This window comes from Megalops cyprinoides, chromosome 5 (genome assembly GCF_013368585.1).
Source record: "Megalops cyprinoides isolate fMegCyp1 chromosome 5, fMegCyp1.pri, whole genome shotgun sequence".
NCBI classification, from domain to species: domain Eukaryota; kingdom Metazoa; phylum Chordata; class Actinopteri; order Elopiformes; family Megalopidae; genus Megalops; species Megalops cyprinoides.
The window spans coordinates 22,846,027-22,906,974 of NC_050587.1; the positions used below are offsets into that span (position 1 = coordinate 22,846,027).

At 44.4% G+C, this 60,948-nt stretch overlaps 4 protein-coding genes across 4 annotated transcripts in view; 3 read left to right on the forward strand and 1 right to left on the reverse strand.

Moving 5' to 3' along the window:
• The window catches only part of si:ch211-282j22.3 (ER degradation-enhancing alpha-mannosidase-like protein 3), an 18,828-nt gene extending 6,741 nt beyond the window's left edge, over positions 1-12,087 (forward strand). Inside the window, exons 5-20 of the mRNA XM_036528220.1 lie at positions 54-166; positions 1,364-1,517; positions 1,969-2,103; positions 2,865-2,970; positions 3,417-3,514; positions 3,930-4,055; positions 4,440-4,523; positions 5,133-5,216; positions 5,729-5,853; positions 6,272-6,437; positions 6,750-6,904; positions 7,139-7,259; positions 7,555-7,737; positions 8,522-8,687; positions 8,952-9,143; positions 9,661-12,087. Coding sequence (XP_036384113.1) covers positions 54-166; positions 1,364-1,517; positions 1,969-2,103; positions 2,865-2,970; positions 3,417-3,514; positions 3,930-4,055; positions 4,440-4,523; positions 5,133-5,216; positions 5,729-5,853; positions 6,272-6,437; positions 6,750-6,904; positions 7,139-7,259; positions 7,555-7,737; positions 8,522-8,687; positions 8,952-9,143; positions 9,661-9,965 — 2,313 coding nt within the window. The 3' untranslated portion in view covers positions 9,966-12,087. The remainder of the gene's footprint in view (positions 1-53; positions 167-1,363; positions 1,518-1,968; positions 2,104-2,864; positions 2,971-3,416; positions 3,515-3,929; positions 4,056-4,439; positions 4,524-5,132; positions 5,217-5,728; positions 5,854-6,271; positions 6,438-6,749; positions 6,905-7,138; positions 7,260-7,554; positions 7,738-8,521; positions 8,688-8,951; positions 9,144-9,660) is intronic.
• A 3,130-nt stretch (positions 12,088-15,217) lies between these two features.
• On the forward strand, positions 15,218-47,998 carry npdc1a (neural proliferation, differentiation and control, 1a). The gene is made up of 9 exons (XM_036528221.1): positions 15,218-15,539; positions 32,749-32,895; positions 39,308-39,400; positions 39,860-40,048; positions 41,501-41,567; positions 42,812-42,896; positions 43,072-43,151; positions 43,528-43,627; positions 43,899-47,998. The coding sequence occupies exons 1-9, from the start codon at positions 15,440-15,442 to the stop codon at positions 43,968-43,970; spliced, it is 933 nt and encodes a 310-aa protein (XP_036384114.1). The 5' UTR covers positions 15,218-15,439; the 3' UTR covers positions 43,971-47,998.
• Positions 47,999-52,496: 4,498 nt separating this feature from the next.
• Positions 52,497-55,744, forward strand: pou5f3 (POU domain, class 5, transcription factor 3). Its single transcript, XM_036529833.1, has 5 exons — positions 52,497-53,249; positions 53,414-53,525; positions 54,104-54,234; positions 55,147-55,311; positions 55,487-55,744. Exons 1-5 carry the CDS (start codon positions 52,497-52,499, stop codon positions 55,742-55,744), a joined length of 1,419 nt encoding a protein of 472 aa, XP_036385726.1.
• A 1,288-nt stretch (positions 55,745-57,032) lies between these two features.
• Positions 57,033-60,413, reverse strand: LOC118777685 (fucosyltransferase 7 (alpha (1,3) fucosyltransferase)). Its single transcript, XM_036528794.1, has 2 exons — positions 59,383-60,413; positions 57,033-57,069 (listed from the first exon to the last, which is right to left on the reverse strand). Exons 1-2 carry the CDS (start codon positions 60,411-60,413, stop codon positions 57,033-57,035), a joined length of 1,068 nt encoding a protein of 355 aa, XP_036384687.1.
• Positions 60,414-60,948: the final 535 nt, after the last annotated feature.

A 60,948-nucleotide genomic window follows, 5' to 3' on the forward strand; every position in this document is an offset into this window, starting at 1 on the left:
GCTTCCTCCCATGATTCATTCTGACTATGTGCATCCCTGCTGGCCTTCCTCAGGTCTTAAACAAGCTCGAGGAGTTTGAGGAGGCTGTGAGGAAGACTGTGAGGGACGTCAAGCTGGACAATGACGTGGTGGTGTCTGTTTTTGAGACCAACATCCGTGTGCTGGGGTATGATCTCTCGGTTTCCACCCCGGTTCTCACTTTCTTGCATTCTGTTCATTTGAATCAAAATGCTTTATTGATATAACAAACAAAGTGCATATTGCCAAAGCTTAAAGAATGAAAACACCACAGAATTAACCAGTCATATCTTGAAAAAAAACATACAAAGTCTTGCTCAATTCTCTGGTAATTTATTTTCATAAGAAAAGAACAGATACGCATCACATATATGCAAAACCATACAATGTGTAATATTTATAGCGTTAGTATTTCAATTTGCATGAGTTAGATAAGAACTGCAGTAATACCAAAAAGCATTTTAGCTCAAGTTGTGTTTAGACTGGCTATGTGTCACAGGCCAAACTAACTGAAAAAACCACACTCAGTTTCAAGGCTACCAGGAAGTAGTATGCTAGAAAATATTTCAGATTTGTCAGGCTACCTGCATTTCAGGAAGATCACTGTACATAATTCCGCTGTTGTATTTGGCAAAGTGCCATGCCATTTGTGTAACTAAATGAATTGAACTGATATGTGTAAAGCTGTTCCATTTTGAGAAGTCTCTGTAGTTCAGTCAGTCAGGAATCGGGGTTTCGAATGGGTTTCTGTAAAGAGAGGCACATGGAACCAAGGGGAAGACACAAACCGGAATGCCAATGTGAAAAGAAATCGGGCAAACTAGGTAGATACAGGTGGGCAAAGAACAGAAGAAAATAATATATATATCTCAGCCAGCCAGCCAGCTAGCAGCAGGCCAGAATACATGTGCCTCTGTACTAGAAGAGCAATTAAGAAATCCACACCCCCAATGTTTGCTCTACCTTATCCAACGCAAGGTGAATTTCAGTTTATGATATGGTAAGGACTTCAGTGATAGAGATGAGAAGCATTAGCCTCTCACTAGACTGTGAAAGAGAGCTTTAAATAGAGACTATTGTGTCACACTACAGCTTTTACTTGTGCAGAAGCTTCAGACTACTTATACATGAAGAGTTAAGCACCACTCCATGCGGTTGCTTTTCTTCTGATCAGTAGATGTACAGTTATAACTTTCAGTCTGCTTTTTGGAGGGGGATACATAAGAGATTTACATTTCAGTTGTATTTTAATCACTATGCGTGGAAATGAGGGAAACTCGGAGAGTGACTGTTGCTCGAGACAGAAGTTGCTGTATTTAACCAGCTCATCCTCCTGTTCTCTCAGTGGCCTGCTGGGGGCACATGTGATGGCAGACCTGCTCCGTGAGCGGGGTGAGAGGATGCAGTGGTACCGTGATGAGCTGCTCCACATGGCCAGGGACCTGGGCCATCGGCTGCTGCCTGCCTTCAACACCACCAGTGGCCTGCCTTACCCCCGGGTACCTTCTTATTTTACACCCACAGAGACATGTGGCGATCTCCATATTCACAGTGGGGCCTGCATAGCCAAATGTAGTCCTCAAACACAGGTCCTATGTCCTCATATACATGATAGTGATAATCATAATCATAATCACTGTAATACCCATAAAAATAATACCTATAATTATAATTGTGGCTGTTAATGATAATATTGATATTGTTTCTGTCATTATTAACCAGAATGAATAGCAACATTGTTTTGGGATACTGCTTTTCTCATGCTAAACATGTGGTACAATGTAACGCATATGGCAAGGTCACAAGCAGAAAACAAAAATAAACCGTAAAAGCCAATGGTAGGAGAGGGGGACTGAAAAAATCAAGCAGACAGCAATGAAAAGTCACAGAAAACCAATAACCGCAGTTCATTAAAAGCAAGTGGTAAACTGTGAGCCTCTCTGTGTCCAGGTGAACCTGCGCTACGGGGTCCTCAACCCCCTCTCCCGCACAGGCACCGAGTCGGACACCTGCACGGCCTGCGCAGGGACCATGATCCTGGAGTTTGCGGCGCTCAGCCGGCTGTCCGGAGAATCCGTGTTTGAGGTGAGGCTGCGGGGGAAGGCTGTGGGAGGAGACATTGTCGCAAAAAATGTGCTGCTGTCTCTCAGACAATAACAGTATAGTACAAAGAACCATTCATCTCAGTGTCAGGCCTGGCTTGGCTACTACGCTGGCCTGCTCGTACAGTACATCCACCTCTCATTTGTGCAATCACGGGACTGTCTTTGTCTCTCTCTGGGAGACGGTGGGGGTGGGTTGATGAGATTGGTGTTATTGTTCTGATTGTAGTGGTGGTTGTTTTTCTGCAGTAGTGTTTTTTTTGGTTATGATGACTGTTTTGATTGTAGTGGTGGTTATGTTATGGTGGTTATTTTGCTTGTGGTAGTTGTACTTCCCCTTCTTGCTTTTGTTATGTGATTTAGAAGGCAGTTTTGTCCAAGGTCCTGTCTGGGGAAAAAAACATCTGAGTGCATAAAAGCTGCTACACCTCTTAACATAGTATTATAGAGTGTTTTGAATGAAGGCAATAGAGTGTGAAGTGATGATAAGACAATGTGAACCCATAGTGGGTGGAGCTAACATGTGCAGCCAATCGCTGATTATATGAGCCAACCGATCAAAAAAAACTTGCGTGTCCACAACAAAAGACTGCGATGGGTTGGAGTCAGTTTTCATAACTTACTGTGCATGGTGCATGGGTGCATCTATCCATTTTAGGGTTTCTCAGTCCTCATTCTTGCATAATTAGCAGTAAGGGAACTGTGAAGTGTGAGGTGGAAACTGTGTGTGTCTGACTCCTTCAGGAACACGCCAGGAAAGCTCTGGACGTGCTGTGGGAGAAGCGGCAGAGAGGAAGTGACCTCGTGGGCACTGTCATCAACATCCATAGTGGAGACTGGGTCCGCAGGGGTAAGAGAGGGCCTCTTCTGTCCAGTCACAAACCCCAACCCAAACTTTACTCAGTCACCATCACACACAACCCCACTGGTCGCCGTGGCAGAGGGGATCACCGCCAAAATTCTGATGCTGTTCCTGTCGTGTTTCACTTGTTGTCTGCTTCCCTCTGTGTGGTCTGTTTGGAGCAGCTTTGCAGTTTCAGTACCTTAGGTTTTTTTTGTTCATTAGATGACCTTATCCAGAGCGACATGCATAATTCACCTATTTCATCCATGTGTACGGTAGCATATTTACTGAAGCAAGTAAATACCTTGCTTAAGTTGCATAAGGATTTCAGTAGTAGCACTGTACCTGGGAGTTGAACCAGAATTGTTCACAGGTGTAAGACCTGTTCCTTAATTACTGCAACACAAAATGTTGATAAGCAAGCTCTCACCTCCTCTCTCTCTCTCTGACAGATAGCGGTGTTGGTGCTGGCATTGACTCCTACTACGAGTACTTGATGAAGGCCTATATTCTGCTGGGAGACAGCGTGTATCTGGAGAGGTTCAACACTGTAAGGGGCCTGTTCTCTGTGACATTCTTCCAGAACAGCAACACTGGAGGCCAGTTCTGTTATTCACTTAACTTGATGTAACAAAGAAAGAGGGGTAAGGAGAGCCGCAGGGCTTTAGAAAAAGGATTATGTATTTGATTGTATCGAAAAGGTGCTCTTTGAACTAAAAGGAAATGGATCGTGATAGAGGTTTGGCTGTGGCTTGTATCTTGAGGCTTTAATTTATGAAGTTCAGAGATTTAAAAGCCTGTATTGAAATAGTGTAGAAATGTTTTTTGGCTGACATGCCTTCATTACATCATGGCTTTATTTATTTACTATTTTCGAGGAACATGAAGGTGAGTTCAAGAGATGTGTTTTGAACGTGAGTGTGTGACTGTGCGTAGTGACTCCTATTGGTGTCTCTTCACCACAGCACTACAGTGCCATTATGAAATACATCAGTCAGCCCCCACTCCTGCTCAGCGTCCACATGCACAACCCAACCGTCAGCGTGCGCAGCTGGATGGACTCACTTCTGGCGTTTTTTCCTGGACTGCAGGTGAGCCTTCATCATCATCACTGTCTCCACCATCAGAACCTACTGGAGCTTGTCTGTTAGTTCACAGTGACATCATTTATTACTTTTCTCCTTTTAAACAAAGTTTATGTATTTATACTTAAGATTCTCATGTTTCATTCATAAAACACTGTCTTGTTATGCCAGTTTGATCTGGGGTAAAAATTGTTTACAAAGAACTTGTTTTCAGACCTACAACATGTGTGTGCTGTTCAGTATTGTCACATGTTTTTATCCTGAAAGCATGATCTGCTCATTGTTCTTATTACAATGTTTATAAGTAATACAGGTGAGGGCATTCGCAGCTGCAGGTCATGTGACCCTAACACAATTGAGTATTGTAGCGAACCTTACCTGTTCTTCCAGGTGCTGAGAGGTGACCTGAAACCAGCCATTGAAACTCATGAGATGCTTTACCAGGTCACAAAGCAGCACAAGTTTCTTCCTGAGGTAACTGTGCCGCCCCACCCGGTTCAAAGCTCTAGTTCTGTTCTGTTTATCTCAGCTGGGTATAACCTCATCATTCTGCTAGGCTTCCTGACCTTGTGATTTCTGTGAAATTAAACTGATGTGTGTTTTCAGAGGACTGCCCTTGAAACCATTTTTAGTTCCATCACAATACTGAAAATGAACCAGTCCATAATATGTTATACTTGTGCCTTCCCACTGAAATTGCCTGTATTCCTCAAATCTGATCATGCTGTATGATATTGAATGAGCTTGGCCACCTCTGATTCAGAATGTCAGGTTTTTATTTATTATTTATTAACTGCATTGTTTTACACATGTATGAAATGTGCTACATACATTGTGAACCTTAGTCACTTAAAAATAATCCATAAAGAGAATAATAAAGGAAACTTCGGAGCACTGCATCAGAGAGAAAATAAAATAGAAAAATAAAAATGTATTCAATAGTAAAATGTTTATATTGGTTACAAATCAATAAAGCATTGAACAGAATAATATGTATCAAACTAAATGGGTGTTCGGGGATCTTTAACTGAATGTATCAGGGAACCAATGATTTAATCCACACCACTCTCTGCTCCTTTTCAGGCTTTCACCACTGAGTTCAGGGTTCACTGGGGTCAGCACCCGCTACGGCCTGAATTTGCGGAAAGCACCTACTTCTTGTACAAGGTATGGCTCTGTCTAGTTTAAGCATTGTCATGCTGTGGCTCCAGCCCTGAGAGATCATTGAGAGGCCCAGTCTTTGCCTGAGCCAGCTTCATGTTTTCAGTCCAACATCATTACATCCATGCATTGTATACACCAGTGCAAGTATTCTTTTAATAGCAGACACTGTTGCTCAAGTGTGTGGTTTCTGTAATGGCAAACATTTTCTCATTAACGTCAACCCCAAACTAAACCCTGATTTTCTGTGTAATTATATTAAAGGTGAGCTTATAAACCAGTTACACCAGGGTTAGTCACTGTGTAATTATAGCCGGCTTAATGCCCACATAGTGTAAAGTGTAAGTGCAGTTCTTATTGTGATTTAACTGAACAGCCGGTTCAGCTCCAGTTAAGTGATTTCTTTCATTCCTGTCTGTGAGGTGAGTTTGATGGGCAGTGTACTAAGCTGAGTGACCTGAATGAGGGTGTGTGGGGCCAGTGGATGACACTAAATAGCAGGGCTGTTTCCTTGCCAGGCCACAGGTGACCCCTATTACCTGAAGGTGGGCCAGTCCATCGTGGAGAAGCTGAACGAGCACGCACGGGTGCCTTGCGGCTTTGCTGCCGTACAGGACGTCCGAACCGGGACCCACGAAGACAGGTAAGGGGGGAGTCTGCTCTCTGTCTGACTCAGATGTATGTCAGGGTTCCCACAGTCTGTGAGAATCTACAAGATTATTTCCATCCTGAGAAGTCATGGAAAGTTGTCAGACACTGAATTGTCTTTGAGAAATTGTGAAACATTACCCAGAAAAACTCTTTTTCAGTAAAACTGTCTTTCTTGTAACTCAGCTAGACAGATATCATTTACTGTTACTACCAATATCAGTGTGCAGGTCTTTCATTTGTCCTCGACATATTGTTTACATCTGATTACACTGCGTAACTGGAAAGTCCTCATTGTGTGAGCAGATTTGGATACTTGCATGATGACTATGTGGTTTTGCTGTTCAGAGGAACCTGCAGTGTGCTTAAAGGTGGTGAGTATGCAGTTTTAACACAATGCGCTCTGTTTTCAGAATGGACTCCTTCTTCCTGGCGGAGATGTTTAAGTACCTGTATCTGCTCTTCTCTGAGAAGAGCCACCTGCCGTTTGACATTGATGACTACATCTTCACCACTGAAGCCCACCTGCTGCCTGTCTCCCTCTCCACCACCCAGCCTTCCTGCCAGGGGAACAGCACGGTGAGGCAGCCAGCTCCACCATCCGATTCGTTAGCATTTTTCACAGTTAGTCAGTTAGTGTTGCTTAAGCTCTTATCTCATTTGGCCCTTCAGTTAACGTGTCCTACCAACACATATCTGAGGAAATGCATTGTTCTGGCGCTTTTTTGAATCATGCAGTTCCTGCGTTGTTCTATCTTTCTTCTAGCTTAGTCACTCGCTCACGGGTTTCGTTGCAGTATTTTATCCCTTCTCTCCCTGTTAGCCTATTCCTCTTGGGCCTCTGTGCCTTTCAGTTATGGAGGTAGTGGCACTGTGGTGCTTGTGTTCCAGGAGGTCCACACTGCCCCAGAGGACGATCTGTTCACTTATTCCTGCCCCAGTGCCCAGACCCTCTTCCCCAACAACCCCTCCTTTGCCAAGACCATCCGAGACAGCTACAAATACCTCACTGGAGTGGGCAGGCCCCACCAGGTGTCCCCTGTCAGGTGAGACACCTTTCTGTGTGTGTGGGAGTGTGTGTGAGTGTGTGTGTGTGTGTGAGATAGAGAGAGAGAGAGAGAGAGAGAGAGATTTTAATGGCCGACCATTATCGTTAGTTACACACTCACACAGAACATTTTACTTCTGCGGCCTGTAACCCACCTCACAGTCTCAGCACCTCATTTAAAGATGCAGTGCAGATCCAGACGTGGTTAAGTCTCTTGCTGTTTGTGTTTCAGGGGGATTGAGCTGCCACTGCATGATAACGGAATGGAGCCAGTGGAGTTTCTGAAGAGCATGGGCATCTCCCTCACCCCACTCAATGAAGCTGCAGGAGGGGCAGGATCAGGGGAGCAGCAGGTGAGGGGAGTGGTATGGGGACATGGCCAATGAGAGGGGTGGGGGGGCAGCAAGAGGTGTGGGACTCTTGCTAGTATAGATTTGATCTATAGACAGTGATTTTTAGACCACATACAAAACACAAAATATAAATGAGAGAAATAGAACCTGTTACTTTGACAAGACTGTACTGCGTCTAGCAGGGCTGTGTGGAGCTGGTTTTTCTGTCAGCATCATCTTAATGTTTTAGAAAGTTAATGGAAGTGTACTGATTAGCTGAAATAATCCCTGAAACTCATTGTTTCCCTCCCTGTAGGACTCCACGGGTCAGAAGGGCGTGTACCGGGTGAAGCTAATCGCCGAAGTGAGCCAGACCCCCGAGGAAGAGGAGGTGGTCCCCCTTGTTGTCCAGGTCATCTCCCCCCCTTTCCTGGGCAGAGTAGTACTGACTGCAGGGCCTGCCAAGTTTGGAATGGACCTTACCAAACAAGAGCATGGGGTGAGCTCTCTCTCTCTGCCTCTCCGACCTTAGATGCTTAGAGCCCTTTCATATTATGGCATTCAAATTCTAGTCAGACACCATCTTATGTGTAACTTAGGTGTAAAACAAACTGTGGGATATGTGTTTTGTTAATGTGAATTAAATACCCTGGAGATACCTTACTTAGTTTCCCCCTTTACCTACTTCACTTGCTTAGCAGGTGCCCAAGGGAACAATAGCAGTGGCCTTTAGGCTATAAGCCCTGCTCCTTACAACTATGTCACAATGCCGCCCTGTAGTTCCCAGCGTGCATACATGCTGCAGAGTGAGAGAGGGCAATCTAATTCCTCTGATTCGCTCATATTTTGCAATAGCCCCAGTATCCACATTCAGAACACAAACAGGTGAGCATTCGAGTTCTCTTTATTGGTGGCCAAAGTCTCATTGTGAGAAACGCCACAACGTCATGCTCTATTGTAGTCCCTTTTTATGCAATGCAGTCTGGTAGGCCTGGAAAAACAGTTCTGCAAAACCTGTCATAAAAAGACAATCAGCATTTCATTCCACTTGTAACTTGATAAGGGCACAACCGTCAAAGGGCATCCAGGGCTTTAGTGTCACACCTGAAGGAGAAGCAGCTTTTTGGGAAGAAGGAAAAAAATGCTTGGGTTGGGTTGCATTTGTTCTTGATTTTTCTTTTTTTTTTTTTTATGGTGAAGCCAACTTCAGTCTTGGACCTGCACTTACCCATTTTTTCCACTATCTCAGACTCACACACTCACACACACCTCCTCTCTGACAGGTGAAGGGTCGCATAGTGAAGAGCGCCCCCTACAGTGCGTGTGGACCCATAGAGAACGCCGCGGCGCTGCGGGGCCACATCGCGCTGGCACTGAGGGGGGACTGCATGTTTGCAGCCAAGGCCCGACGGCTTCAGGAGGCGGGGGTCATTGGCGTCATCTTCATCGGTGAGGTCAATCAGAATGTACAGCCACAGTGATCTGGCCAATCAGAACCCAGGCCTTTACAATGCTCAGTGTTGTGGGCAGGGTTATCAGGGATAAAGATAATGGCAGTACTTACAGAGCCTCTTGGGCTTTTTCTGAAAACTTGTAAACAGCTCGTGTTCCAGAGACTGACCGGCTGTGTATGTGTGTTTGTGCGTGCCTCTGTGTGTGTGTGTGTGTGTGTGTGTGTGTGTGCGCCTGCGTGTGCGTGCGTGTGTGTTTCAGATCACAGAGAGGGGAGCAGCAGTGAGGAGACCCCCCTGTTCCAGATGGTGGGGGATGGCGGCTCCACCTCTGACATCACTGTGCCCCTGGTGTTCCTGTTCAGCCGTGAGGGTGCCACACTGACCGCTGCTCTGGAGGAGCATCAAAATGTCGACGTACTGCTGCTGCCTAAAGAGAGAGAGCTAGGGCAAGGTACCAGCACTGATATGTGTTTACTGCCAAACACTCATGTGCATTTACTACCAACACTCATACATGTTCACTACCAACAGCTCATGCACGTTCATTGCCAAACACAGAGAGGTGGGCAGAGGTAATACCACACATCACCCTGTCCATACACTCTGTCTGCCAGCTCTACCATAAGTGTAAACGCATTGTCTATCAAACACACATCAACACACACTCATTCACTAGTGCATGCAGACACTAGCATAACCTAGCAAACACTGTGCACATTCACCAGAAGCAGAGACAGCTTTCTGACCACAGACACACGCATTCATTGAAATACACTGAGTACATCAGAGGTAACCTTGCAAAGAACAATTTAGCGTGGCTTCAGTCTCAATGAATGCAAGTTGTTAAACTCCAAGCCCTGGCTCTGACACAAGGGGGCGCCAAAGTCTAACAGACGAGTTTTTTATTTTGTCACCATTTACAGATCATTTCCATATTTTATTAGCATCTGCTCTCTCTCTCTCTACAGACAAGGCAGAGAAAGCTATGGGAGTGAACATCCAGATCCGCCTGGCTAAAGAGGGAGAGCTGCAGGATGGGGAAGGCAAGAGCACCACCATCCAGCTCGTGCTAGAGCCAGGCGAGGAAGAGGAAGAGGAGGAAGAGGGCCGGAGGACGGGTGGGGAGGGAGGAGCGCTTGCTGGCCACTGCACACCCACGGTGGGTGGGGATCAGGACCCTCCGCACCCATGTACAGACAGACAGACCGAGACAACCAATGAGCAGCCTCCTCCCCCTGGCCCCTCCCCCTCAGATCCAGAGAGCGACCCCTGAGGTCAGGATCAACCATTACCCACAATCCCCCAGCAAACGGGCATTCGTTCCCCAGCCCAGGGGCGGGGCAGTGTCGAGAGGCACAGAGGGTTGTAGAGTCCCTGTTGCCACGGGGACGGGGCAGGACAGATTGTGATGGTTCTTTCTCAAGAGGGAGCAAAAGGCACAGATGTGGAACTTGTCAAGTGCTCAGTCGTACCCCAGCAGAGGTGTTGTGTAGTCATAGCGATTAAAACCATGTATTAATATATTAGAAAGAGAAATGAGGGGTCCTGCTGTATAAGCACATTGTCTTAACTGCCACTGTAGGCCCCCTTATTGATATATTCTGATGGTAGTTTAGCCAAATTATTGCAAAAGATGCCTGTTCTCATACTAAGCAAGCATTACTTAAGGCATGGGCATGGATGAGGTAGAGGAAGGGGTTTTGGGGAGGGGCGGGGGGTACTATTACAAAGATTAAGTACAGAAATTTTTTTGGATGGGTTGGGGGGGGTGTGTTGTTTCATGTTTCTCTTTAAAATGTGAGTGGCAGTTGGGCTTTATGGATTAGATCACACTTTCTGAAGCTACATCACCCAAAGGGATGTGGTTATTGCACCAGCAGATTGTGTTGCAGGTAAGAACAGGCAGAGGCACTCTTACGTATTCATAAGGATGAAGTGACTAAACCTTTTTAATGGAAAATTATGTGAGGACAAACAAGGCCTCCGGACCAGACTGAAGCAGCACAGGAGCCACGTCAGCAGTGTTTAGTTTGTGTTATTAATGAACAGGATGTCAAGACATGCTGGGGCCAACATGATGAACCATGCGTTCAGTTCTACTTATTGAGTATCAGTGATCAGGGAAATTTAGAGGTGAAGACTTGAATGTGGGGCACTTGAGTCTTAAGTCTTACTTTCCATTACACTACAAACGGCGCTGTTGTCCGTACCCGCGCACCACAGCTGAACTAAATCGGCATACAATGTTACCTTTTTTTTTTTTTGCTCAGTGTAACTTGCAGCACTTCCTAAAGCAGTGTGTAATGTGGAACCTGCTGAAGGGCACTGCAGCAGAACCCCACCAAGGGTATGAATCTACAGCCCTCAGGTTGTGAGTCCACCTTTGCCATACTGGCACCCGTGTGCATTTCAGTAGCACTGGGATACTAACTTTTGGGTCTGGTTCTATGTCTACAGCAGAGCCGCATCCAATATGGCGGCCGCTGTAGTGTCAGAGCTCTGCCTCATGTGTCACTGACTCATGGACACCTGTGCTTGCAGGCCTGAGGCCCCATGCAGATGATGGGAAGCACCCCCATTGTGCCTGTGTGCACACCCCAGCCAATATGAAAATGTGTGCAAATGTTGGGGAAATTGTTTGACACTACTGTAATTCACATAGCTGGGGCTCCGTAGCGCAATGGGAGCAAAAAGGGTAGAATGCAAAGACCATTTTTGCCCATATCTAGCGGACACCCCCACCACACACAAACACACACACACACACACACACACAGGGCTGGAGGCCCCCTACAGCTGCCCCAGTTGATAGACCCGCTGATGATGGTGTGGGGTGGGTGGGGGTGCACAGTGGTCCATGTTTCCAGGAACAGAAGGTGAGCTGATGCTTGGTTTGGCTGCATTGTGGAACAGCCTTCAATTACTGACCATATCTGTGGGGACATGTACAAACACAGAAGGTACTTCTGGGCATTTTCTTTCATAAAGGCAGTCCCACTTTACCTGAGGTGGCCCTCTTACCGTAGTATTTACACAGTATCTACCTGTACATGGGTATAACTGCACACCGACATGGTAACTACTGCTTACATACACGTTGTGGTTGTTATGCAAATGTATTCTACAAGCCATAAACATTTGTATGTACCTTGTAACTGTTTGTATGCATGCAGTAGTTATGTTGTACCTAAATATGGGCTGTGTAAATGCACAAGTATAAGGGCCACTTAATGCAGAGGGACCTTTTTTCATTTTCAGCCTGAGGTTAACCTTGCTTTGATAAATGACAAACGGTTTCTGTAATTTATTTATGATCAGTGTGATTGTTGTTAGTCACCAGATGGACACAGATATTATTCATTCCTGTTTCTGAATTGTCCTGAATTTTCAATCAGGTTTATTTTATGAATAGTCATGACATAGGGGTGGTGGGGGTGGGGGATGGGGGTCTGTATGAAAAAATGCCTTGTGTATGGTTTTTAAAGCAGTCGTTAGTGGTGTGTTTCTCCAGAATCCATAGATTGTGCTGGCACTTTACACATTGAAGACTGTCCAATTGAATTCTGCATTTCATTTGGCAGTGAATTTCAAGTCTTAATCTCGTGTGGCTTTTTTGTTGTTTTGCTACCTGTAAATGACTGTTTCAATAGGTCAACCTGTGCACATCTGTACCTTGTTCTGAAAAAAGGGCTTACCTTATGTTTCACTCAGCGAATGGACACCTGACTACGAAATAGTTTTATGTATATTTTTGTGATATTTATTAAAACTATAATTACCATTTGAGAATTTTGATTTAAGCAGAGCAGAAACACAAGTGCCAAAGTGATTTTAAGGTGTATTGCTATAACAGTATTCAGCTCACTTGTACTGTGGATTTGAGACGTGTACTTCAGAAGCTACTGACTGACTGACCTGATACAGTCAATAAATTCCAAATCTTGATCTCACTTGCAGTGAGATTAATCTAATTGTACTGTATATGATTACACATTGCCACATAAAAGTTTTTAGCCTGAGAATAAAATGTATTCAGCAGTGTCACAAAATCATAATACAAAACATGGTAAGAGAAAAATGAAGATCATAGTATATCAACAATAACTGTCAAACAATCTTTTTTTCAAGTGTGGCAACAGTCTTTTTGACAGCACCTGTTCAGTTTGTGGGGTTTTTTTCCAAGGTATTTTGTTTTTATTCATTTTAAAATGTCATAACTGCATCCAAGATACATGCCTCACTTGGAATTGGTTATGGTCTGAGTGGAAGATTGAAAAATGGATATCACGATGAAGGCTGCCAACTCTACAGTTTGGGTTTACAGGGTGCCAAAGCACGGAACATACCAGGTGACTATGGAGTCTGATTAAGTAGAAACTGCATTGTTCCTTAGACACTGAAGAAGGTAAAGGAAGTTATGTTCACAGGTAAAAAATGAGTCAGCAGCTGGAGGATTTACTTCAGAAGTAAAAGTATACTCACAGTGTAATCACAGTATGAGCAAACACTCAAAGGATCAGGAACTTGGGCATGATTCTTTTGTGATGTAAAGGTATGCCGTAACATACCATGTTCAGTCAGTGGAAATGTAAAATGCACAAACTTTTCTTGATGTGAGACATTGTGTTTGGTGACCTCACTCTATACCAGAATATTCTTATATGAGAATACTCCTCCCACCAGCAGAGAGCACTACTAAGCCATCTTTCTGTGGTCATAATTTAACTTAATAAATTCCAAGCAAACACCATCTATCCTAGCATTATATTAAAATGTTTCTCAGCTCATATCAACACCATGCATAACCTCTAAAAAAACATGGATGGAAACATTGAGGAGGATCATGATCCAGAGCTGGCATCTGCAGTTAATTGGTGGTGATAGGAGAGATTGTTAGGAGAGGCTGGGTGGAATGGGGGCTCATCACATTGCTTAAATTGCCTATGAATGAATGAAGGTGAATGATGTGATCATCTTGAATGGTTACAACCCCCTCTCCTTTTACAAGGGGCTAACCTACATAAAGAGTTGAGGTTTGAAGTTTTAAAAATAAAAGATTTTGCTAACTGGATGTATTGACCAGTTTAAATTAACTTTAAAGGTACATTATGTTAAACAATCTACCATAGCAGCAATATACTGATGTAATTAAATGAATAAACCCTACATAGAACTGAATTGCTGAAAAACAGCAGTGCCTGAATTATTTTTGTGTCAAAGACCACATTTCAATAATAAGTGTGGTGTTCCGTACAGTAGGCTATGAAAGCCAGCAACCTCTTCAGCTGAAAAGCTTGGAATGGGAAAGATCCCCACCCCTCCTAGAACATCATCGACTAACAGTTAAATGGTCCTCATTTGTTTTGAATGGTTTTGAAGGTTCTTTAATGATTTTTTTTTTGTCAACATGCATGTTTGTGAGCCCACGGTCAATGATTTGACAGACGGATCCCTAGTGTGAATGGTGGTGAGTCATTTCCTTTTTGGTTTGTCAGTCTACCCTGGGCTGCTAAGGTGTCCAATTTTGCGATAGGCAGATTTCTGTCTTGTGGGATCAAATTTGGATTCAGCCTCAACCCCACCCTCCTCCCCACATCCCTGCTGCCCAGATCTATTTGAGGTCTTGAGATTTTCTCTTGCATCTTCTTGAGCATCAGTTAATAACACTTAAAATTTTTAACTCCTTTTTTGGTACAAGCACAGAATTACTTGTATGATTTTATTCCACTGTTGTATGTCAGGGGCCGGAAAGTTGAAGAAACCCAGGTCCTGGATTGCCAGAAATGCCCCCCCCCCCAAATGCAAGTGTACCCCAGGTGGAGGGAGTTTACACTAGATCATGATTTGTACACAAATTGCAAAGTCTTGCCACCTGCGGTGTTTCAAGAAGTTGTTTGACAGTTTTAGATTAGATTAATTCCTATGACAAATTTCATCAAACTAGTTTTAATGTATTAATTGCCACAATCTGCACAACATTTCAAAACCTCTTCGTTTCTTGTGAGATACCAATATTTCTATTGCCATCTTTCTTGGGTTGACTCATTTGGCATACAGAAATAGGTAAACTACATAACGTATGCACTACTGTGGCTGGTCTATTTACCAGAAGTTAAGACAAAGGTTCCAGCAGGAAACAAACGAAAATTCCCCTTCATAAGTAACACCCACTACATCCTCATACTAGAATGTGGACGATTGTGCCAAGGATAGACTAAAACGTCCTTTATTTAGCCGATGTCTGCTTTTGGTTGAAGGAGCGGTTGGTGCAGTATTTGTGCTTTAGATACCCGCACATCGCTTCCAAGTGACCGGGCGGAAACCATACACCTGTCGGCTATCTTATGACGCGTCAGCGTGCCGTGGAACAAACCGAACTCGTTAAGCGAGCGTCACGACGCAGTGCCTTTACGTGCACTCCCACTCCCTCCCATCATGTGTATCTCCGGCAAATCGCGCTCCTCCTGCCTGTCAGCTCCCTCCCCCGCCCTCTCCCGTATCCTGCAACCGCACCGCTATCTTTAGTACGGCCGCAGCTTAGCAGAGCTGTCCGTCAGCTGGAGTGTACACACCGAGCAGTACCTGGACGGACAGGATCTGAGGCCCTTCGCGCCTCTTAGTCGGTGTTTTGGTTATCGGCGAATAATCTTAATATTTGGTGCATTTTTCCAGGGAAAGTCGGATAGGGGAATGACTAGCCTCGATTCCCCGTGCCTGTTTCTCCGTCCGTAAGGAGCGCTATCAAGGATGCTACCTCCGAGAAGTATCAAGAACCGACCCCGGGCCTCTCTACCACCCGGGGTCCTTCTCTGTGCAATTCTGGTTGCTGTCAGCGCGAGTATGCCAGGTAAGAGTAATATTTACATCCCAGAAATTATGCTATTGACGTAAGCTCGATTCTGTTTTGATTTTAATGATTAATAAATGAAAAGTATTCCGCTGTCGCATTTGGTAGTACTATCACACAGCAATAGTTGATTTAACATAAAAACGTGTCTCGTTAATAAAACCGGCGTTACCCGAGTTTGTTATCTTGAAAATGATTCAGCCTTTAAGAAAATATTATTGTTTCCTGTTGTTACTTTTGATCTTTCATTTGTCTGTTAGAAGTAATAGACTGGTATGTTTATGTAACATCTGGTCTATATACAACGAAGCGGTGCCTAAGGTGGCGGTAGGCAGTGCGCCAGCACGAGCGCTTTTGTTTCTGTTCGTGACATTATAATGCGCTCATGTATCTCGAATAAGCAACAGGATGTTAAGACACTGAGAAGAAAATGGCATGAACCTTTTGGTCCGGTTTTACAACTTAAAGCGAAGCATGAGAAGAACAAGGAAGAGTCTTCCTCAACAATTTCCCTGAATTCTCTTCCTCATAAGTGGGTATATGAAAACGGGCGCACCTTAAGTTTAGGAGTCAAACATTCCTTACCGAGCATTGTTAAATTAAGTCCAGCTGCCTTCAGCAGTTTCTGGCTTTGTGTAACTCAATTTAGCTTTCGAGCTCTAATGATTTTCCTTAATATGATTTTGTGCACAAGATGTGGGTTCTGTAGTGCTCTGTGTGTGGAGTGAGACACTAAAATATGTCATAGGCCTGGTTTATCAAAGGATTCTGTAGAGTTTACGGTCTACCGCTATAGGATACTGTAAGGTGCTTTGCCTGTAATAGCATATCGTTTAGATATCCGAACAATGCAGAACTTTATCACAACGCACCCCGTGTCTCTCCATGTGTATGTGTTTTCAAAATTCATGACTTGCCATGCCAGAACTTTTGTAAAATAAAGACACAGTGTGCAAAGTATTAATGTTACAAAGATATTTTGATACACAAAACTCAAAATCTTACCACTCTGTTGACAAGCTTTGTCATTCATTATATTTCACCAACAACAGATAGTGATTGATGTCCAGTTCATAGAACTGCAGCCGTAAAACACAACAGTACTAAGCTGAGAGATTGTCCTGATGCTGCATACCACATCTTTGTGAAATTGCCCCTGCAGGTTTTTGCATCCAAGAGACCATTTCCTATGTTTTGTTTTTGATCAAATTTTGGACCAAAGTGCTGCTTTTTCAGGGCATTGCTTTGTTTCCTGGTTCAGTTATCGGCCTGGTAGGAATGCTGTTATCATTTCGACATAAGCACTAATCTTTCATCTGTTTTTAATGATTCCGGTAGGTTCCCCCTAAAGCTGAGATTTAGCACTTTGGATACATCAGAGAAGTTACAGCTGAACGTTGCTGTTAGCGTGTCGCTGACGCAGGTGGTCTTGTCATTGAGGACACATTGTCTGTGTAAATCTGTGGGGGTGGGGTGGAGGGGCACAGCGCTGTAATGGAGATATGTCCCCTCTGGGGGGGGGTTGGCAGAGACAAACAGCTGGTGGGGATACAGCTGAGTCGTGATGCGTGTCTGAGGGAGAGAGATAATCTCCCCTGAGCTGTCATCTCTAAAGCCCTGTGGGAGACCTGATGACTGGACACGCACTCACTCTCTCCATAGATGTGCATACATACACACACACGCACACGTCATTCGTTTAATTTCCCTAGACATACGTGTTGGCTGGATGCTCGCACACACACATTCATTGCATATCCTTGGACACACACTCGCACCCCTTCCACCTCACTGCTCTCTGTTAAACATTCTTATGAATTCAATAAGGCAAGAGGTAATACAAGGCGGTTGTCTGCAGTCTGTTAATAGCTGGACAGCTACCCTGTTCTGCTGTCTCCGCCTCTCTGATCTGTCAGAGGAAGGTGGACTAATAGTGGACAATGATGGTAGGTGGGGTGGTAGGAGATGGGGAAGTGGAAGTCATTGTATTGTACTGAGTGCCTGAACTGGATGTCTCACCCGGACAGCTTTTTACCTAGCTTGAGGTGGCAGAATCCCTGTTTGATTGCCCTGCTAAAATCCATCCATCCACCCCTCCATCGCACAATTCTAGATCATCACCACCAAAATGCGTGTGAATTGTTCAGCAAGCAAAGACTCAGTGGTGCACATTCAGGACCTCTCCCAGCATCTGACCTCTGCCCTTCGAGGAAACCATGGAAACAGTAGAAGGCTCTGCCTCGTTTGTTTGAGAGTCTGAGTACACGTGAGTGGCGAAGCTCTGCCACAGATGGAAAATCAAATCAATGAGATGCGTTCCATTCTGTGGCAGCGCATCCCATCTGTTCATGCAGTTTGAAACAAATGTAGTAATTTTTATTTAAGAAGGAAGGGCCATGGTGTAATTACAACGTGGTCAAAGCAAGTCAAGCAAGTCAGAAGAGATTTTTTGGGGGGGGGGGGGGTCTGATCTGCTCCTCATTTTCATGCTTTCACATGTGACCTCACGTTAGTGATATCTGTGCTGTAACGTCTACCACAAAGTAGAATCGCACCATTACAGTACAGCATATCTGTTGGTGACAGTGACGCAGTGAGAGTGGCTATACAGCCATGGTAGCTGTGGGTTGGATGTCAAGGGTCTGGGCTTCTTGGGACCACTCATGTGCCAACATGGCACCTTCCAGCCACCCATCCACTTCTTCCTCATCCTGTGCCTCGTTGCTCTGTGAGGGATCCCCCACCCCCGATCTCTCCTGCCTGCATCCGCCGCTCTGTCTCTCTCATTCTTCTGGGGGAACAGTGCTGCTGTCTGGTACAGTATTCAAAGCCCTGATTCCACTGACAGCAGTGGAAAATTCTCCTCTTTGTTCTTGCTGGTGTGGTGCCTCGGGGGGGCAGCGGCAAACCTGCCAGCGCTGTCTAGCGCGCCGCTGTCCCTCAAAGCGCACGTTTTTGTGTGTCAGTCAGAGCGATGTTCCCGGGCTTTGTTTAGCTGCTGCTGTGAAAAACAGACGGGTGTCTGTTGGAGCTTGTTATTGAGGCGTACAAACGCCCACAACGAGCAGGCATACACGCGCACACACGTGGCTGTGTGTGCACTTGCTGTTGGTTGTCGTGTCGCCTGTGGAACTCTCTGCTTGAATACGTCTCTTATCTGACATCTCGGAGGTGTGGGAAATGGAAAGAGACCATTAGGACTGGCTGGAGAAGTGGCCTATGTACTCAGTCTGTCAGGGGTCACCTCAGCACAGCAGCAGTACACTGGTCTCGGAAAGCAGTGTTCTAAGTGCACTGTAGCTAACACAGTCCCGGCCCCAATAATGCATTCTCAGACCACATAGTGAGCCACAGCCCTCAAAAAAAACACACTGCACTGCAAGCATGCACACATGCACAAGTACACCCACACACTGCATAAACGCACACGTACACACATTCGCAAACAGCACCACAGCACAAATAGGACACTGTTGGGCCATGCAGGTATGCACACGTAGTCTAAAAACACATATATGTGCACACACACATACATTCTCCCCCTCTGCACATGCCCCGAAATGCAGGATTGCAGCTGCCCATGCAGGTCCAGGCAGCCTGGTTCTCCAGGAACAGCTTTCCGTCGTAGAAAGTGAAGCCTGAGGGTGCTTTAACGACGTCTCCGCCAGTTGGCGGATATTGAAGCGTGCTCCGTGTCTAATGAACGTGCAGATCGCTGCGTTCTGCCTCCCGTGATTCAGTCTGTCAGTGCCCCGCAGATAGAGACCACACTGCTACATCTGTCCCCTCCCACGCGAGTCGTCACGCATTTCTCAAGGCCCGAGATTTTAACGCCTTTTATTTTATTACCTGCCTACACTGCCCTTATCTCACCCTTCTTTCCTGTGCATTCACTCTTAGTTGGTAGTGACACTGCTGTCGTTTTCTGGTAAGGAGGGAAGCATGTCTTAGCCATTTGGAGATGTGGAGATTAGCCTTGAAGAGGAAGTAATGGCAGGGCTATAACTCGGTGTGTCTCGGCGCTGGTCCTCAGGGAACACAGTGTGGGCTGATTTTCATTCCATCTGAGCTCTCAGTTAATTAGTTTAGTTGGAGCCCTTAACCGAATACTGATCTGGATGTGACATTGCTTAAGAACTGTCTGTTGTTAGCTAATTGTTATGGATATGGGTTGTTGGAATTGTGTTTGTGTAAGTAAAGGTTTCTGTTGAAGTTATGTCTATTCGTTGGTCAAATTCAGATTTCTTTTCAATTAACGGATCAATCATAACTAATTAACCCGGGAGCTCGGCTGGAATGAAAACCAGCAATGCACAAAAGGGCTCCCTAGACCAGGGCTGGGAGACACAGCTCTGAATTGTGTCCATCAGAAACCAACCTACATTCTGCCCTAAAATGCTGACCCTGGATCAGTTGTTGACAGCTGAAGGTAATTCTGCCTGAGGGAGGTGGCTCGCTCTTGTTACTCGGGACATTTCACGTCACAGGCGCCACAATGCGCTTCTTGTTTGCTCACCCACACGGACGGCAGGCGCGCAGTAAGCGTTTTGGGGAAAGTGGGCAGGAGGCACATCTCAAAAGAGATTCATGAATAGAGTTTAGTCTAGGGTCTATTGGTTGGCAGGTAGGTGCTGGCAATACAAGAGCTCTTGAATGTCGATGCCACGTAGAGACTTCAGACATCGGCCCCTGGGTTTGCATGAAGAGGGCCTTCTGATTAGAGCACATAGCTGTCGATTGTTCTGAACGCCACTGGCTGTATTTATGTATTTGTGCTTTCCTATTTTGGTTGTGTGCTGTGAGCAGTATTTCAAGCTCCTCCAAGCAACCTTTGCTGTTGTAGAGAGGGAGAAGTTGTGCACTGCTGTTTACGGAAAAGCTGTCAAGCTGGGAGCATTGCTCTCCAAAGGCCCTCTTGGAAGAGTAAAATGAACAGGTGCTAATATGACAAGGAGAAGCGTTGCGTTTTGTTTTGTGGCGGTGTTGCGCCGCTAACCATTGTATTGTTGTTTCGTCGGGGAAAGACAAAAGAAATGTCAGCTGTCAAAGTCTGTTCAGCGCTCTGAAGCGTTACCGTAGCAACTCCGCACTTCTCAGTAACCACGTGGTGTCATTCTCCGCTTTGTTTAAGTAAATAGGATAGTTTTGTCGAATGGCATTTGGAGAGGGTGCCATCGCATCTTCCTATATACTGTCCATTGTACTTTCACACCCGCTATCCTGTTTTGTATGATTGTGCTCTTGTGGAGCTCTAATTTCAAAGGGACACTTTGGTCAGTTTTGCTTGCTTATATTTAATGGTTGATGGAAATGCAGCAATGTCTTGTGTTTTTTTAAGAAGTTCCCCCAGAAGTTCAGATATTCAAAATATATTGTGTCTCCGCTTATTTGAGTCTTCATTGTGACCAGTCTCCGGTGTGGAGTACATTGCAGAGAAGCGCTTTAATGATACATAATTTCCTACTGCATGTGTTGTATACAGCTGGTACTCTCCATAATGAGCGTTGATTGATATATGCGTGTCAGCAATGGCTCATCTCAGACTCTGGCTGGTCTGCATGTGAATATGGCAGTGACTAAGACTGACTGACATGGAGGAGTGTGGTTTACTCTGGCGCAGTGATGCATTCAGGCACATGGACATGCATAAATATACACATATGCATACATATGCACACACTCAGACATACACTTTTCTGCACACGCACACAGACATTCTCATAGGCACCCATGCTCACAGAGACACACATACAGGTGTAGACATACATCCATACATACACAGATACATACAGGCAGACACTCACACGCATACTGTACATATGCAGACTCTCACACAGACACTGACTCGCCTTAGAAAGGCAGGAAATCTGGACAAACATAGAGTAACGGGTCAGCATTTAGGGACAGGTGGGATCCAGGAAGGTGGATGTGTACCTGTCACCCCATGATGTCACTTTTTTGTCCTAAATAATCTGTGGTAACAAGCCTGGAACTCAACAGAGAAGCCCCCTTATCGAGAGTTTAGAACTAAGACCAGGACCCTGGTTGACACGACCATCTACCTAGAAGCACAATGCAAATAGAGATGTTTTTGTCGGTGTTTTTCAGTCCTTGGAATGTTAGCCTAACAGTGGTTGAATAACATTACTGAATTTGAAATGTTCCAGTCAAATTTAAGGGTGTGCCTTTAGTAGGCATTCAAATAAACTGTGGCAGTGAAGGACGAATATTGAAATGCACCCGTTACCCACCCCAGGACTTTATGAAACTCTGTTTCTTTCATAATAACACCTTGTACAGACACATCAGTCTACACCAACACTTTGAGACATCAAACTGCATAATGTAGTCTGAAATACAGTATTTACATTGTGTTCTCAGCTTGGTTAGTAGTCAATTTAAGAAGCAATAAACCAAAACTGAACTCCCAGGTGAGTGGGCTCAGGATCCAGTATTCAAATAATGATATGTAATTATCCCTAGTCAAATAGGCAGCCAACAGAAAGGGATCTCCCCTCTAGCCGTCACAGACGGGCCCAGAGGTATCCGGGTACGAGAACAAAGGCCTTCGTGCAGCAGGGCTCTGTGCCTGTCACCACCCTGTTGTTAGGCATGGAAAAGCGACTTGTTATTCTCCGACCATCAAAATGGAATCAGTCAGCTGGCGCGTTTGGGCTGCCCAGTCAGCATCCAGGTGGTGAAAGATTGGGGAGGAGGTGTAGAGAGAAGTCGTGGAGTGGGAGGGGCCGCCGGAGCGGTCAAATGGAGGAGACCGACCGCACCTGTTTACAGATCAGGCATGGGGCCCATGCTATCACCCCACGTGAAACCGTGTCACCTTGTGCCACTTAAAGTACTCTCCAGTGTACAACGACCCATGCCATCTCTGTTCTGTTTGCTGTTCAGGAACTCATTGTTTCCTGAATAGATTTCCAAGGTGTGAGAGCGTTTCTGTGAATTTTTAAAGCAACATTTAGTAACTGTGGTGAAATTCAGGTTTGTTGTTAAAGTGTACAAATTGCCTTACAGGCTAGTGCAGATAGAGTATTACAATGTAGAATTGGATGGCTTGTAGATGTTAATTTAATAATTTGATAATGTGGTATGTATTTTTAGGATTACATAAAATTTTGTATGATTTCACTAACCTGAAATTGAAATTTACCTGTATGAAACACCCCCTCCTGTTCTAGGCAGCTGGATTTCCTCCAGGTTTTTCACATGGGAAAGAAGGATTCTACTAGCAGCAGTGGACATTGTAGTAGCGTGCTCCACTCATAAGGAGAGGTTGAGTTAGCAGCTGCAGGTTAATCACTATCGTTACCGTTCCCTGTGATCCCTCCGCGCTCTCAGTTAACGCTCATCTCTCCTCTTCTCGTCACGCTTTGCACTCACATCCCCAGTGGATTTATGTACTTCATCTGTGCAGATTACTTGCACAGTAAATCTCTGACGGCTAGTGCGCGCGTGTGTACACACACACACACACACACACACACACACACACATCCGCGTACATGACAGGAATAATGTGGATCTGTGCGTGCACTCCCACATAGAAATAATCACAGCCATACTCATATACATATGAATATGTGCACGCACGCCTTTACGACTGCAGCTTCCGACAAGAGACACAATCAGCTCACCAGTTAAAGTCACTGGTCTCTGATTTAGGGAACCAGCTGTGCTCTTGTGTTGAAAGTAGGGCAGTGATATCATGATGTCATCATCTGTAGCAAGCTCTAGCGCTCTTTGGAGCTCTGCTACATCCAAAATAGACATTGAGGAAGAGGCTGTTCGAGAAACAGCATAACGGAGACTAAACCCTTCAAATGAAGCCTAACTGTGTCACCCACATGCTTATCACCCTGAAAAGCCTGCTACTCTCTGGTCATTGTGTTGTGTTTCAGGAATCGCTGTGCAAAGCCTTTCAGCTCTGTGGTTACACACCTTACTGTGTTTACACAGCATTTGCACTACATTTACACCACAGTAAATCTTTATAAGTGGCTGAGGTAAAAGTTCAGTGTCTCTGCTAGGTTGAGTCATGCAGCCTCTCAGCCTGTGCTCTGCCCTCATTGCCCCGCTCTGTGAAAAGCAACCCCTGGTTGAGCTGGCCAGCAGACAGTCCATTACACACTCAGACACCAATTAATGGGGGGGGGTATTCAGTTTCACCTGCTGGGGAGCACTGGTGAGTCAGTTCCTCACAGCACGTTTTTGTGCATGAAAAGACAGAAATGATCTTATGGTTACAGGAAGGCTGTGTGACTCCAGAGGTAGGAAGGCTACCCTTTGCAGGGAGACTGTTGTGGGTGTGTGTGTGTGTGTGTGTGTGTGTGTGTGTGTGTGTGTGTGTGTGTGTGTGTGTGTGTGTGTGTGTGTGTGTGTGTGTGTGTGTGTGTGTGTGTGTGTCTGTTTGTCTGTTTGTCTCTGCGTGTATGCATGTGTGGTATAATCATCTCTGATGAGATATCAAAAACAGGTTCCACGCTGGCACTGGAAGCTGGATCGTAGCCCTGACTTCCTGTCAGTAAGGAAAGACAGGAAGTCAACACAAGAGACCAGGATGCTTCTCATGCCTGTGCCAGCTTCCTGTTCATTTTCTTGGCTTCATGGTACATAACAGCTCAGTAATCTGGGATGAGGGCCAGATTTAGCCCTTAAAGCCTTAAGGTCACATTTTGGCACTTGGGCATATCACTCCCTCACTGTTAAAGGATGGCCCATTCCTTGGTAAACGAGTCGGGATGGATCAGGGCCAGCCATCAATGAAGGGGAAGGGATCAGGACTTTTGTGAAGTGGGCTTTGGAATGATATCTCACAAAATTCTACAGGCTTGTGTTCAGATCATCCTCCCACACAGGACATAGTGCCCACGCCCCTGATTGTGTTTCTGTCTGCTATGCAAAATAATGAGCAAGAAAGGACTGGAAGTGAAGGGGGTCACTAGAATGCATACAGGGAGTATATATGTATACATGAAGATGACCAATGCATGTGTCCCTGTATCTTGCTCATAGCTATGCTGGTATTTATGATATGCAGTGATGCCCAAGTAACCCATTTACATTCACAATTATATACTCTCAATGTATTTAATACTAAGCTCTAAAAACACTGAACACTGAATAAATGAACACTGATATTTGACAAGTGTCAGGGGAGCACACAACATTCTGGTCACTCTCAGTTCTGTTTCCTTAGCTACTGCATATTACTTGCCACTGCTAAAGTCCCAGTGATTTATGGTTTCCTGGCTGCTACAGTTTCTACCAGAAGTGCATATTAAAAAGTATAAGTAAACATTGCTACATAACAAGCACTGAACTTTTACAGTTCTTGCTGATGTCATTATTATGGCGTATGGTTTGCTTTGTCCCATTGCCCAGATGAATAGATGATTAAGGTATAAAAAATGTCAGTCCTGCATAGCTAAGTTAGGAATTATATCATGGCCTCTGTCTGTTTCCCCAGTGTTATGCAATCGTATTTCTCACTTAAGCACTGTCCCTGTAACCCAGCTGAAAAGGCCACTCCCATATATTCCGAGTACAGAAACACATTTTTCATATCTCTTAAATTGAGGACTCTTTAATCATGACAGCCAAGCAAAGGGAAGGTATTAATCAACGAATAGCCTCTATCTTTCTCATTTCATAGGTGATAAGTAGTTGGGAAAAAGTGTTAAACTCCTGTTTAAAGAGTGTGACAGGATCAGATGATAGGAGGTTGAAGTGTGAACACACAGACACAGATATACACAGAGAATATGCCAAAAGCATTTTACACCTCAGATTCACAAACCTGCCAGAGCTCTGCACTTTATGCCCACATGGGCGGGCCTTATGCGTATGACACCATTCACATGGCCCCAGGCTTGTCAGGTCATTTCGCGATTTGGAGCACTGTGATTGGTCAAGCTGAGCGTGGCAGATCCCTCATTTATCAGAGTGCAGCTGTGTAACATCAGGTAATACTGCATGTGTCAGAGGTTTTAGCTGTTGCTAGGAGTGTCTGCAAAGGGAATAAATATTAGTGTGATTGTGGTCATTTAGGATCCTCTGCTGCAATCTGTGTTTTTCATATTATTTTCTTTGTTTTTTTTAATGCTTTCTCATCTAAAGTGGACACAGCAATTGCACTAGATAGACAAATGTGTCCTCTCCATAGCCATTGGCTGCATGCAAGTTTGTGTTTCACACTACAAGTACCACAGTGCACCACAGCAGAGAGATCGGTGGTTGGAAGATTGGAGGTACCTCTCCACTGATGTCATTTGCTTAACAAACCTCTAAAGGGTGCAAAAAAGTGAGACAAACTGACCCTGGCTGAATGAAGCCAGTTTGGTCATTGCATCCCAGTCATTGTCATTGTCAGATTTGTAGGACTCAGCCTGCCTTTGGTACAAACTCCTTAACTGGGCCACTTGGGAGCTTGCTGTCATCTCACTTGATTTAATCTGCAATAAAGAATCTGCAGGTTCCCGTACTTATTTTCTCAGATGTAGCTCAGAAACTTTGAGTTGAAGGCAGTAGCAGTGGTAATGCCATTAGACCGCGTTAGAGGTGGAGCTCAGGATGTGGGCAGTGGTTTGAGAAGAAGGCCCCGTAATGCAGGTGACCGCACGTCATTTCCGCCAGTCATCAGAAGCCCAGTGCAATTAACCACTTCCCACATCCCGCGAGAGTGGGCACAGTGGTGGGGGAATCTTGTGAATCTGCAATTAGAAAGCAGATATTAATTTGCTTGCACGGCGTTGTGTTGTGACTCAGTGGAAAATATAAAGAAACCAAGCGTGAGAAAGAGAGCCAATTGAAAAAATACAAAAGAATCCCGAACTTTTGGTCTCCAGAGTGCCTCCTATTGACCTGCCTAACAGCATTCTGGGATTGATAACTTGTCGATACTCTGAAAGCTAGGATCATCAAGTGACCATTCTTTTTGGGTTTCCTGCGTGTTGTTTGGACCCACATCCGTCAGGTGACGGCAGACTGTGTGGTAGACCGGTAATAAAGTGACCTCAACCTCATTGCTATTGGTTACAGGGCAGTCACCCCATCTTGTTTAGCTCTAGTGTTTGATCAGATTGCACCTGCAGCCATTTTGCATCCTGATGGAGAGTGATGGGAGGATGATGAAAGAGGATGAAAATGAGGGGATGCTCGAGCACAGGGAGGGGTTTAAGCCTGAAGTGGGAACAGAGACGTGAGGAGTAGCCCTGGCACAGGGGCGCAGAAAGAGGACGGCGGGAACGAGGAGGGAGAACCAAGACAGTACTCAGGGGAACATCAAAGAGAGAGACAATGGCGAGAGAGAGCAGGAGAAGCGAAGCACATGAGGAGGGTTGAACAGAGACGTTTGTTTCGATTATTTATTTATTTATTTATTTTTTTGGAGTGACCGTTTTAACAATGTGCTGTTCAGACACTCTCTCAGCTACTTCCGTTCGTTAGTCACGCATTCTAAGAACATCAAAGAGAGAGGAGGGAGTCATGGTTGAAGCACACTCAGACTTCATTACACTATCCTGGGTAGTTACATAAGCAACTGTCACCTGCAGGGGACAGGGCTGGAACATGTCCTGGCAGAACATGGCGGGGACAGAGAGGAGGTGGGTGGCCTCAGCAGGACATCCGTGTGAACGGCCTACACATAAGTGTACACACACACACGGCCCGAATCCTCACTAAATGCGTGCACACATACGCGCATACGGGCACAGACCGCATGCACAAAATGGAAAGATGCCCAGACACATGCTCACAAAAACACAGACAAACGCATACATTCACACATATAGAGACACAACCACACACATTAAACTTCACACAAAATTCACAACATAGCACATCCAACTCATAACATAACACAAACAATTCACACCATGGTGCAAAAAAAAAAAACACCCACACATTTTAACACACACCCACAATGCATACTGTATCACACATGGAGACACAAACCCAACATAAAGGCCAATTTCTCCAGAGGCTGATGGAGGATGCTGCAGGCTAGAACACTGAGAGTGGGCCGAGGCAGGAATTCGAGCAGAGAGCAAGCGGTGGGGGGAAACGGCAGACACTGACGTGGATCGATTGCACAGGATTGACCCTTTGACTGAGAGCTTATAGGAGCTAATCTCTTCTGGGACTCCCAGCTGCAGTACATCGTACATACCATACTGTACATTGGTTGTTTTTTGTTGCGTTGGAACCACCGTATGTATTCCAAAAAGTGTTTACGGTTTTATGAAACTCTGCACTGCTCTTCAGCTTTACCCAATACTTGCTATTGTAATATTTATCCCCGCAGTTATTGTTGCTGTGGTGATATGTACTGTATGTGTCTTGCTGTGTTGACCTTGCACTAGAAGTAGCTCTGGATAAGAGCGTCTTCCTAATATATAAATGAATAAATAAGCGGGTAGGAAGTGCAGGTCTCATTCCCCTGAGGAAATATTTGCACTTGCATACAATCAGTTAGCATTTCATTTCCACCTTAAATGTTCTGGTGTGAGCACAGATCTGCGAGTCTGTGTGCTTCCATAAGTCTATGTGTCAGAGTGTGGTGTGTGTGTGTGTGGTTGTGTGTGTGGTTGTGTGAGTGCATGGACACTTGGAGAAGGAGAGGGCAAAACCTGAGGCTGGAGGCCTCCTCCTTTGTAGGGACAAGGACAGTTTCCAGACGACATTGGCGTAAGTCTCGGCTGGAAATAGATGTCAGAGCTAATGGAGAAACCGGAAAGTAAAGACAGTAACTAATGGGAAAGTTTTAGTGATGCTCATCCATTGAATCGTGTATCACGTGAGAGAGAATCCCATTCAGTTCTTAAGGTAATACTACAGTGAGCCACTGCCTGCCAGAACAAAGCAACACAGATGCACAGACACAGATGTCATGCTCTCCATACAAATTGTAATGTGTCAGTGCATACATACATGTGCACTGTGTGATTTATCTTCTTTGGATATTCACAGATTCTTTATGCATGGATCAGATAGTTAGCCTGGTGCAGTTCAAGTTGAAAATTCTCTCTCTGTGCAGACAGCACCGGGACCTCCTGTTAACAACTGGAACCTCTTAAATAGAGGACTAAAAGAATTAAGGAGATCAACTTATGTCTATAATAGAATGTCTTGGGTATATATGTACAGCAAGAGCAGGGATGGTATGGTATAGCCAGATGATGGGCAACAGAGTAATACACACACAGATGCCCAAATCAGGGCATAGACTGCAGTAGACCTGGGAATCTCCCCGCCTTGAGAACTGCCCTTGCAGAAACCATTTCCCTAGGTTACTACAAACTGCAGGGTCAAAGAGTGACCTCAGACTAGTGAAATAAGATAATGAAATGCACAGTAAAGGAGAGTGGTGGAGGGGCGGGGCAGAGGGAGGGGGAAAAAAGAAAGAGAGATGAGGCATAGAAAGACAAGGAGAGAAAGGAGATGAGGGGTAGAGAGAGAGGAGGTGGAAAGAGGAACAGACAACTACACACTGACCGCCTGCTCTGCATATCGCTTTGCATTAACGCACCCATCAAGAGCAGTGCCTGATAACCTCCAAGTATGCTCTCTAAGCCCTGGCTTTTTACTGTGGATGGCTTTGTGCCTGCCAGCAGCTCACTCAGCACTGACACCCAGTATTTACACTGTCTACAGTCTTGCAGAGTGACAGGCAGTCTTTGCGTTGTTTTTGTACTTCAGAGGAGGATCTTATTTGGGAGCCCTCTTTAATTGGAGGAGTTCCCGGGATCCCGCCAAAGTTCTCGGAGAGGAAGTGCGAAAGTGATCTTCCTGGAGTGGTGTTTACAGGGATTAGGTTAACGAGGTGGAAGGAGGGGCGAGCGGTCCGCTCAGCGTGTGGCTTTCCTGGAGCTGGAGTTAGGACGGGGAGCACGCCGCTCTCCGTTAATGGGTCACTGTGTTCCTCTGCCGGTCCCTGCCAATGCTGGGACGCTGTCCATACGCCTGGTCCCCTCTTGGGTTGAAGCAAGCCGTTTTGGGTGTCCTCTCTCTGCTGGCAGTACATCCCCTGTGAGACTGTGGTTTGCACACAGGTAGCAATATGCCCCACACAAGCAACGCTTGTGCCCCTGCCTTGTGGACTGGTCATGAATATATGCACGGCAGTCCTGGGTTAAGTATTAGGTTTCAGACCAGCACCTGGACAGAGGGCATACATTTGTATTATCCAAACCAGAACTCTGTGAGTGTAGCAGTGAACAGTTGGTTGAGACTGAAGCGGAGAGTGGAAGTGTTAGTTTGGACATGGATGCAGCTGAAAGCAGCAGAAAATCCTCTGTCACTGGTGACGTATCCCAGCCAGTAAAACCGGCATCAGAGCAGAGAGAGGGTGAACCGAACAGGCTATGTGAAAAAAAAATGCGGCCTCTGGAATTCAGAGGCTAGCCTCTACAAAAAAGCAGCGCGTGTGAATATAATGTTAAAACATGAAATTCAAAATGAAAGGAACGTGCTAAAACATTCTCAGGTCTAAAACCCCTCTCCATTGCATCACGTGCTTTTCGGTCTTCCTCGTACTGTCCTTCCAGGGAGAGGCCGAGTGACCCCTTACTCCCCACTGCCCCCCAACCCCACCTCAATTCTTCATCCACACTGACTCATACCTGGTGATGTCAGTGGTTCAGTTGCCATGGGAGTTGTTATGGCAACTGAGTCTTTGGTCTCAGTAACATAACTGCTTAGGGGGAAATTCGGGGGGGGGGGGGGGGGGGCTTGTGTAGGTGGATATTGTTAGTTAATTGTTTGCTTCCTTTTAAAGCCTCAGGTGGGGGCAGGAGGTTGTAGATTGTACTGTAGATTGGGGTGGGTGGGGTGGGTGGGGTGGACACATGTTAACGACTTCAGTGAGTCCTGTAGTGCCCCCTCCAAAGCATTTCTCTCCAGCACTGAACAAAGCAGTTAAACGCAAAATATATCAGTTTAAATTTTTTCAAACATCTTTCTTACATTTTTGAGCATATCTGTAAAGTTTTATTTATGTATTTGGAATATATCATCATAGTTTTAATGTTTTGCCACACTGTAAGGTACGTGCTGATCTCATTTGGGGTCAGGTCCCTGAATAAAGCTTTTATCCAGAGCAGCCTACAAAGTGAGAGTACAAAAGTGCATCTAATATAGTCATTCTAATCTAATGAAGTTGACACACAGAGCCCTGGCAGAGGAGTACTGCCTCTCTGTTGTTCTGCAGCTCTAAGCTGTATTATCTGGTCTGAACAGACCTGTGTTCTCAGCCACCAGGTGACCCAGTTTCCACAGCACTATTCGTCTGTGGCAGTGACAGAGGCCACTGAGGCTTCGGTGTTCACCCAGAGTCCCAAAAAAGGGACATTGAGAAGGACAGTAGTAAAAAGCCCAAAATAGTGTGAGCTACCCGTGTGCATTCATGCAATTGAGAACCTAAAAACCTAGGTATTATTATTTTTGTGCCTCCTTAGCAGTAGTAGGGTTTCATAAAACATCTCGATCTAGGTCACAGTTTTGGTCGCTGCACCATTGCGACCCACTTTGCAGGAAGTAAATGCATTTTTATGATTTTCTTTCCATTGTGGTTAGACACTTATAAAAAGACGCTCACTCTTTCAAATCAGTTACAGAATGTTTTTTTTTTATCTGAAACATTCCCTGATAGTAATTATTTTTTAATGTTGAACCATCCCTACTTGCTAATGTCCTCGTTACTAAAGTGTGCTACTTTGCATTGACAACACAAGATTGTTGTCTGTCTGATCCTAATTCAATTCAGCTGCCTTTATTGCCATCACAAAGAGGCATTTGTGTTGCAAAAGTAAAAATAACCAGTACTCAGGTGATAAAACAATAAAAACAAATAATTAAGTAATGAAACACAATGCACAAACTCTAAATATACTAGTTAAAAAAGCAAACAAGCAAACAAGTAAAATCGTGCATTTTCATGTAAACAATTTTAATACCAAAGTATTAACTTTATGACCTCTCTCTCTCTCACGTACCCCTTGCTCTCATGCATACAGTGCCTTCCATCTCATTTGCACTGTCCTCAGAACAGCCGCAGAGCTTCAGCTCTGAGTTCACTGCTTTTCAGTGCCACGTAGTTTGAGCCAAGACTGACTGAGTCACTGCTGACCTCAAGCGCCACGATCACGCTGCAGTCCAGCACACAGAAAGACCAGTCCCAGGGATGCGATGGCAATCAGCAGACATGCACGCAAGCCTGTTCACGCATGTTTGTGCCTCTTCTCTGTTTCCTTGGTTACGTACCATAAAAATGGTGGTGTTTCGATGTGACCCAACCTAAAGGAAAGCTCTGAAGAAGAAAAAGGACCAAAATTTATATGTGGTATTTATTACAATGGTATGCCAGTTTATATCAGTTAAATATTTATTCTACTTTTTATTTATGTATTTTAAAATGTGATTAAAGCATATACTTTAAACGTGAAATTTCTCTGTCTTGTTAAAGCACTTGCAGGATTGCAGAGGGGCATTGTATTACTGAGAGAGGTGCACATTAAGAAGCTGATGCAGGGAGGGGAACGGTTATAAAATATAACCTTGCCTTCAGTCAAGTTTTTAGGCTGGTTATGTAAGCTTAACTGCTGAAACTGTAGCAGTGTTTCATGGTGACAGACAGGCAGTTTCAGAGAGTAAAAACTTTGGCTGAAAACGCTTGGTTGGGCAAATGGAATAAATGTACAAGCGGTTCATGAAACGGTTTTCCCAGAGGTGGAGGAAAAGTGTTATATGCAAATTTAAATTAGAAACACAGATCATGTAGGAACTGCTAAAGCAAATTATGTTTTCATATAAATGTATTATCATTATAATAACATTATAAACAGTATCATCATTATCATCGTCATTGTAAAAATGCTGCAATAATCAGTGTTTCTCTTTGTCAACATTGTCATCACCATCATTATTTTCATCAGTGTTGTCATCATTACCAGGATCATTGTTATCATCCTCATCATCGTGAACATCATTATCATCAATGTCACTAGTGTTAGTATCATCATCGTCATCATCATTATTCTCATCTTTATCATTATATGCTCAAATGACACTGAGTCTCATCCCACATACCCAGCACACCTAATAGGTATTTGAGGAGCTAGCAGAGTTCAGCTATTATGAATGACTGAAGGCCGCTTCTCATATCTTTGTCTGTTTGTCTGTCTGTCTATCCCTACAGCGGACAAATGTCCTCGCAGCCTCGACTGCGCCCGTGAAAAACGCCATTTCTGTCAGCCAGGCTCCTCCAACTGTGGCCCATGCCTCTCCCCGTTCGAGGAGAATGATGACGGGCGGTGTGTGATCAGGAAGAGGCACACCCACCACAGTAAGTGCATCACACGCATTTGACATTGAGAGTAACGTGGGAGTAATGTGGCTGCACTGTTGGTCACGAGGCAGAAGGGAGATGACTAGGTGTTCCCTGTGTCCAGGCTGACATCGCCATCGTCGTCATCTTTATTATTCCAGGTCCCCCCCGTCAGCCTACAGTAGAGCAGTGCCTCGGCTCTGTGGCTCAGTAAGCGGCTCCATGCGTCATAGAGGCATGTGGAATCAGAAGGAAAAGCTGTACGTTCAGCTGTTCCCTTTCAGCTTACCGCCAATGATGTGCTTTCTCACAAAGTGCACAAATTATCCCCATCAGGGTGAGGCACTCCCATTAGTGACGTCGGCAGCGGGAGCACTCACTCACTCTCTTTGTCTCAGTTCAGTTCAGCTCAATTCAAATGAGCATTATTGGCATGACAGAAAATTTCTGTGTTGCCAGAGCATTTGTGTAATGCTCTCCCAACAACGCTTTTTTTCCCCCTTCCTCACACTCTTTCCCTCTCTCAGCTCAGATCAGATGGCTTCATAGGCATAGGCTTTCATGTATTTACAAATGGCAAGAGGCATCTTTGTGTCTCTTCCTTTCTCTCACTTATTTCTCTCTCTCTCTCTCTCTGTCTCCCTCTTTCCCCATCTCTCTGTCTCTCTCTTTCCCCTATCTCTCTTGCTGTCTCTCCCTCTTTCCTCACTCCCCCCCCCCACCTCCAGGATAAATTATTCAGTCTATACTGCAGCAGTGGAGGACAGGCTTAGCTCTGATGAATAGTGCCTGAATTACGAGTGTGTGAGAGAGAGAGAGAGAGAGAGAGAGAGAGAGAGAGAGAGAGAGAGAGAGAGAGAGAGAGAGAGAGAGAGAGAGAGAGGGAGAGAGAGAGAGAGAGAGAGAGAGAGAGAGGGAGAGAGGGAGAGAGGGAGAGAGGGAGAGAGGGAGAGAGGGGGAGAGGGGGAGAGGGGGAGAGGGAGAGACCTGTGGGTGCATATTGTGCTGTGTGTGTGCACACGAATGTCCATGTGGGTATGTGTGTTTGCGGTATTTATCTCTGGGCCTCCCTCACCGCTGGCACACTGAGAAGCACTTTTGAAAAACCCACACCCTTACCCATATCAAGTGCATGCTCTGACCTCACAGGTCAAAAAAAATACCATCAGGAACTCTCAGCTGAAAGAGTGGTAATTAGCAGCGGGGTGAGGCTGTTTGGAGTGATGCGCTGAATTCAGTTTCGGTAAGGAAGAGGCAGCAGTCCTAAGGGTGCGAACCTTTTCGTGTTGCCTGCTGTGTTGCCTCGTGCCTCTAGCACGAGAAGCCCAGAGCTGTGAGATGACGTTGTGATGTGGCAATACCCTGACCCCCAGCGGATTGTCCTGAGTGGGCCATGGGACAGAAGCAAAACATGTTATGTAAGACAGTGGCAGAAACACGGTGCTGGAGTGGGGGGGGGGGGGGGGGGGGGTGGACTGAATAAAAACATAAATCTGAACAGATTAAAAAAAATGCATATCCCTTGCTCCAGACGCTGTGGTCCAAATCAGATTACAGTGTAAACATGTGGAAGTGCATTTTAGTCGCTCTTTATTTTAAACTAGAATAATGCTTAATGAACGCCTGATCAGTGCTGGTCCGATTTTGCATACTGTGGGCTTTGCATTTGGATAGGAGTCAGATGGGTACTAATAAATGTGGAGGGGGGCTGGTGAAAATGTTGTGTGGCATACATAAAGGCTATAACGGTTACGTCACTACACATCTACACTCAGAACACACAGGATGTTGATGAAAATACAACCCATGTTTATATTCACGAGATGTTTATTTCCTTAGCTGAGGTCCTTGTCCAGGGGCAGCTTTATTGCCTTATATTTTTATATGATACCCATTTGAGCAGCTTGATATTTACCGCAGCAATCTAGGTTAAGTATCTTGCTCAAGGAAACAGCAGCAGTGCCTCACTTGGAATTTGAACCTGCAATCACCTGGTTGCAAGCGCTGTCCACTACTGCTTATTTAATGTCTTAAATATTGTACATCTGTTTCCAGCAGAACTGAGCTGTGGATGTGTCGCTTCTTATTTGCCTGTTAGTCACAGTGATTGCTATGTGGGTTTAGAAGTGGGGGGTTTATTCACGAGAGGAGCACCAGGGAGTGCTCGTTACCCCCACAGCTATGAGAATATCAGGCTGTTCAGCCTGCTCCGTCTGCGCAGAGGCTATCTGGTTCCCCTCATCAACATCCCCCCTTCCTCTCAGGAGTGTCTCTCTTAATGACTCTACAGAGGGTAAAGGAACATCCCATCTCTGTCATCGTAACACTCACAGCCACACAAACAGCCACGCATACAAATACTCACACACAGTAATGCATTATAGCACACATAGTTGCACAATATGCACACTTACACATATGCACACCGACACACACATATACACATACTACGCAGCAGTCTCCTATTGTATACAATAACACAGACACACAAGCACTGCACTGCACTATAACGCACTGAGAGCAATGCCCCAGGAGCAGTATTTGATTCATGGCCGCAGCAGAGGTTTGCATGCCGTGTAGCAGGCAGGCCAGTGTTTGTCATTAAGGCGTTCACCCCTCCTGTTATCTCACTGTTCGCACATCAGTCAGGGTTTCTTTATGATGGCAACACACACACACACACACACACACACACACACACACAAACACAAAGACATCGCCCTCAATGTTTGTAGAGAGGGCAGTGTGGAAAGACCTGTGTAAGAGACAAGGGCCATGTTTATACTGCAGCACGGTGCTGCCTGAGAGCCGTGGTACCAGCATCGATGCAGGTTAACGGCTCTGCGCCTGTAAACATACAAATGATCTCAGCCCTCAGCCTAATTAAGGTCTCTGCTTCTGTCAGGCCCATACCTCTCTGTCTGCCTGTCTGTCCAATCCATCCACTCCATATGGATACCCAGTGATGAGATTGGGGGGGGAATATTTTGATATTGTTGATGGCACATGTCTTTTGGTTTGTCTATGTGGTAACACAGAAGAAAACTGAGAGGATACGTGTCACTGTGAGAATGGCTGTTGGGTGTATGGGCCCAGTTTTTTTCCTGAGAACTCTCCACACATGCATTTGTCGCATTCACCACAAGAGGGCAGCATGGGGCACCTAATGTCTGCCTCAGACTGAGAGGCACAAGGCAGCCAGTTGTGGGAGGAAATAAATCAAACAACATATTATGTAACCAATATTCATTTTCCTTAAATTCATAACATGCCAAGCTAATGTTTCATGGAAACTGTAAATACTTAATAATAATAATAATAAAAAAAGTTATTGTTAGTTTGTATACATTTTTTGTTGTTTGGGGAGGATTCCATTGTGAAAAAGGTCAGTTCTGTTTGTATTCGCTTAAACATCGTTTCTTAGTGAGACGTCCATTGCATCATTTATAGGTCAGCAATGAAAATGCAAACTGGGTCAGGATAATCTTCATGTATTTCATTTTGTCAAAATGTGGTCAATGACGATATTAAAAGAACGAGAGCTGTCCTGGTTTTTCCCTCACTGTGAAATTGTTAATAGGATATTAAAGTGTAATCAGTGATGGTGATGATGCCATTTATCTGATTCAGAGCTAGGTTCTTCACAGTTTCATGGTTTATGAGTTCACTCTGCTCTGTGAATTGTTCTAAGAAAAAGTGTAAATGATGTGACCGGAATCGCAGCTCACTGCAGAGGTGCCGGGCTAATCACTGTTTGTTTGTTTCATGTTTGTTTCTTTGTGTATAAACGATCCTCGTGGGCACTGCTCAAGGGTATTATGTGTAATTACAGAACTGCTGTAGGAAGCTACTATCATCCAGATGGTCGAAGGAACACAAGCACCCACACACACAACACACACACACAAGCACACACATACTGTGTATACATAAATGAACACCCACACGTATGCTGTAGATGCACACACACACACGCAAACATGCACACACACCTGCATGCACTGTACATAAACTGTGTGTGTACACAAACACCACACATGGACAAACCTTCAAGAGCCAGAAGACCCACTGTAGGCTTTGTAGTGAAACATTGACCACAGCTGGATGCGCATCGGTGCATGTGTGTAATCTAGATATATAGATTTACATATAATTATTTAGTAAAAAGACAAGATCATGCTGTTCAGCCCGTGTTATCTCATAATTTGCACATCATTTCAAGTAAATCTTCTGGGTAAAGATTGCTCTTCATTGGTGTATTCGTTTTCAAATTTTAAATATTTCAGTAAATTCCTACTCAGCCTCTGTTTGCTAAGAGCAAGGCAGTCTAGCATCATAAAAGTCATCTCAACACCTGGAACGAGTCTCGTAGCTTTTCCTGCTACATTTTCAATAACTTTCTTTTTTTTTTTTACCACACGAGCCTTAGGTCCGTCAGCCATTACCACAGAAATACCAATGCAAAGTGAAGCTGTCTGTATAAACTGTTCAGGGTCTAGGCCTTTTAGGAATTGACCAGTAGCAATAGTGTTAGGACAAGTGTCCCTGGATCAGTTCTGGTACCAGAAACATGACACCACATCTCCCCCTGGGTTTTAAAGTGACATATTTCTGGATTGTGCTCTGTAGCAGTCACTAAAGCAATATAGACTTGTAGAGGGGTACTTCAGACAGACGCACACACACACACACACACACACACCCTGCAGATCTCCCCCTAAAGTACAGATGGCTTGTCCCACCCCTGAGACACCTGCTGTGGGCCATACTAAAGGACTGCAGACGGAGGAGGAGGAAAAACAAAACAGACAGGGAAAATGCTGTCGGTTCGTCCCGTGCTCATTACGGCAGGCAGATGGCTGACACTGTGTACTGTAACAGATGCACTGGAGCAAAGCTCATTCCACAACATCCTAATTACTGTATGACACAGATATGCGGGGAAAAAAAACACAGAAATCCAAAGGTTAGCGCTAAGCGTTCCCCACACTCTGCTTTTCTACAATGTCAGCTCCCCCATCTGATGGAGAACACGCTGTGCCCAGTAATACTGACGAATATGAAGAGACTCAAGAGACCGGTGAAGCTGAGGTGGTGTTGCTGAGGGTTTCAAACACGCCTCTGGTTGCTGCCCCTCCTGCTGTCGCTGGGGAACCTACCGAAAATGGCATAGTCCTACTACAGATGTGGCCATAGTGTTTGTTACCGCAACATGTGTTTGCATGACAGTTGCCACTGCGGTAGGGTTTTGTGGTGGTATAGGTTTTAGGTGGGGTGGTGTAGTAGGTACCACAAGTTGTGTGTGTATGTATGTGTGTGCCTGGGTGCGTGTACAGTATATGTGTGGGTGTTTGTGTACACACACAGTTTTGCACATGTGTATTTGCATGTGTATGTGCCTACAGTATATATGTGGGTGTTCATTTATGTATATGTAGTGTGTGTGTGTGTGTGTGTGTGTGCGCAGGAGACATTTCCCTATACCGGATAATGCAATCAAAGCGCGTGAGAAGATGAGTCAGATTTATGTGAGATACGCAGTGATCAGGGTACCTCACCTTTCACAAGCAAGCACACAAACGTTTCTTCAACTGACTTAAGCGCTTTGCCACAATGTCAGATGCTGTGGTTTGAATTTCAGTTCCTGGTTTCAGTTCTGATATTTTACCATACTAAAGCTCTATGCTCTGAAAGAGAGCATCGCTGTTGCTGCTCAGGTGTAGTTTGCAGTCAATGGCCTCTGGTGTGAAGCAGGGCCCTGGGGTTATGGCTTTGCCCCCTGCAGTGTCCCATCCCTTGGCCACACACACACTACAAGCCCTAGTTGCCTAGGAGAGGCCTGTTCAGGCCCTGGAATGTAACTTTTACACTGTGTACCTCTGGAGACCTGTCTGGCTAGGAGCTCTCTTTAATCACTCTGTGCCTTTGTGCTGTTTCCACTCTGTAGCCACAAACAACATGCAGGAGCATCGCTGTTCACACACTAAATGGTAAATGGTAAATGGACTGCATTTATATAGCACTTTTCTACTCATTTTGAGTACTCAAAGCACTTTACAGTTATATGCCTCATATCAACCTACCAGTGGCAGAGGCTGCCATACAAGGTACCAAATGGCCACTAGGAACAGTTTAAGGTTCAGTGTCTTGCTCAAGGACACTTCGACATAATGTTAGCTTGTGCTTTCACACACAAATATACAGTCTCACACATGCAGAGACACATACAAAACTCTCACAGAAGTCTACTCACAGATGTACCTACATACGGGGGGGGGGGGGGGGGGGGTGCATGGACACATGCAGATGCACACAGAAATCAGCTCACACATGTGCACGGCACAGGCGTGTGCAGGCGTACATACCATCGCACACATTCTGCTTCATCTCTGAATTCTGAACTCCGTCTTCCTTTTTTTTTTTTCCTCAGGTAAAATGACCTCATTTCCAGAGCTGGATGAAGAGATTGACTTCCTGTCCTCTGTCATTGCCAAACAAGAAGATTCGGAAATCAAACAATCAGGTGAGAGTGCAGACATATACATCCATTCGTCTGTCTGTCTGTCTGCCTCTGCCACAAATAACCCCTGTTACTCAAATCAAGCCAGAAATAAACCATGACGTACACATTCCTCTCTTTCTACCTCTGAGTTTCTATCTGTTAAATGTGAGTGAAGATAAAGAGTGGCTTCTCAGTTTGACGGTATACAGGTTTCATTAAAGGGCTCAAAGGGTCTCATTTTGTTGGACAATGCAGTTTTGATCTGTTTAGGGTATTTGTGGGGTTTTGTAAATAGAAATTAAATATTCCTGATTTCTTCTGCCTCCTGTTTATTTATGGTCTTTCAGACAGCTGTTCAGTGAAGAAATTTTAAATAATCAAAGTCTTGAGCTCTCTTTCCACCTCCCCGCTCTTGCTCTCCCTCTCTTTCTCTCTCCCGTTCTCTCTCTCTCTCTCTCTCTCTCTCTCTCTCGCTCTCAGTAACACCCTCTCAGGTGAGCCCGAAAGCCAAGCTTGGAGATCCACAGAAGAAGAGCCCGTCCAATGCCACAGTAGGACACCCCAGAACAAGCAGCCCCCCCACCTCACCGCCCCACCCTCCCACGCAGCCGGCGGACCGTAGCGGGCCCCTGGCGATCCCCTACCCCTCCAAGGATGGCCTTCTGATCAGTACGTACCCCAGGGTTCCATTCCACCAGTACCGCCACACTGGGGTTGAACCAGATGGTACAGTTCACTCCCAACCCCCACCCCCCCACAATGTCCATGGTGCAACTTTCCATATCAACCAAGCAGTTTAAAACCTAGCAGTTTAAATCAAGGTTTGAGTATGGGATGAGTAAATACATTTGGCAAAAAAAGCAGTTGTTTCCACCATAAGCAGGCGGATCGGGACAGCCTGTGTGCTCTGACGTCAAAACATTCAGGTGCATCAGAGCTGACGGATTAAAATCAAACTACCCAAAACAAAGACGCAATCGATGAACAAAAGTGTCTTTTTTTTCCCTGTCGTAACCAGGCGCCCAAGCGTCAGCGCTCTGAAAACACTGGATTAGAACTGTGGTCGCATTTTTAAAACCGGCAGAGGACAGTGTCTCTCAGTTCTGTTCCCCCATGTAATCGCATTACTCTACATTAGTACCATTACTCTTGGTTAGTGCTTTTTTACCGCCCGCCCCACATTCAGGCCAAATTCACTTAGCATCCAATCCCATCTGTGCTAGATGCGTGGTGGCATTTAACAGCACACGCCCAAACTGTGCAGCTCTCTGGACAGGATAAGTGTTTGGAGGCTGTGTTGATGTTGTGATTGAGTCTGATTATGCCGCACACATGCTGAATTCATCTGCAATGCAATATGCATCACGCATGTGTAGCAGAAACATGCTCTAAACTGAAATAAAGTATGCGCAATCAAAAGCAGCGGGTGTTTACCCTGCTCAGTCAATGTGTAGTGGCCATTTCACATTGCATAAGGGACAAATGGGTAGCAAGCAGTGCTCCTCCCTGTAGTCTATGCATGTTTATCTCAGTAATGAGCATGGGTGTCCTCACACAGGGCAGACCTGACACACAGCTGGTAAACAAGCCTAGGTGTTTGTGTGTGTTAATGGGTGTGCATGGATGGCCATAATCTATGTTGAACCTCTGACACCATAAAGAATGAAAGTGTATGCCTTTTTGAGGGAGGTTTTTGATCAAAGCTTCAGATCCTGTTCTGGGTCATTCCATTTTTATTGCTGGTCTCATTTGAACTTGCTAACACTGATGCTTCGTTCACACGGCAGCTTCACAGTGGGGTCTTTGTGCCATTGTGACTGTAGGGAATTAATTACTCTATGGTCAGTTGCACTTGAGAATGTGGCATTGATGTTTTCCCCAGTCCATTTGATGCCAGTGACTGGCTAAATAGGTGACTGGGTCATTTTCCAAGAGGGCTGTTGCAAAAAAAAAAAAAAAAAAAATTGTACTTTTTTTTTCCTTCTCCTTTTCTCTCCTCCCACTTTCTCTCCTCCCTTCTCTCTCTCCCTTCCTCCGCACTTAATCTCATGCACCCCCTCTATCTCGCAATCCATCCATCTCTCCATCTCTCTACCTCTCTTTCACTGTCTCCATTTGCAGTTATGGTTGGTGTGTGTATCGTTGTGGGGACTGTGGCTTTGATTCTGGCAGCAATTTGCTGGGTCAGGTAAGAACCATGTAATGCGTAGTGCTTTATTGTTGAGTCCGTTATGCATGCCAGGTTGACTCGGGTTCACAGATCTCAATGCTCAAAATGTACTTAAAGTGACATAATTTTTATCATAACTTTAAAGTGTAGCTCATTTCAGTGCAAGTTCATGCACAATGATCTGTTTTTTTAATGTACAACTTGAAATGTCACCATTTTAGTAACATAATGGGACATTATTTTTATTATTAAAGGGACATAATTTAAAACATAAAATATGAATTCTGAGTGGGTTTTGCTTGGTCATAAATGCTTAATGAAGTGAGGACCCAAAACAAAATATGCATTTTAATTAGCTTACCAATGTATAAACAAAGTAGTCCTACTTCTTGAATGTGTAGTGTGAAATGGACTGCAGTGTAATCCGCCTGTTATGGTAATGTTTATACAGTCACAGTTATACAGTCATACAGAATCAAGGCAGCTGAAATGCATGAATTTCATGAATTTCAAATCAGGGAAAAGTATGCCAACACCCAGTACAAGAGTTATTTAACTGTTGCTAAATTGCTTTGATCGAAATATTAATTAATATAAATAGAGAATTAAGAGGACAGACACGTGTACATTAACGTGATGTCTTGTGTTCAATACAAACATGCTGGCTGCTCATAATCAGCCTGAGAAAGTCAAGAGCTCTCTGTTCCTTGGCACCTGCCAGAACAGCCTCTGCGCTCAGGCTCTTGGAAACCTCACATGGCCTCTTAGAGTTTGGTTCTGCTTAACTCTGTCGTAATTGTTAGGCTTACTATTTTCCCTTATCGTATTGCTTTAGCATGTGCACTTTTGGTTCTTTGCTTTTCCAGTCACTCTGTGTAATGGTGTCTGGCAGATGTGTGAACGTACATGTGAAATACACAGCAGCAATTTCTGTGAAGCATATTGATAGGTACAGGGGCAGGTTTTCCAGGTATGTCACTGTCATCAGTGCAATGCAGTGCTCGTGTTGGCATTTACCAATCCTAAGCTTTTGTGAGCTGTTGTTTTTCTTCAACTTGAGAACTCACTATTCGTCCAGCAGATGTAAGCTCTTGCTTATGCCATTGCGAGGAATGGATAATCCACTGCAGCGTGTGGAGAGACAGGAATCTTGGCAGGAACTGTCCAGAACAGGACTGAAACACCAAGCCCTGTACAGGGCTCTGTTGTGTTTGCTTGTCATTGTTTGCTGTAAAACTGAAAAAGTTTGGCACCCCCTTCAGGTTGCAGAAGGAATCACGCATGGCCCAGAAGGTGGATTACCCAGCATTTAATGTAATGGCACCCACCTCCTCCGACAGAACCTCGGTGAGCAGCACAACCGTAAACAAAGTAGAATTGAAAAATGTGCATGTTGAGCATCACAGTTGTTCAGGCAATGCGTTATGACCGATGCTTCTCTGCAACAGTTGTACATGAAAGAGGATATGTGAACTCATGTAGCCCTCCTGCTCACCCCTGGGTTCCCTCTGTGTCCTGACAGCCAGGGGATAAGAAGCTAGCTCAGAGCGCCCAGATGTATCACTACCAGCATCAAAAGCAACAGATGTTATCAATGGAGAAGTGAGTACAACTCTCCCTCCCTCAAATCACCATCACTGTCTCTGTGATAGTCTCTCCCTCTTTCTGACTCCTGCCCATGTTGGTACAACACACAGGCAAGACTTGTAACCCAGAGGTTGCCCTGGGCAGGGTGCTTAACTTGAATTTCCTCAGTTTTACCTCAGAATGTAATGTGATGGTCTCTCTCCAACTCCTCTCTCAGTGACATTCTCTTCCATAGACTCCTCCCCTGTGATAGTCTCTGTGTAGTAGTTTCTCTCTCCGACTCCGACTCTGTAACAGCCTGTCTTTCTGACCACTTTCTATGATAGTCTCTCTTTCATTCTTGCTTGTGTGACAGTCTCTCTCTGACTCTGCCATCTTTGTGTGTTCTTAGACACAAAGAGGAGCCCAAGATACCAGACTCAGGGGCCACGTCAGACGAGGAAAATGAGGATGGGGACTTCACAGTGTACGAGTGTCCTGGATTGGCACCAGTGAGTATTTCACTGTTTAGCAAGGCATGCCAGGCCTAGCTCAGTGCGCACACACACACACACACACACACAGAGACTCACAGTATACACACAGTCTGTAGACACACTTACATGCACACACACAAATACACATATAGGCATATGGAGAAACACAGATACAAACAAATTAACTGAGGTGATAGCCAAGTTGGCACAAAGTGGATTTGCATGTGTAATCTTATTTTAAAGTATTTGTTGTTTAACTAAATGCTTTTGTTTGTTTCCTTTCTAGACTGGAGAGATGGAGGTTAAAAACCCACTGTTTGATGATTCTACGCTGCATTCCCAGAGGAACCACAAGTAACACACACATACAAATGCACACACACAAACACACACTCTCAACCTGTGGTAAAATACTCAAACATAAACACATACAGCAAAATGCACCATCACACAAATAGATGTGAACACTGTATATCAATAGTCTAAAACATTACACAGACAAACCTACACACAATCACAGGAGGGAAAACCCTCCCCTGTACTGTCGGAAAGGCCTACCAGACATCCCCTGTGGTGTACCAAGTATCTCAGAATAAATGGGGGAAGCATGAGACAAGGACAAGGGCAGAGCGTCTGAAGAAGAGATGAAATTGACTGTACAGAGATCTGCCAGGACTCCAGCGAGCCACCTGGACACACTGCCCCCCGATGGAAATTCTGTGGAATTGCATCCCAGTTTGAGCATTACCCCACATTGACCCTTCCCCCCTCTCTGCTGTCCTGACCAGGTTCATTCCCTGCTGTCTCCCCCTGACTGTTCACCATTCAAGAAGCTGACATCTCCTCCCATCCACACAACCCCCTCTCACACATATATTTTCTTCTTTCTCTCAACATAGTTTCTGTTAAGCTTTCACTGATTTATGTTTTTTTCTCTCTGTTTGCTTTGTCTTTTTTTAGTGGTTGTCTTTTAGTTGACCATAGTGAAAGGAGGACCATGTGTAGATTATGCTGAGTTTGTCTTCTCTTTCTCTTTGTGTTTGGTTGTGCTTACTCTCTCTCTGTCTGTGTCTCTGTATCTCTGTATTTCTCACTCTCAGTGATGTAGCTGTTCTCACCATGTCATCCTGTATAACCGGTGCTCCGGTGCTTTCCAAAAAGCTCTTATTTGGTTGAGATAAAATAAGACATCATTCACACACACACACACACATACACACACATTTGGGGAGCAAGAACAACAAAAATGGGGGGTATCAAGATTTCTGCCACAGACAGTCCCTTGAATATGTACCCCCGTCCCCCAAGTATTTAACCCAATGTAAATTGTGCAAAGAAGTGAAAGCTGTAAAACTCACACTTCAGCTGATACTATGCTGATTCCCAGAATGACCTCTGAGCTGCACGGATGTGTTTCAAGATTTGATCCAGAATATACAGAGTGAAATACGCTTGGAGTGAAATCTGCTCTAAGTGGAATCTGCCTTGGTTGCAGTACAGAAGAGAGAGACCTGGGGCTCACTGTAAGTGCGATATACTGTGAGATCAATACTGTCAATTCTTTCCTTTTTTAAGTACTGCTTGTCAGGGAGGATTGTGCTCTCAGAAATATCAAATTTCTTTTTGGCAAATGTGCAAATGTTGATTTCTGTCTGTACTTGTTTCAAAAAACAATTGCAGGTGGATATTTTTTTTTTTACATTCCATATGAAAGATTTTAGTAACTTTCACACACTGTATGTACATACACGTTAGACTTTAAGCGACACCAGTTAATAGTTTTATGCATGAAGTGATTTCAGTGTGTTAAGAAAATGAAAATTTATATTGTTTTCATGTATGTATGTATACATGTGTGTGTACATATTATTTATAATATGTGCACACACACATAGCTACATGCATACATGGAGTACCCACGTGGAGTTACATATTAAATCCCCTTCAATGTAATGTCTGAAATGTGAGCAGACATGTAATGTGATGAATGTCCTTATCTCAATGAAATTCCAAAGAATTGTAAAAAGCTGGAACAATTTCTGCACCAGAGCCCACACATTGTGTAAATATCTCAGACCAGTATCATCTGTCTACCATCAACTGACTCACACACAACTGACTGAACCTCCTTTTTAATGTAAATACGTACAAATGTGTCAAGAAATAAATCTACCCACCTATATGTATGGATCTGAACATGCTGAATTATCTGGTAATTCCAATTCTCCATTAACTTAAACACTTTGTGAATCTGATTCTATTGTAGGACGCTGTGTGTCACCTGTGTCTTTGGGGGGCATTACTGCATGTCACAAGCCAGTTAGTGAACAGTATTCATACTGGTCAAGGGGCACCTGCCTTGAAATAAGGGCCACTGAACAATTGAAAACAAATAAGTGAAATGAGGTTCCACTCAAATCACCTCACAACCTGTTTATCTTGTTGGTCATGCCTTGTGTTCTATTCAGATTTGTCCTTGATGTTAGCTGAAATACACAAGTATATGCCACAAACAGCTAAATCGTTTCAATGGTTGGACAACTATGTGGACTTGTTAACATGTTAACAGAGAATAGTTTTTTTAAGCAAAAAAAACTTCTTTCCGTTGAGAGTGCAAGCTACAAAGTCTGTTTCCTGTTCTGATTCTCACCACAATCAGATTTAAATAAACTGATAAGACAATTAGACTGTCCTGGAACTGCACTAAATTTAAAGAAAAAACTAGAACGAATTTAATAGCCAACTTCACTGTAACCTCTCCAGCTCTTCAAAGATACGGACTAAATTTGTTCACCTGGAGGGAGAGTTGCTATCAGATTAAAAGAAAACAAACTTTGGTTCAGAGATCAAAATTTGAGTACCAGTCCCTCAAATGTATCTGTGCTATCCATTAGATGATTAAAGACATGAACAAGGATAAAAAAGGCAAAAATGTGATTCCACCTCTTTGATAGTGAATGTTGTCATGCCTTAAAAGTAATCATCAAGGGAGAGCAGACTAGTCAAACTGTGCACTCTGTGTGTGTGCTTGTGTGTGTATGCAAGTCTGGCATGTTCCTCTCCTGTTACATTATGTAGTTCTCAATATTTTTCTACAAAAAAGCGCTTTTTAACTGTGCGGCTAATTGTTTACTAGCTATGAATGCTCCCAACCTGACGTTTTGTAATGCTATCTGTTGTACAGTTCACTCAATCACAACAGTCTAAATAAATAACTACTGCTCACTAGGTGGGGGGAAGTCAATGCAGACATGCAGGATCTGCACTTGAGCACACACATCCACTCTTACACATGCTCAGCACCCCACATAAACACCCTCTGTGAATCTGAAACAAACACCAGTAATCCTAAGGGGATGACTGTGGCTTTTAACTGAACTGATTGTGGAAAAAAACCTCGAACGCTAGCAAAGGGGACACACACCGTTCTCACTCCCCAAGCTTGTAATGGGCCATTTTTGCCACTTATAGGTGTGCTTTTTGGGGGAGCAGTAGGGTGGAAGATGCCTTTTGAGGCAGCGCTGGGCCATTAAGGCCATTGTACTGCCTGATAGCAGGAGGCAAGCAGTTAAGTGGTCGAGGTAGATAGACCCCATCAGCCGAGAGTAACACAGCTCCTATACCGCATTTGGGTTGTGACAGTTAATTTTTGAAAGCCTCGATCAAGGCTAGCTCCAACTTCCCTAATTGCCTGAAGGAAAGGTCCTGAAGAGACATATCAGTCAGATGTTGTTGAAACGGGTTGAAATGCTCTGTGAGGACAGTATAGGTGAGCCTGGCCCAACCAGAATCCAGTGTAAAGCTGGGCTTGGTTATGATAGAGAGTCATGTAGAGTCAAGTAGCTTAAGCCAAATTTCTACTCCTGAGGCATAGAGATTTGGAACTGACAAAACAATGAAACCAAGCTGGTCAGCAGTGGTCCATGGAGAAAACCACATGGGGACAGTAGGGGGCAGTGAGGAAGTCGCTATTGTCTATAGTAGAATGCAAATTAATTTTTTCAAACACTGCAAAAATAGAATCGGCCCTTGGTGCAGAAGGCATGAAGGTAGCAATCAATGTGGATGTCAAAGCTCAAGGCATTTAGGAGAGTTTAGGGAAATATTTAGAGGTGGTCTGACTGGTTCGGGGGCAGGGCAGCATATGAGCAATTCAATGGGGGTTGGGGGTGGTATTAAGAATGGGGAAACTCTGTGACTGAGTGGAATAAACTAAAACACATAGTTTTGGGGAACATATCATGCCCCTGCATTAACTCCCACTTTGGTGACCAAACCTTACATTTTGTATGGCAGGTCGAGTCAGCATGTGTTGCTGGGGGAAACTCTGCCCCTCAAGTGATTTACAAATTGTTTCACAACTTGGGCAGTTTGACCTGCATGTAGACATGGATAAAAATATGCAAGAACAAATGAAGTTGACTCAAACATGAAGATAAAATAAAACCATTTATATTGCATTACAATTTGTGGGCTGTGTTGTCTTTCTTTAACTGTAATATGTGTTATGCTGAAAGTAAAATGCAAAACGCTATAAATGACAGTCCTAATGATATTTTATGTTTCTATTGTGTTTCTATCAAGCATATAAAATGAAGTTACTTCAAAAAATACTTTCAAATCCATATATAAATATTGAATACTTCAATGAACTTTTTGACACTTAAAACTGTATAAAAATATCAATGCAATCCAATATAGAACTGCATATGTATTTTGGAAATGTTAAGAAATAAAGTGCATTCCAAATTCACTGGCATGAATCATCATCGAAATTCATTCCATGAGCATTGAAGCTGATGTTCTGATTATGATTTGTTATCAGATAGTGTAGCTAGGTGCTATGCTTTACTGATTAAAATGTCACGATAATATAGAGATTGCTCTCTTGAAATCCATTCATTACATTTTCTGTGGGAGTTCAAAATGATATTTAGTTCAACAATTATGAAACCTGTTGCTGTTACCAAGAGGAGCTTGAATTGTTTTGTCTTGGTCTTGTGCCTCTGCTTGGCCACCTTGTGTGTCTCTGCTACTCGTCCTTTGACTATGTATCCATTTGGGTAGGCAGATACAACATTACATGAGCTACACTGACATCTACCAGTAATAAATCAGGTTCTGAACTCAGCAGTGTGCTCTACAACTCACCACCAATCCCACCTACTACTGGTCAGCACAATGAAGTGGGACAGTCGGTTTATTGCCCTTACTGCTCATGTCTGAAGTGGGTGGTGGATGGGTGAATTATTGCTGTCTGTGTGTCTAGCCCTCATTGTTGAGGGATTCTGCCTTTACGCCCCTCGTAGCTCCCCTCCACTCCTTCTTCTCAAGGGCTAATGTCAGCACTAGTTCCAGGTCACGTGTTCAAAAAAAAGACATAGTTTCCTTGAATTTAGCAATGCTGGGAGACCGGAGATAAAGAGATGAAACCGAGTTAGCGTTTCCCTTCTCCAGTCCGCCAGTGCTTTTCTTGCCACCTGTCAATGTCCAGTTTACCACTTTCACAACAATCTGTCAAGCAGAAGAGCGTAATCTTATCGGTGTCATTCCGCGAGGTCTGCCCAGATGAGCAGTTTGTGTGATTCATCGTGTGATTGTATCTCACAGCCAGCACATTGAGGCAGCAGTGCAGCATCTGACTTACGAGACGGATGGCATTCTGTTTCTGAGGGAAGAGACAGGCTTAGTTAAAAGACAGAGCAGGAGGGGTGCTTAAAGACAAGATCTAAAGACATCTGGCTTTTTATTTAATCTCCACCCCCCTGTAAGTCCAATGGCCTCAGCCCCCTCTGAAACCTGGCTGTACACTTTCTCCCCAAGTGTCTGTGCTTTGCATGACAATCCCCAAGGCCACGGTACAGCACAATGCCTATATCTGAGTTTGATGTCTTTTAAGTCTTTGACCAACTCTTGGGCCTCCTGTGTCCTCCCCCCCTGGGCCTGTAATTGGGTGAGAAGGGGAGCGAATGGGAAGTCTTTATTCAGATCCAGTTCGGCAGAGTATGTCTGTAGGTGGGGGGTAGATTGTTTGACTTTGTGCCCAATAGGGACTCCAGTGTTGGAGGTGGTCAGGCAGGTATTAGAGGGATTAGATATAGAATTCAGGTAGATCACAGGTATCTTTTGCATTTATTTGTTTTCTCTTGTATTTCATGTTTTTTTAATCTAAAAGCCCCCCCCTCAATGTCCATCTATTAAACGTGAAATGCTATATTCAAGTATCCCATAACAGGAACTTGATTTTTCTTCTTTCATAGCTTGTCTATATATGTTTATTATTGCTAAAGGATATACTGTAGGTATAAATTATGAAAACAAAATCAATAACACAGGGAAAAGCATTCTCTTTGTTTTTCTTTATCTCTATCTTTCTGCCACACATGCACACACACCTTTTATTTATATTAATTGTGCCCACTACGAAAAAAACAAAGGTTACCGTTGCTGAATGTGGCTGTCCTTGCTGGTACCGAAAGTACGACTTTGGGCTGTTTAGCATTGCTGAAACTGTGAGGATTGGGTGGGGGTGCAGGTATCAAAGGGTTGCGACTTATTGTTCGGATCTGAAAGCCAGCTAATGGTCGGCCATCGCAACTCGGGGTCTGGAAGCCGCGGGGAGCCCGGGAGCCCAATTGCACAATGGCTACCCCCCGCCTCCCCGCGGCGCGTCTTCCTGCCACAATCTGTGGCAAACGAGCTGGTCGGGGGGGTTCGCAGCTGCCCTGGCACTATGACCATCTTCTTCGTACACACCAACAACATGGATATTTAAGTCATGCATGTTATCAATTCTTTTTCACAAATCGCTTCATTTTTTCGGTTTTATTGCTAAGCATTGCTTGCGCACCGACAAATCAATCATACAGGGGCAGTGTTAGCCTAACATCACCAAAAAAATGATCTCACGTTGCAATTTCCCTGCAACTGTAAAAGGCAGATTACTCTTGAATTTGGTTTTAACGTGTTTTGACATTATCTTTTTTTATATTCATGTTGACTCGCACGTGAATTTATAAAACACCTCCATTTTGTTAAACTTGAAATGAATTTTGTTGATATTGCTTAAGTGTGTGAAACCCACCGGGCAGTTGGCTAATTACAGTGACTTGAATTTCCCCCAAACGCACTTCACATTCTCGAGTTCTTGTTCTTTTTCACAAGTATTTCAGAAACACGAGCCATTCTCAGCTCACACAGACAGCCGTGTAATGACGACTACTGGCAAGTCCTTGAGATTTCCATTTCACACGCATTTCTCTATCCCTATGGAGAACGCTACACCTTTCCAGGAGAAACTCTGTTGATAAAAAAAGCTGTTGTAGACAAGTTGGCACGTGGGGAAAAAAAATAACTAAATTATGTGGCGTGTAAATTCCTTTTCGAGCCGTGAAACATAACTAAAATGTGCAATGCAAAACAGACATGGGATTTTGCTGCTCTGTCAATATTAATTTCAGCACCGAATTTACAGATATGGGTTTTCCCTTCAGCAGGATACTCTATTTCAAATATCTCAGTGAGAACCCATCTGTGTAATGGAAGGGCCAACACAACGTGATGCGACCACATTCCCTGGACGAAGACGCTATCCATATAAAATCCATTTAGCCAATATACAGTACCCCACATTACATCGCCCATTTCATGTTCTATGTGTATTTTTTAGCTATATAAAATAACAACACAAAGAAGAGGTACAATAACGAATGGAGAGGTAAATAACATACCAATAAGCGGTTTTAACAGTTGTTAAATGATTTTACTGTGTCTTTGGTCCTAACTATTTACATTCTCACACTGAAACTACACTCAACACTTGTTTCCATTCATAAATATTTCATACATACTCAAACGTGTTTTACTCCATACGCATGTAAATCATTGTCGATTTTAATATCAAGGGTAACTCATTAAGAGTGAATAATTTTAACAAACTGACCGTAGGCCTAATTAACAACGCATTTAAAATGCATTGGCAGCGCTGCCTTGGATATGTGACGCTACTGTATTTAGCAATGTAAATATGCTGGGTGGATCAACATTAGCTATTAATCAACCTTGATGATAGACTTAAATCGTAATCAATCTGAAAGTGGCTATGTAGCTAACAGCATTTCACATATGTAATAATAATTTCACTCATAAGGACCTTTAACAAACCTTCATTCGTTCACTTCCAATGTGTAATTACGAGAGAGGAGGAAAAAATCCTCAGTGTCACTCAAAACACCAATAAAAAAAGACCATTAAGTGGGTAATATATTTCTCCCATCCCAAAACGCTGGCGCTATAAACAGACACCCCCTCCCTTTAACAGCGCACGCCCAATGAAACAAATCAAGTTCATTCACAAATTCACCATCAGCTGTGTCCCATTGTCTCTTCTGGCCAATAGGAAAAGAGCTACTTGAATCAACATGCCAACCTCCAGCGCCAACTGATTAAGAAACGCTGTGTGATAGATAGTCAGGGCAGAGGTTGGAGCGCGAAGGTAGTTTACTGTTCACAGTGAGTCTTGGATGCAACCGATTAAATTGATGGCCTTCTCAAGAAGGCAGACAGAAGAAGGCACGATAACCGTTCACATATCCATACAAGTGAGTTTCGAGAAAGAGGGTGACAAACAACTTTCCGGACTGGATATCACGCCTCGAGGAAGCTGAAAATCGCCACAACGGAATCAGACTATTAATTAAAATCACAGGTCTGAGAGACTTTTTTTTTTTAAATTACTGATTATTTTAAAGTTACTGATTATTCATACAGTTGCACAACTTAAACGCAGTGGAACAAAATGTTGGGTGTGTTTAACCAGAACGTCTAGGACGTGTAACGTATATATATTTTTACTTATTTATTTTATTTTGGAACGGCAAGAATCATGTCTGAGCAACCACCAAGCCCAATTTCGGAGTGCACTAGCCGACCTTACGAGGCAAGCAGGGCAATGTATTCCCAGGTCTTAGGTCAAGAAGGCATTACTGGTGCTTCACTACAGTTTCCTCACGGCATGTTACAAGATCCAAACCTACTCTTTAACAAACAGTCTTATAACGGGATCGCTCCGCCACCGCCGCAAACATTTTTTCCGTTTTCAGCTGTCGGGGGTGAGTACAGGCATTCCGAGTTCCAAACAGGCGACCTGGGCCAGCCGCGGCCCTGGTACCCATTCGCTGCTCCAGAGTACACCGGCCAAGTGGCGGGGTCAACCACCACCACTCAGCCCTCTAACTTGAGTCCCCCTATAGCCGAGACGAGGGAACAAATAAAAATGCCTGAAATAAAAACCGAGAAGGAAATGGGCGAGTATCCTATCGAAACGAAACTCCAATCGCAGTTTCCTCCACCGTCGGCCGCAGCCGTGCCCCACGGCGTTTATTACCCTACCGCTTGGAACCCTTCTTTCTGGCCGGGTCTGACTCCCATAGCGGCCCCCAACCATTCTGTGCCTGCTCCCCCAACGTCAACGGCATCCTCCCCCTCTCTCCCACCTTCACCCCCGGGTAGTGGTTATCCCGGGACTGGATTCTTCTCTGCGGGCACCACGCAGGACATCCCCACCCCTCAGCTACCCAGCTCCAACGCTCGGAGTAGCGGCTCCTCTAGCGGCGGGGGGAGTGACTCGGAGGAAGAGGTGAGGATTGATTTTCGTGCTAACGCATCCTTTTAAATTCAAGGAACCTAACCTTATTATAACGATTATTAACCTAACAAAAACAATGTACTTAGTCTACTATAACTGTGTTGGGGATCCATTTAACGTGCTCACGGAGGTAACCGCAGTTGTGCACTTCGTAGGAAAACCTCTCCACAGAAGAACTGGAACAGTTCGCGAAGGAGCTGAAGCACAAACGCATCACGCTGGGCTTCACTCAGGCTGACGTCGGCCTGGCCCTGGGCAACTTGTACGGTGAGTCTGGCGGCCTGCTTTTAATCAGATTCCAGTCATTTGAAGCAGTGCATTTTAAAAGGAAACTTTTTTTTTTCTTCTTTTTACACTGAGCAAAATGCATCCAGCATTCCTGCTCACCCGTTGATTTATTTCTTATCAACTTTAATTCTTATCAATGGCAAGCTTATTGTGCAGCAGGTCCATTATAGAATTTCAGATTATCCGTGTCTGCTGCTGAGAGTGATGATTACATATATAAACAGTAGATGATTTGTTAAATTTTAAGAGGGGATGGCAGATGCACACGCAGCACTCTCTCTGCTACTAACTAGGGGATACAGAGGGGAGATGGCAAGTTAACAAGGGGGGTAGATTCTGGTCATTTTGCTAACAAGGGGGATCTAATCCCCCCTCAAATCGCCTACTGTATATAAATATATTTGCCATCTGTGATGTATATGTCTAATACATATGCACCCTCAGCAATTTCCCCCAGTATTCAACCTTCAGCCAGAATGAATTGGCAGTCCCTCATGAATCATACTGCCACAGAAAATTATGATCTGAGAGTGAGCCCTGTGATGTGCATTACACAGGAAAGATGTTCAGCCAGACGACTATTTGCCGCTTTGAAGCACTGCAGCTGAGCTTCAAGAACATGTGCAAGCTGAAGCCACTGCTCCAGAGGTGGCTGAACGAGACTGAGACCTCAGACAATCCACAAGATGTGAGTCTGTCCTCTGTATGTGTTTATGGGTGTGCACGCGTTCGCACACACGTGTTATGATGTTATGGTATTTCTTTAAGTCATGCTGGTCATGTCAGTGGTCAAGATGTTTCAATGTTAGTTCTCAAGCCATCCAGTGATCAGATGCTTGCTACGGTTGATGGAGCATTACTCCAACCTTGTATTTATCCATTTAAGTTTCATTTTAGGCAGACCATTCCTGAATAGTCTGTAACAATTAGTGATTCAATAGTCTTCAAATGGGGGAAGTCAAAAAACACGAATATCAAAACAGGAATTGTTCTTCATGAACAATGTCATGTTTTATTTGTCAATTAGCTACTTTGCGTTAGCTACTGTAACTTGACACAGTAAACTCAAGACATGATTGGGACTGCTTTTTATTAATCGTTTATTAATCTTGATAGCATTAATCTTGAGTGAGAGCATACCTGAGATTGGCTGAATGCTTAAAATCCATTTGCATTGTGGTCACAAACACATCACCGCTTTGACCCTTAAGTGGTCAGTCTGCAAAAAAATTATCAGTCGTTTTACGCTGTTAAGGTTGCTCTCTAGTGGAGAGGGAATGTAATACAGAAAGGGGAACTCCCCCGTGTCTCTCAAGTGCAAGGTTTGGAAGTCCCTTGAAAGCTTTTTTTTTTTTTGCACCGTCTGATAGTTCTAGAGTGAACCTCGCATTAGCTAATGAAAAGCAGGCGCTGGGAAAAAAAGATGCACCATTAATGGATTAGTCTCTACCTGCTGCTGTAGAGCCCAGTATTTTAACCTATGTAGACATTGTCCATCTTATAAAAACTCCCTGTAAGGAGTAAGGAAGCGGTTGGATTCTACTCTTTTGCATCGGTGCATTTTGAGTGTGAACATATCCCTCTTGTCTTCTGTCTGCAGATGTACAAGATCGAGCGTGTGTTTGTTGACACAAGGAAGAGGAAGCGGAGAACCAGCCTGGAGGGCACTGTGCGGAGTGCCTTGGAGTCCTACTTCCTCAAATGCCCCAAGCCCAACACCCAGGAGATCACGCATATCTCTGATGACCTGGGTCTGGAGAGAGACGTGAGTAGCGTGCTAAGTAGTTTCTAAGGTTAATGGCTGTTTTCTTATTGAATTAATAATGAGATAGCAAATTGAAGTATTGTTAGCCTATGAGTTATGCTCTAATTTCCACTCCTCCTTTGACATGTCTCATTCATGTCATGGCCTTGCATTCACTGACTGTTATCCTTGGCAGGTGGTGCGGGTGTGGTTCTGTAACCGACGGCAGAAAGGAAAGCGCCTGGCATTGCCTTTCGATGATGAGTGTGCAGAGGGACAGTACTTTGAGCAGAGCCCGACAATGGCCCACATGGGCGCAGCACCCCTGCCACCTCAAGGCTACCCTGGCTCTGCCCATCCTGCAGCCCCGGCCCTTTACATGCCACCTCTCCACAGAGCGGACGTCTTCAAACAGGCCCTACATCCAGGACTGGTGGGTCACCTGACCAGCTAAACCTGCACCGTTTGCAGCCTGCCAGGCTGAGTGGCTTTTGAACAGCACCCCAGCCCCCCCCCCCCCCCCCAAAATTCTTTGTCCATTGACTGCTCCGTTTAATGGGGCTTATGTGAATACTGGTGCCCCCCCACCCACCCTCTTAGGTAAAATGACAGTATTGACATTCATGAATTATGGGTGGGGATGTGAGCAGAACAAGGAAGGTGGGGGTTTGTTTGGTCAGCTAAATCACCCCCAGATTGCTCCTAGAACACAGCAATGTACCTGGTCACATATGTGTTGGAAATGCTGAAATGGACCAACATTTGACAAGGTGTCAATGTGAATAAGGGTGCTAGGGTTAAACCCTTTCCTTTAAGGGGAATGCTTTTGCACATTTTTGGTGCAGGGGGTCAGCGGTGCAGCTTTCTGTGAAATGCTGTGTAGATCTCTTGCTTTTGCCCTTGTCCCTTAGTGCTTTGCTGTAGCAGCCAGCATGCCATCAGGGGGCTGTTGTTAAAGCCTGGCATTGTTTTAGTTCAAGCTGTGACCTTTTAAATTTTTTATTCTTTGTATACTTGAATATGCCCAGATAATGTTGAGGTTGCATGTGCCTTTTCTCTTTGCCGTTTGGTATTTACAGGTGTTACAGTGGGTATTTACAGTGTATTGTCACTTACCATTATAATGGCAGTGGTTTCACCTTGTCTAAGTCCCTTCTTCCTACACTGCCCCAGTATTTCCAGGCTTTACATCTCATGTGCTCCTGTCAAAAAATCTGCAGTCTAAGTTTCTAAAAGTGCCAAATCAAGCCACCCTGCAATTCTTGTTGGGCTGGGCTTGCTTTCACCTGCTTATTATAAATTGACGGATATGTTGGCCCCTGAAAGGTTAGTTTCAACCACACCATGATGGTAATGATTCATATCAGAGAGGAAGGTACCAGAGCGGACGGGTTGGTATGAGTGTGGCGTGAGCAGGAAGTTGGGGAGGGGGGCATCACACAGTGCTTCTCTAAACCCTGGACCCCTTCCTGCCACACAGCTGCTCTCTGAACCCCAAACTCCTTGTCAGTCCATGAGGAGGTGGGGAATGGAGGGGGGGGGGGTCTTGCAGTACACCTGGAAACTCTGGCCCTGCTGATGTTTGGCGGTTGAGTGTAGACTGATGCTGCTCTGGAGTCATACACCTGAACCTCAACTTGTCACTTACTTGTTTTCATAAATGGTACCAGTGCACCCTGTCCCCCCTTTTGATGTCTTCCATAGCTTCAAAGGCAGGAAGCAAATGGGCTGTGATGCCTTTTTTACCCCTGGGTTGTTCTTCCTGTCTTCTGATCCACCCTTGAAGGTAAAAAACCACAGTAGATAAGTGATATTGCTGACATTTCTTGCTGCATATCAACATCCCGTTGATTTTTTTTTTCTGCAGATATTAAACTCCCACACCCTCCGTTTTGTGGCTCTTTAAGATTGAATTGTTCAGCCCTAAACCACTAGGCACCAAACAGGTTGAATCAGCTACTTATGTCATTTTTGGAGCATTTTGTATTGCTTTTTAATTTTTGAAAATGGAAATGCATTTTTTCCTCTGTCTCCCAATAAGACAGAATGTTGTAACACAGATGTTGTTTACACCTTCCCTGTCCTTCTGGTTCTACCCATAAGTCATCTCATCTCTACCAGTGGACTGTCTGCTCCTATGCCTGTTTGACTGAATGCATATTTGATAATTTATTGAAATACCACTCAGAAGACTGTATATTGGATTAACCTGAAAATGATTTGTCCTTTTGAGTATAGTCATTAAATCACTTTTTCTATATGGTGTCTTGTCTTGCTACTGCTTTGTCTGTGCTCAACCTGATTGGCTTAAAAAGCCTTTCCCCTATTAGTGAGAATAAGGCCTCGTGAGTCCCTAGTCTGAGTGGGCAGGGCTACCATGTTTTGTTAGTGCTACACTTATCTGAACAAATGAGGGAATTGCTATGAACACAACGACTCAGTGATCATCAGTGATTGACCAGTCAGAGTAGATGCATGCATAATGTGACTTGGAAGACTAGATCACTACCACCATATTTTTGTTTTGGGTAAGGTTTTAGACGTGCTTTATGCTTTTTTTTGGAAGGGGGGAGGTGTGCATAGCTGTTTGTGTCCATGTACATGGCTTGATACTGAAGCGATTTTTGGAAGTACTCGCAGCTACACGGGGGATGTGAACGTGAAACTTTATAGTAGAGAAGAGATTACAGTGGTAGCAAATACAATGTTACTGAGTGTATAAAGGAGTCCAGCTGGACCCAGTTTTCCATTCTTTGGTGGTAAAGCTGTTGACAGCAGAAGTTTCCATGAACACTGGTTAATAGGAGGCGCAAAGGCTTATTGCACTGGTAACAAACAATTCAACATGCGCATGCTTCTAACGGCTAAATAAGGGGCAATGACTTACTGAGACCTCTTTTGTGCAGGTTTTTCACAATTTGAGTTATGTTCCTTTGAGGAAGTCAGGTGGCAGCTTGCCAGAGAGTGTGGTCTGAAGCTTAGTTTAAAGATTTGTGAAAAGATGAGAGTTGTGGTCTGTGGAAAAAAACTGACATTAGTGATTCTGAAACTTGCAGTCATGTGCATGCCTGAATTTTGCGTGATTTATCGAAGATGCTGATAAGAAATTAAACACTTGGGAAAGCCAACATTAATGTTAAGTTTACGTTTGCACATTTCTTGAAAGGAAATGTCTAGTTTGCATGAAAACGATTCAATGGAGGCCTTTGCTGCTTGTAACAATAGATTGTGTTATTTCTCTTGTCTGCACCCTCTTTTTCTAAATAAGAATAGCTTTTTATTGTAGCATTGAACATTGAACTCTTTCTTTACTCACACACAAGGTCAGTGCAATGTGTGTGCTCCAGAAGTGTGGGAAATTTCACAGGAACTGACCAAGATGTGAATAATGTATTGTAGTTCACTGAGTACAGTAATCTTGTTGGCTTGATGGGCACCCTTAGATGTGGACATCCTATGCAACTACATGCAAGTAAAGTATTTATCAGTTAAGGTTAATGAGTGTTTTGAGAGGAAAAAATGGCATGCATTTTATCTGTAGCTGTGAGGGGCAGCATTGAAGAGAGGGTTGCACGCGTGCATGCTTTGCTGAGATTTGAAGACTGGCAGAAATGAATCATCTTGAGAAAGACGCTTGGTTTCAGAGACTGAACTTGAGACCCTTAACTGAATCGCGTTGCTCTGGCTGTATCTGAGGTGGAAAGAGAGATGCTTTCAGAGCTTCCAAATGTTAACTGCACACCACCTTTGGCAGCACTGCTTTCAAATTCAATTTCAATTCAAATTCAAATTCAGTCATTCACACTGCTTACTGTTGTGGTCTGAAAGACATTTCATTAGAGAGCCCATGTAAAATATTAGGATAACACAGTGATTGAAAAAATTATATACAATATACTATATACGATATTTTTTTTATAACTGTGTGATACAATTTCTGAGAATGAATGACCTTATGGAACACGTCTAGTTATTTAACAGAGGTATGCATGTATGACTTTGACAACACAGTGTCCCATTTCCCAATGATAAGCCATGATATAAGCATAAAGATCAACTTCCATTGTGCTGGCTCTTTGAATTGTGCATTACCAGTTTGCCCAGGTGTCCAGGTTGTGGTACACCTTGGGGGGCAGGTGGTGGTAGTGCCTGCAAATGTTGCAGAGCCTCTCTCTCCAGTCAGTGTAAATTTTGACGTCGTATTGTCGGCGCCACTCAAAATAAGACAAGTACCGCTTCCTGTCTGATGCCAGCTGCTCAAGGAAATGAGCCAGCTCTTCAAAGGAACTGAAGTCTTCCACATGGATGAAAGAGCTGGCTGGAACCAGGGCCTCATAGTTGGATCGGGGCGGGCCCAGAACAATGGGCACGGTTCCCGCCTGGAATGAATTCCGCCACAGCTTCTCTGTTATGTAGTCGGTGTAGAGTGAGTTCTCGAAGGCCAGGTAAAAGAAACAATGTGAGATGGTGGGAATAAGGTCCTGGGCAGATAGATGTCTCCGAACCCACTGCCCATAAACGTCAATGTTGATCAGATGCCTAAGGTTCTGGTACACATTGCTCCTCTTGTGTTCAGGCCTGTAGTTGCTGACCACCCAGCAAGCCAGGGAGGATTTATTTCCATGAATGTTGATGTCTGTGCTGGTAGTCTTTAGCAGCAGTTCTCCATATGGCATGAAAACATCTGCGTCCCGGCGGTACGTCATGGTCCAGTTGAATAGGCCGTTGTAAGCAGCCAGGTGGTGATTGGTGGCCGGAGACTCCAGCGATAGCCAGAGCCACTTCTGGGTGGGCGGGCGGGGAAGGTGCAGCGGCAGCCTGTAGCGGCCAAGCTTCAGCTCGTGGTGGTGGAAGACCACAACATCAGCTCGGGGGAAATCAGTGTGTTTGTCGGTGAGGAGACAACCAGGGATTTTGTACGTGTCCCAGCACACATCTCCAGACAGGCTGTAGGACCGGCCGAAGGGCCAGTGCCACAACAGGATAGTGATGTTCTCATGCTTTGGGGTCCTACCCCGAGCCACACTACTTATCCACTGCTCCCGGAGGAAGAGTGAAGAGAGTGTTCCAAACATGCAGAGGAAGACAATGGTCAGCTTTCTTCTTAGCATACAGATGTTCATCGGTCCAATGGATAACAGGAAGGAGTTAAAAGAGGAAGGGGTGGGGTGGACACTGTTGAACTGATAATAGTTTTCAGACCCTCTCTTCTCAAAACCCTAGAGCAGGTGTTACTGTCAAAGAAAAGAACGGTTTAATAAACAACAGGCAAGTTCATGGAGAGAGCTCCATTTTTTTACATAAAATGTTTTGTGTAAACACCTTTAAAAAAGCTGCCTGTGATATGTTTGAAGTATGAATTATTCACAAAACCTTGTGCAAACTCAGACAGAGAGGCTTGGCTTCCTTGCCTTGACTTATGTTTTAAGCCTTTCTGCATCAATAAATAAATCTTTAAATAGATCCCTCAGATAGTTGAACCAAGTAAATCTTACGGTGTGATGCACAATGAAGCCTGACTAATGGCCATATCTAGTCCATGCAGTGATGGAAATCTCTCCTTTGGCACATGAACTCAACTGAAGGAAGCTTTTAATTTTTACTTATGTCAAAATACTGTCTTGTTTTTAAGCTTGTGAAAAAATAATACGGTACAGA

Coding starts and splice junctions, on each gene's coding strand:
- LOC118777685 (XM_036528794.1), bottom strand. CDS start 60,413: ATGAACATCTGTATGCTAAGAAGAAAGCTGACCATTGTCTTCCTCTGC. Junction 57,070..59,382: donor CTGGACACCTGGGCAAACTG/GTAATGCACAAT, acceptor TTTACCTTCAAG/GGTGGATCAGAAGACAGGAA.
- pou5f3 (XM_036529833.1), top strand. CDS start 52,497: ATGTCTGAGCAACCACCAAGCCCAATTTCGGAGTGCACTAGCCGACCT. Junction 53,250..53,413: donor GGAGTGACTCGGAGGAAGAG/GTGAGGATTGAT, acceptor TGCACTTCGTAG/GAAAACCTCTCCACAGAAGA. Junction 54,235..55,146: donor CCTCAGACAATCCACAAGAT/GTGAGTCTGTCC, acceptor TTCTGTCTGCAG/ATGTACAAGATCGAGCGTGT.
- npdc1a (XM_036528221.1), top strand. CDS start 15,440: ATGCTACCTCCGAGAAGTATCAAGAACCGACCCCGGGCCTCTCTACCA. Junction 32,896..39,307: donor GAAGAGGCACACCCACCACA/GTAAGTGCATCA, acceptor TTTTTTCCTCAG/GTAAAATGACCTCATTTCCA. Junction 43,152..43,527: donor CAGATGTTATCAATGGAGAA/GTGAGTACAACT, acceptor GTGTGTTCTTAG/ACACAAAGAGGAGCCCAAGA.